The sequence below is a fragment of the Panthera tigris genome, chromosome B2 (genome assembly GCF_018350195.1).
Source record: "Panthera tigris isolate Pti1 chromosome B2, P.tigris_Pti1_mat1.1, whole genome shotgun sequence".
Taxonomy (NCBI): domain Eukaryota; kingdom Metazoa; phylum Chordata; class Mammalia; order Carnivora; family Felidae; genus Panthera; species Panthera tigris.
In genome coordinates, this window is record NC_056664.1 from 70,750,084 (window position 1) to 70,822,172 (window position 72,089).

The window sequence follows — 72,089 nt, forward strand, 5'->3', positions numbered from 1 at the left end:
AGCTCTTGTGTTGCAGTGATTCCATGCATATATAAACATATTTAACTCCGATTTCAAAGTTTCCAGTATAAAGGAAGTATGTTGATAATTCACTGAATTTGTGTTTTCTTCAATCTAAACTTATTTTGTGCATCTATCTACTCCATTATGTCTTCTTGTTAAATCATGATCAAACATTTACATATAGAAATAGTTTATTATAAATTACTTTCCTTTTAAATTCTTCTGCATTTTGCAGTTAGAGCAGTATATTGAGTTTTTAAAATTACACCTATGGGTATATTACCTATAAGCATTAGTACAGTATAACAGAGGAGACAAATATTTGTTATGCAAAGGGGGTGGCTCTGACTGGGTCTAGTACAACTGTACTAAGAAACCCTGGGTCCCTTCTGTCCCTGCTTAATGCCACTTTCCATTGGCAGTCATTTCCTCCCTCCCATTGGGGATGGAAAAGAGCTACTCAGAACCACCTTAATTAACATTTTCCTTCATTTTTTTCAAGTCTAAAAGTATAAACGATGCAGTATCTTATGCTCACCAGGTTTGGCATTACAAAGCCTTTTTGTGGGTATAGATTTGCATAGCTCATGGTTCAAAATCCATGTTCCTGTGCAATCAGCCAAAAGATGGCAGCAGCTTTTCTGCAGTGTTTTCAGGGCAGCCTTTCTTGAGTGTCCCCCACGGGCCGCAGGGCTGGTCCTGCTTCGTGATCTGTGGGCCTCGTATGTGTCCACCCCCAGTGCTGGGGCCTGCTGCACTCTGCATTCTGGCCTTCGTACTGCTAATTCACCAAGCTAATTAGGCTAGTTAAGGGTCCATAAAGGCAGAAATCTGTTGGAGTTTAGTCTCATTCATTTCTTTTAGAACAACTTGCAAGGAAGCTCCTGTCAGCTTTTGGAACGGGAACAGAATCTCAAAGGCTTGGCATGAGAAACAGTCGAAGGTGCCAACCTTCTAGGCCAAAGATTCTAGTCACAAAGAGTCCCAATTCAACTTTTTCCCTTGAGGCAAACTTCAAAGTATGCAGAATCAAAAAACTCATATAATGAAAATAAACCGAGGGATAACACACTTAGCTGAGACTTGCTTGAAACACATTTCTCCCACTGTACCTCAATTCTATCTGCTCCACGACTGCCTCACGGTGCTAAATTACTTGGAAGGAGGACAAAGGCGGGTTTCTCATGTTCACTCACTTCGTTCCACTTGTGACCCAGACGTTTCTTCTGCTTGTGTTAAAAAACTGTATTAAACAAAGTTATATAGCTTACTACGTGCAAGGTGCTGTCCTAAGCACTTTAAAAATATTAATTCATTTAATCCTCACAACACTCCTATGAGAAAGGCACTTTTAGTATTGTGGGGTTTTTTTAAGTTTTTTTAAAATTTATTTTTTAAAATTTAAATCCAAGTTAGTTAACATATGGTGTAATAATGATTTCAGGCCCTTGCACTATTCTCAGTTTATAGAAACACTGTTTCCTGTTTTCCTTTTGTAGTGTGTGTTTTTTTTCTTCTTTCTTTGTTTTGTTTCTGTTTTTCCTACATGAGGTTTTGGAACAGTGTGTAATTACGTTTTAGAATCGATTTGTTTTTAATGATTGAAAAAAATCAGAAAATGATGATAGCAGAGATCAGAGCAAAGCATAATGTCAAGACATAGTGTTTGGACTTGTGGGTTTTATGTTTTAGATGAAATATAAGTCACTTAAGGAATTCCATAGAGAGGCACAAACTAAAACCTCTTAAGAGAGTCGTTTGGCCATTAGGCTCAACTTAGCAGAATAAAGCGGCACCAGCGGTTTAATCTCTTGGATCTCTCTTGTTTTTATGTACTCTTGGCATTGCTTAATTTTTTCCCCCACTAGTGAATTGCTTACCTCCAGGCTTTTTTGGGGGTGGCAAGAGAAGAATAGCATCGCACAACCTGTGTAAGGGCATTGTTCACACATCAGTGCACGTATTCAAAGAGCAAATGCCCGACTTTGGTGACTACTGCAGACAGTCATTCACACTTTTTGCTTGCACCTATATAGTACCATTTGTCTGCAAGCTTTTGTGACAATTTGATTAAAATTGAACATATATTCAGCTAGTTGATTTACGAAATTACCAAAGTGCTTGCAAAGTCTTGAAATTTGTGGCTTGTTGAAAATTAGACCTTTCCCATTGGAACATTTTGAATTTTGCAAAGAAGAGTCTATAGGAGCTCCATTTGTTAGATAGGTCTTCTTTCCTCATCTTATTTTTTTTAGGGTGTTAAAGTTTTTACCATTCCCATTTTTGAATTCTGAAGCACATGTCATTTAGATTTGGATTACTGTCAACTATCAATTAGTGGAAAGAGGTGTGGGACTGCTCTCGCTTTTAAAGCAATTTTTCCATGCCACTGAAATTTTACAGCAGGCCTCCTATTAACTAGAATGGTCAGAGAATGTGGAGGTCTTGTTACTTGGATAAGGGGAACGTTTATGAGAAAGCCCATTCTGTTAGAATTCTTGGACTTCTTTATAAAATTAATTAGTCCACTTAATGGCCTTACAAAACAAAGTGAGTAGTATTAAACATCACTGAATCTTTCAGGGCAGTGTCTTGCTGTGCCTCAGGGTATTCATTCTGAAGGTGCATTATTATTATACATTTCTGCAGCTAGAGAATGGAAGACACGGAACTCAACCTACATTGCTCCCTGGACCTATGTACTCTGGAATTCTTTTCACTTGTATTCCTGATAGAGACTTGTTTCCTTATCAACAAGATGCACTAGCTCTGGAGCAGCCTGCCACAGTTTAAACTCTAGTTCCACCATTTACTCACTATATAAGCTTGGGCAAATTAGTTATTTGTTCCTAAGTTTCCTTATCTGTGAAATAGGCCACATAGTAGGTCCTACTGCAATTCATTTATGCTTAGGTTATGAGTATTTAACATTCATACAAAAATACTAAGGAGAATATCTGAGCCTGTGTTCATCAAACTGCAAAGCCTAATGGCACAATCTCCAAGACTGTGGTCACTTCTAAGACCAACTGCAAGTTCAAGGAGTTCTCAAAACCACTCCTGGGGTTGATAATGTGATAAAACTGGAAGGATTCACAGAACTCACCGGAAGTGAGTTACAGTCATGGTTATGATTTATTAAGGGGAAGAATACAAATTAGAACACGCTATAGGAAGAGACACATAGAGTGGAGTCTAGCAGAGTTTCAAAGGCAAAGCTTCTGTTTTCCTCAGAATGTGTTACCCTTCTGGTATCGATGTGTGACAATACACATGCAATACTGCCATGCTGGGATGTTCACCAGAGCTTTGGTATCCAGAGTTTTAACTGGGGCTTTATGACATAGGCATGACTAATTGACTGATTGCCCATTGACTGACTGCCCATCAGTCTCCAGTCTTCTACCTCATCCTCCTCCACCCCAGTTTAGATTGATACTCATGGCCCAAGGTGCCTACCAGGAATAACAAAAACACTCCTATCACTTGGGAAATTGTAAGAGTTTAAAGGTTTACTTCTCAGGAGCTTTGGGTTAGACCAATTTTTTTACTTCACAGACTGTCACAGAGTAAGTATTCTCCTAATGTGTAGGAGTATCATTAGTGACTATCACTATTAATTGTTCTCTTCCTCCTATAAGAAGATCAAAGGAAAACATTTCCCCCCACTTCTTTTCCAACTCTTTTTTATGAAAATATGCAAGTATACAGAACAGAATAATATAAGGAGTTCGTATATAAACCACTAGATCCAACAATTAATATTTTGCCGTGTTTGCTATATCTATGTAGATGGATATTTGTATATGTATGCGTGTGTACGTATCTGAATTATTTGAAAATGTTGCAGCTATCACAACACTTTATCCCTAAAAGACTTCGGCACAGATTTCCTAAGAATAACTATAATACTATTTTACACCTTAGAAAAAACTAATAATCCTGTGAAATGCAATATCCAGACTATATTCTAATTAAAGGGAAAATATGGGTTAAAAATTGAATTAATTGCCAGAATCCTCTTCCTTGGACACCATGCTCATCCTGTGTCTTCTCAGGGCAAGAAGCCAGGAGGGCTCCATGTTTCTTGCTGGATCAAATCCAAACACTGGTGACTGCCATTCAATGCTTCCATGACCATGTAGAGCTCACATTCTTAGCCCATAATATCACATTCCCACATACGTTATATCACATTTCCTGAATTGCAACTGTGTGCTAGGCACAGTGCTGAGTGATTTATGTCCAAAGTCTCAGTGTTCTCTGCTTCCTACCATCAATGCTCTACTCCGGTCATCATGTATCCCTGTCTTTCTGCACAAACTGAGCAAGTTTGGTAGTTGGGAAGAGTCATCCTGTCACCCAGGCCTTCAGAGATCCCTTGGTTCAACACACTTGGGTTCCAAGGGTTCAGCCCATGAACGTTAGGAGCTGCCCCTAGGAATGAGGTGATGGTCAAGAGGGTGAGTCATACACCCCCCTGCAGTTTTCCCATCATTATCAAGAGAGAATTATTAGTACCTTACTGTTTTTAAAATGGTTTTACAAGCCATTAATCAAATCCAACCCAATCATTTTACATAATGGAAGCAGGCAGCCGTGAATCAATTTTCTCAGGTACCCAAAACGTAGTTTTGGGAGATGAACTTACTCTAGATATATTTGATACTACATACTTGCCTCCAGCCTTTATAAAGACTGTTCCCTTGTCTGACAGGTCCTCTTGCTCCTCTCTGACTCATCCATGCCTCCTTAACAAATCAGGAGCCTCCATGCTTTTTCCCCACCATTGAATCTTCCCACAGATGCTCAAGATAGTTCTGAACTGTACACATTTAACACTTAATATTGTATGCTAGGGTCTTTTTTCCTCTCTTATGAAGTGTTGTAGTTTTGCCTTCCTTTGAGGTTAGCAGGACTTTGAAAGTGGAGAGAAAAGTTTGACTTTTAATTTAGTGTACCTAAACATTTCAATAAACATTCATTAACTACTATGTACTGAGCACTAGGTAGGTGCTATGGAGAATACAAGGATGAAAGGCTCCTTGCCTCTCTGTTTCTACTTAGAGAAACAGACAAGAAAGCATTGTTTTATGGTACCAGATGAAGTAAAGTAAGTACAAAATATAGGTCAAGAAAAGTGCTATGAGAATGCAAGGGAAAAGCAACTCATTTTGACAGAAAAGGTCAGTAAAGTTTCCTTTTGTTGCTGTCCACCACGGGGCACATTGTAGACATTTAACAGTTGCTGACTTATGGAGGATTTTACTCTATCTCAGTTTTGATGAATCAGTATTCAACTTCTTGTAAAAAGAATCCAGAAATGCATAGAGCCAAGGCGTGTCTTATCTCATAAGACTGAAGCCAAAACTTGCATCTCTTTTTGGGTTTGTTATTACTTCTGTAGCAAAGTGCTCAGAACATCATAGCTGCATAACAGTTGCTAGTTCAGTGCAGCTCCTGGGACTTTTTGTATGTGCTCAGCAAACCAGTTTTTAAGTGTATCACTCATTACCCATTTCTTAAATTGAATTCCATCAAAAACAGTACATATATACTTTTAAATCACCTTGTCCTGATTTGGAGCCTACTATTAAAAGACCTAAAAAATTGTGCAGGAAAAAAAAGTTTTTTCTAGAATTCAAAAGAGACTTGGCTCTGAGAGCAAAGCTAAATCAGATGCCCACAAAGGTCAATCCAGTTTTGTGATTTCCAGCTCCTAGGCCACTTTCCTCCCATCCTCTGTTCCCTCAAGAATCTGTTTCACCTGTCAAGTTAACTTTCAGGAGTCACTTGTGGGATTGGAGTCTTCTAAGTCAAAAAGATATCCCTGGAAAAGGCATGAGAAATACAGGAGCAATTATCTCCTGGAAGAACAACGAAACATTTATTATGCCAAGCCCAAATTGTCATTTTTCACAGGTGCTTTATAGCAACCATGTGAATAATACTTTAAAAATGCTATTCAGTAAGTTACCTTAGTTTCCTGTGGGTTTGTTTGTGGCTAATATCTTTCTCAAAATGGAGTCCATTACAGGAACTACATGAAAGGTTTACCATGGAAGAGATTAGAATTCTGTAATCGCTCTTGTAAATATGTATTTATTTGTGTTACTAAGTAATTAATGTTGGTTTCCCCACTAAGCTCTAAGCTTAAGAAGTAGGGACACTGACCTTCTCACTACTGAATCCCTAATGCCATGCAAAATGCTCAGCATTTAGACGTTCAGTGTATTTTTGATGAATGGATAAATCTGGAAGACAGACTTTGGTGCAGTCTTGAAGTGCTCTTTGCCTTGTAAACATACTTAAATTAGAGAACAGGATGAACTCACTAATCAAGTTTCCTAAAGGGGGAAAAACTGAGGAAAAGTGTAGGTTGAACCATATGAAATCACCATTTTTGAAGGTCCATAAGATAGCTATTTCATACTGTTCAACCTAATGTGTTGAAATTTTGTTTCCATTTCTCAACCATCTGAATTTATGAGACTAATTTAAATGCATTATACATTTTTAAAAAGATCTAGGTCCAATACCATAATCCATAAGAATGAGAGAAACCGAAGTGTTTATGAGGCACCATAATAGGTGTTTTCAGACGTTTGAGGGACTGCTGGGGGGAAGAATCAGTTACTTCGATATGTCCCTGGTCCTGGTGGAACCGGGATCAATGGGGAGAGCTACAAGGAGATTGCCCTTGGCTCAATGATAAGAAAGTACTTCCTAACTTTGAGAGTTGTTTGAGGGATAACTCCTTTATGACCAGATGTAAGTCTGAGAAACTCTTTGCTGGTCCTGTTGTAAATGGGAATCTAAATCGTATCGGAGAGGAACTGCATGATCCCAGGGATTCTTCCCATCTTCAGAGTTGATGATTTGACTTCAAGGAACTCAATGAGGCCCATTACCTTAGGTCCAGATGTATTTAACTCTAAGAGAATGTTCCCTGTTTAACTGTTAAGTGCTTTGTGATCTAGAAATAAAGGAATTACAGATCATGGTGTATTTTTCTAGAAAAGTAAAGTTGGTGCTAAATTAAAATAAGTATGTGAGTACACAGGTTAAACAAGTATTATTATAAGAATAATACCACAACTAACAGAAAAAATGTTCTTAAAGTTATGGCATTGGTGTTTTAAAAGACATTAAATACAAACTAAAATGGTTTAATTTTTATGTTAATTTCAAGGAAGACTGGCCAGAATTGTAGTTTGTACGTTTGATTTACCCCATCCAATTAGCTTAATTTGGAGATGGAAATAGCAATGGTAACAACCCTGAACTTAGTTCTCTGTCTCTGGAAGGCCACATTCAGTTCAACAAATATTAGTTTGGCCTCTACTGTGTGTTACAAAGGAGAATGAGACAATGCTCCTTTCAAGGACCTAACCTCTCATCTGCTCCATGTTTTGACTAAATATACTTCCTGAACATTACTTTGTACCATTAACATTTATAACATCCTATACAGTAGGAACTATTTTTCTTTCCATTTACAGATGGGAACTCTAAGTTATACAGAGTATAGATAGAGAGACTAAGTAAATCTGTCCATGGTCACACAGACAGTATTTAACAAAGAGGATCTGAACCCAGGCAGTCTGGTTTCAGAATTCATAAGCTTAACCATTATACTATATTGCCTTCTAAGTGGAACACAATTCTTCCTTTTGTACTGTTCAAAGATTGACTAGAGGCTGACAGCCTACAACGATCATACATGATATACACTCATCAAAGCCTACACGGCTCATTTGTATTCATCCATTTTCAATTCAACTGGCATCTATGGAAAACCTACTGTATTTTAGGCACTGCACTAAGTGATTTCTCCGTGACTATCTCATTCTATCCTAACAGCTTTGTCAAACAGGTATTAATTCTATTTTAAGGAGGAGAAATTGAGAGGCAGAAATTAAATGACCTATGTGGGTTCACACACTTAGTGAGTTAGCACTGAGATTTAAAACCAGACCTCCTGATTCTAAGTCCTGTGCTCGCACAGTGGCCTTGCAAATGTCATTTTTTAAGTGTATGCATCTGTGGCTCTTAGTATATTTACTAGGTTGTGCAACCATTATCACTCTTCCAGAAAATTTTCATCACTCCAAAAAAGAAACTCTGTACCGATTATCAACCATTCCCCACTCTCCTCTCCCTCCAGTTCCTGGCAATCACATATCTACTTTCAACCACTATGAAATTTGCCCATTTTGGACATTTCATATACTTGAAATCATATCAGTGGTTTTGGTGACTGCCTTCTTTCACTTAGCATGGTGTTTTCAAGGTTCATCTAGGTAGTAGCATGTATCAGTACTTCATCACTTTTCATGACTGAGTAATTTTCCATTGTGTGGAGATACTATATTTTGCTTATCCATTCATCAGTTAATGGACATCAGGATTATTTCCAGCGTTTGGCTATTAGAAATAACACTGTTATAAACATTCATGTACTAGTTTTTGTGGGAATATGTGTTCAGTTCCTTAGGGTGCATACCAAGAGTGGAATTGCTGTATCGTATGGTAACCCTCCTTAACCCTCCTTAACGTTTGGTTATGACAAACTGTTGTTTGTAGAGGCTACATTATCTTAGGTTCCCGCCAGCAATGAAAAGGGGCTCCAATTTCTCCACTTCCTTTCCAACACTTGCTATTTTTTAAGTCATCCTAGTGCATGTAAAATGGTATCTTATAATGATTTTGACTTGCATTTTCCTAATTACTAACTGTAGAGCATCCTTTCATTTGCATATTGGCTATCGATGTATGTTTTTGGAGACACATCTATTTAAAAATCCTTTGCCCATTTTAAAATTATATTTAAAAAGTGTTTGTTTTTGAATAGTAAGAAGAGTTCCTTACATATTCTAGATATTAGACTCTTATCAGATATATGATTTGGAAATAGTTTCTCCCATTCTGTGGCTGTTCTCTCTCTTGAAATTTTTGTGAAACTGTCCACTTTTTTACTTGCTTACTTGTACTTCTGGTGTCATACCTTATAAACCATTGCTTAATTCAACGTCATGACATTTATATATAAATATCGTTTTAAACTGGAATTTCAGACACTCTTCTCTCATGAAGGAGAAATACATAATCACAAAGTTCCCTTAGCAGTTTTAAATAAGTCTGAACTCTATTTGGCATTGGAAAATTGGGTTCATTTTTACTAGGAGATGGAAACATTAAAATAATACAGAATTCACAAGTTTTCTCCCAAATCAATTTATGTAAAATATTTGTCACAGGGCATTGAATAAACTGTTTATTATTTATTATTAATAAATTAAATAATTTATATTATTTATATATTAATATATATTCACATATAATTTATATTAATAATTATTAATAAATTAAAACTTACCTTTTTTCTGTTAAAAAATTTTTTTATCATTTATTTTTGAAGAAAGAGACAGAGCACTAGTGGGGGAGGGGCAGAGAGAGAGAGGGAAACACAGAATCCAAAGCAGGCTCCAGGCTCTGAGCTGTCAGCACACAGCCTGATGCAGGGCTCGAATCCATGAACCATGAGATCACGACCTAAATGGAAGTCGGATGCTTAACCAAGTGAGCCACCCAGGCGAACCACTACTTATTATCTTAATCATTAAAGTTATTCTGAGAGATTTAAAGTCAATGTTCTGAATAAAATAATAGAAAACAGTATACAAGTTTGGAATTCATGATTAAGTGAAAAGCATTCAGAAGACATGTTTGTTAGCATATGTGACAGCTAAAAGTTGAGATGAGTTCCCTATGCCTGCTAGGATTGGTAAAGGGGACAGCACTTGTACCTCGGGCTAAGAATGAAGTCCCCTAAAATTTGGGGACAGGAAAAAAAGTCTTTGTTTCATAACCTTGTTTCAAATTCCTGAATTATGTAAATGTAAATTATGTAAATGTACAATGGATTTTGACTTTCAGATTATCTTTTCTTAGAATTTAAAAATTGGAATTTCAGGAACATTGCACTGTAATACTACAATCCATGGGGCCATCTCCAGGGAGAATATCAGAACTAAAACGTATGATTATACAAGCAGTACACTGCTTAACCACAAGGAACGTCAATGACTCAAAGTCATTGTAGATTCATAGGGTTAGGATTTTCCGTCAGATTAGCAGATAGGTGTTTTGGAGAAGGTGGCTACTTTTTAACATGTATAAATTCACTGCTGAGGTAAGCAATGTGGCAGTCATGGGTAGGACCAAAACTTCCATCTGTTTGCAGGCAGTGTATCCAGACTCACAGCAGGATAACCATCAGATCAAATTTTGGGGAACCAAACTAGGGCTCTTACGTGACTTTGGTAGTTATCTGCTCTACAGCATTCCTTCACTTTGCTAATGTGGTAACGATAATACCCATAAACTTTAATACACACGTACCAATGACCTACAGAATCCCTGATATTTGTGTTTGCATAAAAGTAATAGCATCAATGATCATTGTAAATAATGATTTTTTTGTGTGAATGACTAAAACACAGTGATCCCCAACAGAAAAGTAGAAAAACAACATCATTCACAGAAGAAACTCAAATGACCATTAAATATATGAAAAACTTTATTTTACTAGTAATAAAATAAAAATTTGGGGCACCTGGGTGTCTCAGTCAGTTAAGTCTCCAACTCTTGATCTCAGCTCAGGTCATCGTTCGTGAGATTGAGCTCTGTGTTGGGTTCCATGCTAACAGCACAGGGTCTCTGGGATTCTCTCTCTCTCTGTCTGTTCCTCCCCCCTCCTCTCAAAATAAATAAACTTAAAAAAAAAAACCACTGAAATTAGAACAGTGAGGCATTAGTTTTTATTACTAGACTGGCCAAAATAAGAGTGCTGGCAAAGGTAAGGAAAGATGTCATTTATATACTGTTGATGGAAGTGGATGAGTACAACTCTTTTGGCCATAGTCAAGATGTCAAATGTACATTCCCTTTGACTCAGACATTCCACTTCTAGAAATTAGTTAAGTAAAAAAATCTACGTAGGCAAAAGCTTTGTGAACAAGAAGGTTTACTGCAGTATCACTGCAGTATTAGAAATAATCTTTACCTATAACTATAATCTATTGGCTGAATAAGTTCAAAATAGAATGTATACAATATTCTCCTTTAACAATTATATGTGCATCTACATGTGTGTGAATATACATTCATAGATACACACATCCATACACAGTCATAGAGAAAATGGTGTGCAGTGTTACCTCTAGGACACAGGAGTGCGGGGAAGAAGGACGTTGGCTTTTTTCTCCTTTGTAATATTGTTATGTTTATTTAAAAAAAATCACCTGTGGCACTTTTGTTACTGTTTAAAAAGTAGACCTGTGGAGTTTACACTGCATTTGTGAAATGGAAGCAGGCCAAGAACATAGGTCAACTGTGTACTGACTGCACATTGAAAATATTTTTGTATTCACTGGATACCAGCTATTTTTCTTTGGGTAAAAGTGGTGTTCAGCATGTCCAACACAAATTAAGGTACATTTTATAATCAGAAGCAAAAAAAAAAAAAGCTATGAATAAGATTCTTCTGGATATAATATGGATAGTAAATGCAGTTGATTAAGGACAGATTGGGGGCACTGACACAAGTTCTGAGCCCCCACAGTATATGCTAAGGCCCTGAGGAATTACAGCCTCCTTACAAGAGCCTCTGAGCAATTCAGGTGCTACTTTCCATCTTAAAAGATTCAAGTCCTCATCTAAGAGGAATCCCCAGAATTCAGCTTTCTTGGGTGCTCATGCAGTCTCCAAACTTCTCAGGAATGCGAAGAAAAACCAAATAATTATATTTATAAAGTAGTTCTCTGTTGGGGGGGGGGTGGCGGGGTGCCTGGGTGGCTCAGTAGGTTGAGTGTCTGACTTTGGCTCAGATCATGATCTCAAGGTTCGTGGGTTCAAGCCCTGCGTCTGCCTTTGCGCTCACAGCAGTGAGCCTGCTTCAGATTCTCTGTCTGCCTGTCTCTTCCCTGCTCGCCTCTCTCTCAAAAAATAAGCATTAAAAAAAAAAAAAAAAAAAAAAAGAAACAAAAAGTAGTTCCTATGTTCCCGGCACACCTATGTCATTCCAGAAAGAGGAGCCTGTTATGGTCTGAATGCTTGTGATCCCCTTATTTTCCTATGTTGAAATCCCACCCACCAAAGATGATGGTATTAGGAAGTGGGGCCTTTTGGAGGTGCTTAAATCACAACGGTGGAGCCCACATGAATGGGATTACTACCCTTGTGAAGAGGTTCCAGAGAGCTTCCACAATGTAAGCACACAGAATTCTACAACCTAGAAGAGGGCCCTCACCAAACCATGCTGATACCCTGGTATTAGACTTCCAGTGTCCAAAACAGTGAGAAATAAGTTTCTCTTGTTTATGAGACACCCAAACTATCGGATTTTGTTACAGCAGCCTGAACAGACCGAGACAGGCTATGTTTAAAATTCGAAAGACCAGGTTCAAATCCTGGTTTTTCTCTTTCCTGAAGTAAGGCATAAACATCCAAGTCCCCATTTCTTAGCCTAGAAAGGACCTCTCATATTACTTATGCTACCTCCATTCTTAGCTTCATGCAAGGCTAAAATGTGGTCATGCCGGGTAGAGAGCTTTCAAGGCTGTGAAGTCCTCAACAAATGGGAAAGTATTTTAGTAAAATGTGACTTAGTATATTTTGAAAGGGAGAGATTTTCAAGGATCAGCACTAGTTTATGGTTTTTCTCTGGTTTAACAGAACTCTATGCTGTTTATAAAGAACTTTGAAAAAGTAATGTTTTATTAAAAGCTTATTATATGGTGATCATTGATGACCACTTCTGATATAAAGTGTTTTAGATGTAATTCTTCCACACTAGCACTCACCGATGGTTTCATTAAAATAATAACATTTTTACAGGCCAAAGAATTAAGAAATAATCCTACTTGACTTATTAGGAATGCTGTTATGGCACGCACTGGAAATATTCTTCACATCTTCTGCAACAACAAAATGAAACACTGCCCAAGTTTATAGTAAAGACACTACTAAGAGGCAGGTATTTTGCAGGCAAGAAAACCTTTTATTTTAAACCACAAATAGTCAGCAGGTGGCCACAACTATCCATGTTTCATTAAAACCACATAAAACCTAGGTACAAAAGCACCACTGATTATTGCTCTAGAAAAACTGCGTGAAAAATTTAAATACGCACAGTAGAAACACCACAGTATCCACAGGACCCGATTTTTAAAGCAAGTGCATGGAATGCTCAATCAACCTTACACATAGCTTTCAATAATAAACTCGTATTTATTTTACTTGAAGATGATGGAAATTTCCAAAAAAGCATGACTATGAGAAGATAAAATGTCCATCCTTATATATTTTTGTATGCCAACTAGTAGAATCCTAAAAAATTAGCATTTACAAAATACTTGGTAAAAATAGCTTTTAAAAGTTGCCCCGAGAGGTACATAAAATCAACCCCAATTTTTCATGACAATTCATTCTCCCTTGTTATCTACAGATTCAGTTTTCTGTGCCTGTGAAAAAGAAAGGGGGGGGGGAGATATAGTTACTATTAAAGCTACTATCAGCCAAAAGAAAGTCCACCCGACCAACACACACACTCTGAACATCTGGTTTTTAGCAGCTCGATTGCAAAACCTATTTCAACTCTGGGTGTGAAACAGACAAGGCAGGAATATAGTAGGCAAACACTTGGCTGCATTTATTGCTTTCTGGTTTTCAAACGACCACAGAAGCTTTACCTGTAAGCTCCCACTGTTCATAATAAAAAAAAACACCACACTACTATCTGATTCTAGTCACTGCAAACATGCAGAATTTTCTACTGTACCCTTAACTCTCACTGTTTCAATCTGCCCCTTTACTGACAGTGTGCTGGGTGGGGTACCTCTGGAGGTTGAGACATTAACAGTTGAGCGAGAGATGTGGATCTGTAATAACATTACGGGCAATAAAAAGAGTCATTATGAACGTGCTATCACCGGCTGAAGGATTGAGCAATTTCTTTTAAGACACTGATTCAATCAGTGGGGGGTATTTATGGAAAGTACCTCTTCAGCTTTAGTTTCACCTTTTTCAGATGGTGCAGTACCTTCCTTTCCAGCTTCTTGCTTTTCCTCCTTCTTCCCTTTAGCACCTTTGTTAATCTTTGTTCCAGGTTCTTTCTAATAGAGGGAAACAAGGCATGTTAGACAGGGTGTGATGTCAGTAAAAATCAGCCAACCTCGCCCAAACACAAGGTAAAGCAAAACCAGGGCCAACATGGTGGCTTTCCAGGGGGAGGGGAACCCAATTTTGCAGTGCCTCGAGTGAGTTACACTGAGTCTCTGTGAAAATGTAATGGGCTGCTTAGAATATCCACTGACTTTCTCCTCTGGGAAAAAGGTGGTGATTCTCCTCATGTATTTGTTCAGTGGGCCTCCTCTCTCACTACAGAGAAGTGGTTCTGCCGTGGAGGGCACCAGCAGTGGGAAGTGATGGAGGAGGCAGAAACCAGGAAAGAAGCCAGCAAGAGAAACATCTCATGTGGGGACGTGGGACTTGAGTGACTAGAAGGCTGAGAAAATGCTTGAAAATGAAGTCCCAGGTGAAGAAAAATTCCTGATTGTTAAAAACAAGTATATATATATTTTGAGAGAGAGAGCAAGAGCATGTGCACGAACAGGGGAGGGGAAGAGAGAGAGGGAGAGAGAGAATTCCAAGCAGGCTCTGCACTGTCAGGGAGCGCAGAGTCTGATGTGGGGCTCGAGCCCACGAACTGTGAGATCATGATCCGAGCCGAAATCAAGGGTCAGATGCCCAACTGACTGAGCCACCCAGGCGCCCAGAAAAGTTCCTGATTTGAAGACTAAGCCACAGGGGCGAGTTCTGCTTCAGAATCATCTACCCATGCCACAAATACACATCGTTTCAAACAATTCACAACACTGCTCTGAAGGGCAGAGTACAGAAAAGCAATTTGGGACAAGTTTCTTCATACCTCTCTGCTTGTTTCCTTGTCTGCAAAATGGGGTATGTGTACCTACCTCATAGGGTTGATGCGAGGGTTTCATAAGAAAAGCAAGAACAGGGTCTGGCATAGTATAAGAGCCACCATATAAATGTTTGCTGATATTAATTATTGGCTAGTGTTAATTATTACATGTCAGTCATCAGACTAAGCCACTAAGACCAGTTATATGAAGTCAGATCCCCTCCCCCAAGCCCTTGAGCTACTGGCAGCTGCAATACCAGGGCCCAGCCTCCCACCTCCCGAGCCACCCTGGCGCACTGCTAACAAACCCTCCTGGACAGGCGGCTTCTCCGAGCACCACGCTCTGACTTCCTTCACCTTTACTGACCAAATGGGAACACTTTCCTGGGAAAGCGTAAAACCGTGCTTTATGCCTTTTGCAACAACGGTGACAGTTTCCTAGTCAGTACATTTAGCCCGAATCATTACATGTGATTTTTCCTTGGGGGATTTTTCGACACAAAATTATAATTTATTCATTGTTTAAAAGGCCAAAGTCAGTCAAAGGAGCACCTCTTACCTTAGCAGACGTTTTTCTTGGTTTAGGTTCAGGTTTGGGTGGAGCAGGTTTCTGCAAAGATAAATTACACAAATACTGAAAAAGACAACCCTCGAGACCAAAAGGAATGCAACGAGACTGCAGAAGACACCAGTTCATTTTGACTACGATTTTGTTCATTTAAAAAAAAAAAAAAAAAAACCTCTTTCTATTTTCGGCATCAGGTAGCAGCATAAAGATCCGTGCATTTCGTGACTATTTTCATCCTGGGTTCTCAAGTGAACAGCAGGTGAGATTTAAAAGCCGACTCTTTATTCCCCAGTCCAGAGTAGCTCTCCAGGAACAGGTTTAAGCTTCTAGCTCTGATGTCTCTGTACTTCCTTTGATCACAGCACAGCAGCAAGAGGAATGACTCAGGCCCTCGGCCAAATGACTCAATGAATTCAGTCACACTGGCCTTCCCAACAGTCTAGAAATCACAGCACAATTGCAGGCAAAGCCCATCCGGTAATGAAGACCGCTGCCTGTGAAGTATTTCAAAATCATTTCCACATCCTTCCACCTCTGATGTCAATTTCAAGTTCTGTAGCCAAGCTTCAGCTTCTTCCTATTCGCATCCTCTCCAATGCCAGCTCAAGGTGAGAAGAATCTCTCGCCCACCCAGACACTAGGCTTATTTGCCTCTAGAGCTTTTTATCAAGAACATGATTATAATAAAATGTCCACTGTTAGCTCCGAAAGTTTAAGATTTCTCTTAAACTTAGCCAAAGAATCCACTGAGCAACTATTTTTCTCTTGCTTCATGCGGTTCTCTTCCCTGCTGCCATGAGCACTGCTTGCCCTGTGGCCATGGTTCCCTCCATAACATATAGAGCTTCAGCCCTCACCTGCTTTCCAGGGCGGGTGGGGGCACATGAGGACATGGGGGAAGATAACCCATTAAAGCCTCTGCTTTTCTATAGCTATTTTAGGGCAAATATTTCTCTCATCAAGCTAGAAAAAAATAAGTGTCCATCTCTCCCAACACTAGGGAGAATGGCTTTTGAACAGAAAACACTGCCCAGGATATCCCCCTCTGGAGAAAATACATGTTCGTCCCTGGTGCCTGTAGGTGGTTCAGGTTCATATTGAATCTGGCCCTGTTCATCAAACGCATAAAGTAAAATTGTAGACAGTTCAATTCCAGAAGATTGGCTGTTAGGACTTTTCAAATAAAAAAGGACAACTGGGTCTGAAAAGTAAGGGATATTTTTATTAAGCTTCTTACCACCTGAATCTGTAGTCTGTTACCTAAATAGCAGCTTGCATGGCTACTAGGTTTTCAGAATTTAAAAAATTTTGTAATGTGAGGCTTTGATATATTGCATTAACATGTATTTGTTGTCACAATTCACAGCAAAGATTTCCTTTTGTATTTTCTGTAAAGATAGACCTCTCCTCCATTCAGCATTTAAGTGTTTTGATGGAACAGGAAAAGATGAGATTTTGCAGGCTGTAATCCCACCGGCCACCGAGGAAGCTCTGTGTCAGCACCACAGGCAATGATCTCAGTGGAAGGTGCTTATACCGCTGGTTCATGGTGCTCAGGAAAAGCCTTGTTTTAAATTTTGATTTTTATTTGACTTACAAGGTCTACTCCCTTAATGGGACAGAGATCCACAGAATGCAACGGCTTGTAGTACAATCTACAGCTAAGCCTAACGGAAGTTAAAACATAAGTACTGAACAATGGTGATAGTTAATATTGGATAGAGCACACCATCTTGAGGGACTTCGGCAGAATCCGGATTAATTGTGCACACACACAACTGCATCTCCCGGCTCTTCATCTTTCCAGTGGCTCTGATGTTGCTTCCTTAGGTTGGGACTCACGTGAAACTGTCTCACCCAACCCCAAATTGGCTATACTTCGGAACTTGTGAGTGCCCTCATAGCCCTTTCTGCATTGATTCCCTATACTGTGCCAGGCACAGGTGTTGGCTGACATGAAATCCATGCTCCCCCGAAGGCTAAAGCAGCTAGCAGCTCCTGCCAGCCAAGAAGCCAGTGCCTTTCCTCCTACATCTCAGGTCTCAGCAAGGGCTGCGGCTATTTTAACCAACATCCTCCACCAGAGAGCCAGGCTGACCTCTCGTGGCAGAGTAATGGCTGGTACCTCTGCAGGGCGGCAAGGAGGACCACAAGAGCCAGCAGGGAGCACAGCCTGGTGAGAAGGCCTGGAGCGCATTTATGGCCAAGGCTGGTCACAGCTGCCCATCCCAGCTTTAATGATCTTAACCCTGGTCTCTTCCCCAGGCCTGGCCCACAGAGGGAGACTCTGAGTGGCAAAGTGGAATCATTACTTTTCCAAAGATTCTCTAGTTCTGAAATGGGACTAAAGCGCATGGATTCCGATGACTTTTAGCATGTTTCTGAATAAAGTATAGGCCGTGGAGAGAGGATCGTAATTCATCTCCACTTTAACACATCATGTGCAGAATCAGAAGGGTAGGACTTTGCTAATGTGCTTCTTTTGTTTCAGAGATCTAGAAATATCAAACACCTTCCTGGGTTTTGTACGCCTGGTAATGGGGCTGGCAGCTACTTTTCACTGACATATCTGATCAACTGAATTGCTTGGCAACACCAGTCACATTTGCCACAGATTGTGACCCACGTTGATTTCCAAAAAGGAAACAAAAAAACTCAAGGGAAATAACACCTTAATCTTCCTTCTGCTGCTTTGTCCTGAACAGAGGGAATATTTACTCATAAGAACTAACAACAAGAGGGTTCTAAAGTACTCACCGCTGACAATCTAGCAGACCGTCTGGTGGGCTACAAAGGAAATGGAAAAATATACAGTTTTATTAGACACAACCCAGCTGATTTTTAAAAATTTATTCTTGGTATCTTACTTGTTGAAAGAGTGTAATGTATGACTCCCATTACCCTCTCCAGGTAAGCAAGCATACTAAAACATACTTCAAGTGCCCTGGGAACCATAATACTCAACAGGAAGTTTTCTAAAGAGGTGCAGACACACTATTCAAAGAAATGGCCTCTCCTAATTAAGGGTGTTGCAGGTAAGAAAAAGAAAGGAAGATTAATTTAGGTTCTGACCTGTAATCTACTTGTGATAAAAATGACAATACGAGAACTGAGGAGCTATTTAAGAACTAGTTCCGGTCTGACTCTTGTTCCTTACAAATAGAACTAAAACTTATAAATTAATACAAAAGGAGAGTTACATAATTGTGTAGAAACCAAAATAGGAGTTCCCTGACTTGTTACTATGTTAGAGAAGAGAATGACTATAAATCTTAGGCAGTTCACAAGAAATACTTCCTCTTATCTGTAACAAAATAAGCACATTTATTTATCTGCTAAATGCATATGTTTAATGAAAGATTGAGATAGAGTAAAAGGTTCACTAATCTTTCCTTTTAATTTGGAAGTTGAGAAAATTTAGAAAAACTGGGTTGAGATTAGTATTTTTAAGGAAATCTTTTTCTCTTCAAGGATGCAAATTAAGCAAATGAGGCCGCAAAGAAAATTTAAAATAGCAACAACGGTTCTAGGAGTTTCAGAAATAAGCATACAGAACCGATATTCTACTTACCATCAGCAAAAGATGGCTCCCCAAGGGATTTCACATTCTGAAAGTATAACTGCCTTTCTTGAAAAGTGTTCCAGAAATAAATACTCCATACTCTGTCTGTTTTACTCACTGCTCTGTCTCTGGTAGAATAGTATGCGTACCACCTAGCATGTAGATTCTCAAAAATACGTGCTGAAAAAATGAACTCCAATCTTTTACCTAATTCAGGCTGCCTTATACAAACTTTGCCTCCTTACAATAGCTTAAATGTTTCAAATAATTTCTTCAAGGGGGTCAGCAAAGATGGTCAGGAGGAACCCGTGCCACAATTGCAAGGAATTATGGAATTCCTGAAGCCGTGCTGAGGTCAGCACAGGTCAGCTGGTCAGGCCAAACTGGAAGAAATATTTCATGCCGTCTTCACACCTCAGAACTTTCTGGCTGAAAATAGCCAGAGGAAGCTAAACTCATCTCTCTTTAAACTACAGAAGGAAATGAAGGGCCAGAGCCTCCATGAATAATTTTAACCCTGGGGTCCTGAAGAAAAATCAGAGCTGGACTTAAGGCCAGCGAACAGAATGTGCAGAGACTAGGAGACTGTGTCGGTGAAGTGGTGGCCATGATATATTCACTGCACCAGGTAAGGGGATGTACAGTGCAACATGTAGTATGGGAGGCATGCCTGTATCACACGCTCCACAGGAAATACCACGGTGTCTGCTAGGATTATCGTAAGTGCACTGATGGGTGCATTCATGACAACACACCCATGAGTCGCAGGGAACCAGAACCCAAATCCTGTGCTGCCTTTCTCAGTATCGTTAATTGCAATGAACTGGGTATCACCAAAGAAAAGACAACAGTAACAATCAAACCAGGCAGCAAGTGTGTAACTTGTGCTTCTTCAGATGCTCTTTTGAACACGGAAGAGCAAAGGAGCATCCACTAATTACCAAACAGAGTTCATCTTTGATGCTTCTGCATGGCCTGAAGAACTACACCACCATCTCCCAAGCGAAGCATAGCCGGCAGAAGAGTGCTCAGAAAATATCGCAGGGAAAAAAATCGCAGCCTCTATGCTCAGAAGGGGTGAAAGGACCTTATTTGAACCCCTCTCCACTTCGTGTTGACTTACGTGTACCGCCTTGGCCTTACCTCACTGTTCACCTCATCTATCTCATATCTGTACCCCTAGTGCACTTCTCATGGGTAAGCACCAGAAATGTGTACTAGTGTGAACTTAAGGTGAGGTGTGCTAAGGCCACTACTCGGATACTGTCTAGTTTAGTGCCTGAAAAGAAGCCAATATATTAACTATTACTCATCACTGCCTTCCTATCCACCAAGCAGTTGTCCTGAGGAAAATCTCATTGAAGTAAAGCCAAATCATGTGACAGATTTTCCAACTCTGGTGCTGTTGCTCCTTTCTTCTCCATGGGAACACCTGGGCAAACTGAAGAGGCGGATGTCAGAGAGCCCTCTGGGATTTCCAGAAACATTCCAACCTAAGCAAGCACTGCTCTGCAGGGCCTGAAAGCTGTTCTGATCCAAAGGACTCCCTATCTTTTTATAATTCAGACCCAGTACAAGAGTTTCAAAATAAAAAGCCTAGGAAATTAATGCAAAAACAAGGCCTGCCTCTCCAGGCTGTCTAACCCAACCATCTCTAAAAAGCACATCTTTTACTGTAAAATCATTTTACGACTTCCTGTCTAAAATTTACCAGCTCTTCTTTCTATGCTATAAAAAAAGGATTTTTCTCAAATTTTCCTTTCCAGCAACCATCATAAGAGATTTTCTTTTTCACTGCAAACAGTGGAGGCTGAGACGAACCTTTCACTCACAGTCAGCAGCATGGTTATGCATGCAAGCATGTACACCTTCCTGGAAAGTTCCATCAGCTTTCACAGCCTTAAAATCTATAAATGATTGGGCTATATTTATTGGATATAAAATAGACTAGACTGCTATTTTTTTCCTCCTTAGAGCACTAGAATCTTAAGTATTCCCTTGAGACTCAGACTGTTGGGCAGGGCTACTATGAAAAAAGAGCTAATAAGAATTTCTCCCGATTTGTTGATGGTGAATCTTCAGGAGAAGTGGCCAAAAGTGGTTATCAGAGGAGGAAAGGAGACTTTCAGAATGGTATGCCACCAAGAGTTACAGAGACAAAGAATGGGAGGGTTTGTCAATGTGGTGTCTAGGTGCTGGGTACAATGAAATTCTTCAAAAAGCATTTGATTAATTCATCATTCCCTGGGTTGGAGCAAATTCTGGTGAAGGCTACTCCAAAAGACACAGAGCCTTTTACGTTAACGTCCTGGTTGCAAAAGAACATGGAAGTCTTATTTCGCTATGGCAGAGTTCACTGGTGTAGCTGGATTCAAGTAGAATCACTGGACTTTGCTGAATACTGCTTGAAACATATGTGCCATTCCCATGGAGTCTGGAAGTATGTTTATTTTTATAAGATTTCTTAATGCTTCTAAGTTTGACCACGTACAGATTTTCCTCAACTTCCAATGGAGTTACATCCTGATAAAGCCAGTAAGTTGAAAATGTCTTCAGTTGAAAATGCGTTTAATATAGCTAACCTACTGAACATCAGAGCTCAGCCTCCCTTAAATGTGCCCAGAACATGTATATTAGCCTACAGTTGGGCAAAGTCATCTAACATAAAGCCTATTTTATAATACAGTGTTGAATATCTCACGTAATTTATTGGATACGGGACTGAAAGTGGAAAACAGAACGGTGGTGTGGGTACAGAAGGGTTGTTAGTGTATCGGTTGTTCACCCTCATGATCACAGGGCTGACTAGGAGCTGTGGCTCACTGCCAGTGCCCAGCATCACAAGGGCACATCGTGCCACATACAGCTAGTCTGGGAAAAGAGCAAACCAGGAAACATGGTTTCTACTGAATGAGTATTGCTTTTGCACCACAGTAGAGCCAAAAATTGTAAGTCAAACCATCACAAGTCAGGGACCATGTGTACTTGCAAACAAACGCCAAAAGTCAAGTTGCTTTTAATTTCCAAAGATAAATGAGGAGCCAAACGGAAATTAACTTCTTTGGTGGGACACCTGGGTGGCTCAGTTGGTTGAGCTCTGACTTCGGCTCAGGTCATGATCTCACGGTTTGTGAGTTTCAGCCCCGTGTCGGGCTCTGGGCTGACAGCTTCAGATTCTGTGTCCCCCTCTCTCTGCCCACCCCTGCTTGTGCCCTGCCTCTCTCTTTCAAAAATGAATAAAAATTAAAAAAAGAAAAAAGAAATTAACTTCTTTGCAAAAATGGGAAGTGGGGAAACATGGATATCAGAGCATTGGCTAAGGAATGGAGAGGACAGAGAAAAGGCACTGGATAACCATGTTTTTATGATTACCACAAAAGTGGCATGAGGACAGAGGATTTTGTTTTTTATGTTTATTTAGTTTTTGAGAGAGAGAGAGACAGAGAGACAGAGCACAAGTAGCAGAGGGGCCGAGAGAGAAGGAGACACAGAATCAGAAGCAGGCTCCAGGTTCTGAGTTGTCAGCACAGAGCCTGATGCGGGGCTTGAACTCACGGACCATGAGATCATGACCTGAGCCGAAGTCGGACGCTCAACCTACTGAGCCACCCAGGTGCTCAGAGGACAGAGGATTTTGAATCAGGGCTCAGATAATTTTCCTGGTTCTGCTATATACAGGTTGTGACACCTGTGGGAAATAATGTATTTCTCTCAGGACCTTGTTTCCTCTAGTAAAGCTGGACATAATAACATCCGCCTGTTACCAAAAACAGCAATTCTCTGATATTCATTATTCCCTTTCCTGGCTTTATTTTTCTTCATAGCAAATATCCAATGATTTTATTTTACTCTCTTTCTCCCCCCACTAAAATGGAAGCTGCATGAAGGAAGAGATTTTCCTTCTTTGGTTCACTGTGGATTCTGCAGAGCCCGGAACAGTGCTTGGAACATTAAAGGTACACAATACATTGCTGTTGAGGAATGAATGTGCTCTGCCCTCATTTCAGGGTTATTAAATGGATCAGATAAAATAACGAATGTGAAAGGGCTTTGCAAACTGCCAAGGGAAATGCTTCTAATGTACTGTTTTGGTCATTTATTATCCAAAAACTATACTCTGCACCACGCCCTTCACACATCATGGCAGTGGAAGAGGATTTTCAATACAGGATCCTGCTTTGTGACTGATATCTATTCACTATAGTCAAGGCTGTGCATACACAATGACATAACTAGAAAATTCAGTCAATTTTGGCGGTGGTGGGGGAATCAATCAATATACTGTTTAAGAGTTCTTACCCTAAACCACCAGCTGGCTGACCTTTTCACTTTTCAAACAAGCGCGTTGATGTCCTGAAGACAAATCATGAGTTTTAATCTGGTCATAGCTTACATGACTGGGAAAGAGTGTTTTCTAGGAACGATTTTTGTTGGCCACGATGTAGTACATGCAATAATATAAAATGAAATATTAAAAATAATAAAATATATAAATAACATAAATAACTAAAATTCTGGGGCTAATAGAATATGTATAAGACAGCTGTATAAGCAAGAATCTTTTATGTATATTCTAACCAGCTTGGCTGCTCAGTGTAGAAGGCTGGAAAAGACAGTGTGCACTATCCAAGATCTATCATGTGTAATGGTTTCTAGGTTTTCTGACTGACAGATCAATTTAAATAGCAGTTCCTAAAGGAAAAATCCAAACGCATTTTGTGTCCAAATCTAAAAACATTAAGATCTGTTATACTTAGCCAACTGCCCTACAATTTATAGTTTTGCCATTTTTAAGAAAATCCAAGCACATACCATTTTTTGGTTCGTCCAAGCATGTGTTTAGTAACTTGACCTGAGATTAGAAACTTCACCTCCCAAACTCTGTGACACTAAATGCTGGGTCAATGCATGGTGGGGCCTTGGTGACAGGCAGTTTTGTTCGTTTGGCTTTTACATTGATTTAGTTATAGATTCTGTTAAAGGTTTTCCATTTGGCAGAACAAATTTCCGTGTACACATTTGTGGAGCGGTTTTGCTATGCATGACAAACTCCTCTGAATTATTAAACCACAATATGAATCCCTCAATCAAAGAATCTGTAACTAAATACTGTTTCTGTCTTTCACGTGACCTCTTTTAGTTTATAAGTTCAAGGGTAAGAACTGCAGTTGTTCCACACACTGTAAAGCTCTGTGCAAAAGTGAATGGCTGTCATCAGAGTTAGCCTCTAATTTGCTACTTTTTCATCCATCTCCTTTTAGAAGTTCATGATATTACCACAGTGGGTAAATGCAACCATCTCTCTCAATTTCTTAGTTTTTTTGGAGGTTTCTGAATTTTAATACAGAATTTCTTTGAATTGTTGCTCAATTCATTATCCAAAGCCCTAAGAATATTCCTGATTAAAAAAAAAAAAAAAAGTTCAGTATTTCGACATTTCGTGTGTCCTTCCACAGTTTTTGACTCTAGAGATGACTCCTTTTAGGCAAATATTCAGAACTAAAAAAGAAATGTATAATTCACTCACTGGAGCAGAGAATTTATTAAATCAACCATCTTTCATTTCCTTGCTGTGAAAGGCAGACTTTGTTCTCCTTGATGAATTTACCTATTATCTCGCTCTTTGCCCAGAAGGAATTCTCAGTATCTACTTTAACAGACAGCAGGACCGACAGGTAGAAACATAAACAACATAGTAAGTGGAAAATGTCTCATCAGTGATCTCAACTGAAATTTACCTGCGCCAAGCAATGCTACACAGTGACACTTTTATCTCTGGTTTATGTAGTCTCAACAGCCTTATTCAGAACTGCATTCATTCAGATGCATACAATCTTAACAATATTAAAAAAAAATTCCAGTTAAAATAATTAAATACAGGAAGTCAAAGATACACTTACCTCCTGTTTAGTTACTTTGGATCCATCCTTGCCCTCTGTATTCTCCGGAGACTGGAAAGAAAATATTTCAGTGAATTGTATTTAAACTGGAAAGCACACATTAGAGGCAGATTTGAAAAAATAGCTCTTTCAATTCTCCAGACCACGTAAGTCAACAGATATTTTGTGGGAAAAAAGTAAGTCTGTAAGAGGATACATTTTATATATATACATACATACACACACACACACACACACACACACACACACACACCCCACAGAGCATTTAATCTGCGTAACTGCTCTAATTTTAAAACAGGAGTGGTGCAAGAACCGATATGCACATAAAAACTGATGTGTTTTTAATGTGCGTTCACCCTCAGCAATTTTCATTGGATTGTTGAGGATTTCACCACTAGTTAAAGGACAGGGACCCAAGAGCCAGTGGCAGCGGTGCCACGAAGCCACCACATGCTCCAGTGACTTTGTTTCTCTATGATGAGAGCAGGATGCTAAGAAAGCCCAGCCTGAGCACAAAAGCATATTTCTGTCCCATACTTGCCTAGTTTTGATGTCTAGCCCACTTCTTGATACGACTTGACAAATGTGTCACGGATTATTATTCTTTCAGCATCTCGACCAAATTCACAGGCTTGGCAGGACAGCCAAACGCCCTGCCATTCCAGCTAATTTGTTTCCTAATTTTGATCCATGCCCCCCTGGGGCAGCACCTGCCCTCTGGTGACAGCTCAAACCTGACTACTTTCTAGGGGGCATACAACTCTGGGAAAAATATGCTTACATTCATGTGACACACCCTGCAGATCTCAATGTATTTTTACTGGCTAAAGACAGTAAACAAGGTGAAAATGACTAAACTAGTTACAATGTTAAACTATTTCACATATTTTAAAACCATACAAAGGTAGTAGGTGAATACCCAATCTCTAGGACACAAACGGGCAGAAGATATGAATAAGAGTTTCCAAGAGAAAACAGCAAACCGACATTTGCCATGATGTTTGGCTTTAGCAAAATGAAACAGCTATGTAGTGGTGCCTCAGCTGATAAAATGAGAAAAACGTTTTAAAGATCATAAAACCCACTGTTTGGTGGGGCTGGTGACACAGTTAATTAATATGATATTTTCAAAACACTCCATGCCAATATGAGAAAGACACACCGACTAATCATATAAAGATCCAGTAATTCCTATTTTGGAACCAGGACACAAAGAAAGCCTGTAAAAACATCATTTTATTTGTACTGTTTCTAATATGGACTAACTCGAAACAACTCACATGATCAGTAAATGACAGAGAAATATTTAAGTAAACTATGTAACTATTAATGCAATGGAATTAAAAAAAGTTAGGCTATGTGAATACACAGAAAGTCCACACAAAATAATGTTAACTTAAAAAAATTTAGATTATAAAAGAACATGTAAAACATAGGCTAGAAGTATACAAAGTCTTTTAGAAAGTCAAAAACTTTTCTTCAAGGCAGAGGACACACTAAACCTTCAACCCAGAGTCTGTCAGTTCACTTCTCTCCAGAACCTCCCACATTCATGGAGTTCTTTCTTGTTTCCCAAACAGCCAACTGTTTTCCCCTCTTCCCCGGAAACTTCTGTCATGAAGGGAAACACTGCTTCTCATCTTGCCCTATTAGCCAGTCAAATTGGAGATAGCAAAATCTTAGAAAGTGTCAGCATATGAAGATAGTCCCTACATGGGCTATTTCCCTTTGCTCAACTCCATGCTGCAAACCCGACTTTCAGGACACAAACCAGCCACTCCGTTGTCAAGAAGCACTGGGCTCTCATTCATACCCGTTAGGCCACTTGGTAGATTTCAATTCACCTGTAGCTGGTGGGCATTTAAAGAAGCAGCACACAACTATTCTGATGTTAACTGACATTAAAAAAAGTTAAAAATGGATGTTAGTGACAAAATTTTCAAGATTCTTCTATGCAGTAGATTAGTGACAGCAATATGATTGAGAGATCACTTTCTAAACACTGACCAAATGTCTGTGTCAGGTACAAATTACTGAAAAAAAGAAACCCGGAAAGATACCACATAAAAAAAAGCAGCTATAACTGAAGATGTTAATGGCTTCAGGTGAATGAACATAAGACTAGAAATGTGAAGAGCTACAGCTCAAGGCTAAGCTGGTTTCTCTGGCAATCTCTCCATTAGGGCTTTCTATTAACAAGCCGGTAACCAATTTAGTCAAAACAAGCCAACTGATATTTATCCTGGGTCAGGACCCGGGCCTGAGTGTTGGCTCTCTACCTAGGAGCTGTAGTGATCTGGGCCAGTGACCTGATCAGTGGCTCAGTCTGTTCATCCATAAATGACAGAGGATGATGATGCTGAACTCCAAGCGTCAGGCTTATGATCAAGCAAGATGTTAGATCATTTCGGAGTCGGTGAATTGTTATACAGATGTTATGCAACGAAATATAGATCTTAATGAGTCTTCCAAATGATTAAATATCAAATTATATTCAACAGACACTTAAAGGTGAGCACATAAAACTCCCTGTAACCTTGTTATCTGTTTTTGTTGCACAGAGTAACAGATACACTATTTCAGAAGGACTTATCATTTCAGGCTGTCTTATCACACGCCCGGGCTACCATTAACACTTAGCCACGAGGCCGGAGACAGGAAGCAGGACATGGTATGAAGGGCTTGAAGCAGAAGGCCAAAGTTTTTGTCCCAAGGGGGTGTGAGGAATAAAGACAAAGAAAAGGGGGAAATGGGGACTGGGGGTATATGGCGATGATCTCAGATGTACTTCAACCTTCTGGGAGGCTGATGGGAAGGATGAGGCGAGTTGGATCTGAAGAATTCCAAGACAGAGGGGTTCTCAAATCATTTCCCAGGACAGAGCAAACTTATGCTAATCCAGTTTGAACCCAGAACCCATGGTCAAGAGAGTAAAGAACCATGGTCAAACAAAAAGGTCTCATTCACATATGTGAAGCTCCTTCAGCACCCAAGAGGCAAAGGTACTGAACTGAGAGCCAGCAAGGCGGGGGGGGGGGGGGGGGGCAGACATACACAGTGGCCTGATGCAAGGCCCAGCAGAGACTCTAGGAAGTTTGGAGTACCAGTGAGTGCTGATTTGAGGGCAAGGCAGCAGGATGGTGGATCACTGAACACCTGGTGACCAGATGGGGACAGAGAATCGGCATTAGAAGGCCTGAACTTTGGCAAAAACCAACAGGTAGTTGAACATCTTTGAATTCAAAATTCTGAAAATAAAAGTAGACTCATTGAAATTAAAAAAAAAAAAAACAAAAAACAAACAACCTCTCAAAACAAACTCTAGACCAGGGACAGAAGAAATAGTAAATTGTCAGAGAGTGCTGAGGAATTAGCCCAGAATGCAACAAAGAGCAATAAAGGAATAAACAATACGCAAGAGAGGACAGCAGATATGGTGGTTAATTGAGAAGCTCCAAATATACTTAACAGACATTTCAGAGGCCAGGAACAGAGGTACTAGAAGGAAGGCAAAGACAGGGTGGCTGAGAATTTTCCCAAATTAAAGTCATAAGTCTCCAGGTTGAAAGCTTATGACAAGGAACAAAGTAGAAACAAAACAAATGGATACCATGAAACATGTTGTAGTAAAACTGTAGTAAAGTGAGAAAAATCTTAGAAGTTATCGGAGTAAGGGGTGCCTGGGTGGCTGTTGGTTAAGCATCTGACTCTTGGTTTTGGCTCAGGTCATGATCTGGTGTTCCATGAGATTGAGCCCTGTGTTGGGCTCTGTGCTGACAGCATGGAGCCTGCTTGGGATTCTCTCTCTCCTCTGCTCTCTCTACCTCTTCCCTGCATGCATGCTCTCTTTCTCTCAAAATAAATAAATAAACATTTAAAAAACATAAGTTATCAGAGTTAAAAGATGGATTATCTACAAAGAATTACTTTTACCAGCAAATACAAGTTTAAGAAAATATGAAGTAAGGTTCAAGTAGTTGAGGCTAACTGTCAACCTAGAACTTTATATCCAGCTATCACTTAAGAATGAAGGAAAACAGGGGTGCCTGGGTGTCTCAGTCAGTTAAGCATCTGACTCCTGATTCTGGCCCAGGTCATGATCTCACGATTCTTGAGTATGAGCCCTAAATCAGGCTCTGCACTGCTTGCGAGCCTCTCTTTCTGCCCTTCCCCCACTCATGTTTCTCTCTCTCTCTCTCTCTGAAAATAAATAAACTTAAAAAAAAAAGAATGAAGGAAAAATAAAGACAACTCATAACATGAATACTTAAGAGACTTTGCCATCAGCAGAGCATTTCAATAAGGAACTGTTAGTAAAGAATCAAATTCAGTAATAAGAAAAATGAATTCAGATGAAAAAGTATGTAAGAAGTAATGTATAAAATACTGGCAAATCCAATTAACTATTACTTGTAAATAATACCTGTTTTTTTGTGTTTAAAAACATTTCCCTAGAAATCCTAAACCAGTGCTGTCCTATAGAAATATAACATTTAATTCCAGATTTTCTGATAGCCACATTAAAAAAGCAAAAAGAAATAGATGAAATTAATTTTAATATTTTATTTAACTGAATCTATCTAAAATTTTATCACCTCAACATGTAATCAATTTACAAATTATTAATGAGATATTTCACAAAGTTTTAACACTAAATCTGCAAAATGCAGCACGTACTTGACACTTAACAGCATACCCCATGCAAGTGTTAGGTTCTCACCTATCTATATTTGGAGTTCAAGTATATAGTAGTTTCACACATCTGGGTTGTCCCAAACATATTTAAATTGTTCCAATAACTGTATCTAATACAAATTTTGAATTTAAGTTAAAATTGAAATTTAAAAGATTCACCTTCTTCTTTTTAAAGAGTGCTTAATTGGGGCGCCTGGGTGGCTCAGTCGGTTAAGCGACTGACTTCGGCTCAGGTCATATCTCACAGTCCATGAGTTCGAGCCCCGCATCGGGCTCTGTGCTGACAGCTCAGAGCCTGGAGCCTGCTTCAGATTCTGTGTCTCCCTCTCTCTCTGACCCTCCCTCGTTCATGCTCTGTCTCTCTCTGTCTCAAAAATAAATAAACATAAAAAAAAAAAAAGAGTGCTTAATTTCCTTACAAAGCTAGTGACTACCATACTGGATGGCACAGTTCTAGACCATAATAACCACAAAAAACGAGAGGAGGATGAACAGATGAGAAGGTAAAGCATGCTAGGGTCCTGGTTTTATTCTGGAGGATGATACAGTCACAGAATCATTTAGATTTGCTAAAATAAAATTTAAAGATAGCCATTAAAATTTAACGTAAGAAACAGGATCTATAAACTTCCAAATCAAGAGGAGTGAAATTAAGCAATTATTATGTCAATAAGGAAGGAAGGAAAAAAACAAATGATAAAAAAAAAACACCCCACAAAATAAGTCATTAGAAAAAGTCCAAACACATTAGTAATCACAATATACCTAAACAAATTATACTTATCCATTATAATGTCAAGTGACAGGAAAAAACAGAATAATATATGCTTATGACTACACTTTTACAAATTTTAAAACATGCACCAGTCAATACGAAGGATTTATATATGACATATGTACCATAAAAGTATAAAATCATAGACTAGAAGGATACACAACAAATTCATGATAATGGTTACCTCTAGGGAGGCTGATAATGGAAGGAGACCAAGGGGGGGGGTGGTTCTAAGGAAAACTGAACTTTACCTGCAACATTTTATTTTATTAAAAAGAAACCTGAAGCAAAATGATAACATTAAAATGTGTGAATTTGAGAGGTGGGTAAATGAGTATATTATTTTCTGGATCTTTCTGTATTTAAATTTTTCTCAAATAAAAATATTACCAATAATGAGAGAAAAAAAAGACTAGAGGCAAACTTGTTCCACTAAGTCTAGTTTAACAGGGCCCTCACACAAATTCCATGACTAGGTTTACTCACAGCATTTTCTGCATTTCTTAAATGGCTTATAAACCTGGCTTATATACTGCCTCTTCCTTTTCTGTTCAAGACATATTCCGGGGCTCCTGCGCTCAGTCTGTGAAGTGTCCGACTTCAGCTCAGGTCATGATCTTGTGGTCCGTGAGTTTGAGCCCCACCTCAGGCTCTGTGCTGACAGCTCAGAGCCTGGAGTCTGCTTTGGATTCTGTGTCTCCCTCTCTCTCTGCTCCTCCCCTGCTCACACTCTGTGTCTCTCTCTCTCAAAAATAAACAAACATCAAAAAAAAAATTTTTTAAAGACATATCATTCATAATTGTTTCATCTTATATGAAGGCTCTGGAGTGGGGCAAGATGGGAAGCCAAGGGCACTACCACAAGGATGCAGAGCTCTCCTTGGGCTAGCGTAGGAGAGCTGACGGGGAGCACAGATTCCTTCGGCAGCTGACCAACTGTTCCATCCCCATTCTTTCTTTACTCGGACATACCTCAGCCCCGCCCCTGAGGATACAAAAATGCATTGAGGGGACACAACTGCATTTTCTGGAAGACTAAACAGGACCAGCAGTCCTTTTAGGAAACCAAGAAAAGAAACTTGGAATTTTTATCCCACAGACAATCCATAAGGAATCAACAGGCAAAAACTCCCCAACTGCCGAGTTTCTCTTCCAGTAAATAGCAGTTACCACTGGACTGAAAGGCACCGGTGGTGGCAGTGGTCAGAAGCCAAATTTTCTCTCTCCAAACTCAGGAAGATATCAGAGAAGATGGGAAATTCCTTATACCCTTCAACAGTTGCTTGGGAACAGTTCAAACAGCATGAGCCTGTGGACTTCTCACAGCAGAGAGATATGGAGGGTGTGGCAGATGGCTGGACGTGGTGAGGCTAGTACCCGGCTTGTGCCATGTTTCTTCTAAGCTACACAAGAGAAGAAAGGGGAGGGCTCGGGAGTCTCAGCAACAAATGCTGGGCCTTATGTCAAAGTTCCAAAAAGTCTTAATGATTGGTAAGTGTCGGCTCTCAGAGATTTTCTTCTAAGACTGAGAGACAAGAGCTATTGCTTTATAAGTGCACTACCTGAGAGCCTACAGTATCTGTGCAATTCAAGCAATCATTTTCCAGCAGCCACAGAACAAATCCAGTCTCAACTCCTGGGTTGTCCATGCCAATGCAGGAAATTAGGGAGCAGACGTAACAGTGCAAATAAACCAGTAATTACTTCTTTTAACCCAGGAAAGGTATTACTTTGAGGTGATTCTTCTCTAACTTGCTGGCCAGTATTTCTTTTTTAAAGTTTATTTTTTGAGAGAGAGAGAGAGAGACAGAGTGCGAGCGGGGGATGGGCAGAGAAAGGGGGACAAAGGATCAGAAGCAGGCTCTGCGTGGACAGCAGAGAGACAGATGTGGGGCTCAAACTCATGAATCCTAGATCATGGTCTGAGCTTAACCTACTGACGGTTAACCTACTGAGCCACCCAGGCACCTGGCCAGTATTTTTTTTTTTTTTAATCTCTTTATCAAAATTTCTTTAAAAATTAATTTTATGTTTTTTGTTATAAACCTAAAGCTACAGGAAAGAAGCAGTCTAATAGTGAGCTGGTTAGCAGAGGAAATTCTGGGACAAAAAATCCAAGTAATCCACCCAGAGAAATGTGCCCATAACTAACTCTTATCACTCTTCAGCTAAAATGAACACAGAACTCAACTTTTTAACACAGTATGAATTCCCCCCCCTCCTCAAATGGGGGCAATGCCCATGAAATTCTGGAGGTTTTTTAAAATAACAGGTAGTTCTCTTAAATTCAAATATTCCTATGACATATGAAACAGATACTAAAATATTGATTCAAAGCCACAAGGTCACTATTTAACATTAGCATGATTGTTTTTCATTCATCCCGTAGGCCTATGTTTGGGATCCTCCAATACTTCACTGCTTTGTAAAATAATCTTTAAAAACCCAATACTTACAATTGAGAGATCATTTTAAGAGGATTAATAATCAAACTAATATTACATTTCTCTGCTACCTCCTTCCTTGCTTATGCCTGTTAATTTCATCAACTTATATAAATCCAAATTGCAGTTATTAATGTCATGTCAGGCTAGTATGTCTTCCCCAAATTTTATTTTGTTGTTAGAGATAAAAATAATTGAGTTAAAAACTCTGCTTTAGAAGACTTTGGATGAACTGAAATAAATAGCAACTATCTCTTTTCTGAGGGATACTTTTAGGAAAAATATCTCACATTGTATTCAGGTACAAAAGATAACCAAAAATAAAGAATAAGCCATGTTCTAGGATGTTCAGTGAAATTTTATTAGCATATATATATATATATATATATATATGTAATGCAATAACGGAAGTATATCTTCAATGAAATAGTCTTAAATATTTCACACATCTCCTTGGTCTTTTCTACCCGAGTTACGTTTTTCATGTGAGTTGTACTGCATCAATGGGAAAGCACTTGGTTGAAGTCAGAAGCCTGAATTCCAGTGTGGCTCACATCTCACTTCCCTCTGCCCAAGTTTCTTCATGAGTACAAGTGAAAGAGACAAGGGACCAAGAGGAATAATAATAATAATAAACAATGTATACTGCACTTATGTGCAAGGCAATGATCTAAATGTTTTAAATCTCACCACAATCCTGTGAAGTTGGTAAACTAGCATCATGTCCATTTTATAAATGAGGAATTGAGACCAGAGAGGTTAAGTAACTTGCTCCAGATTACCCAGCTGGTAAACTTGCCTGTAAGTGAAGACCTGGGATTTAAACCGAAGTAGGCTGGTTCAGAGTTCATTCTCTCTCTCTCTCTCTCTCTCTTTTTAAGTAGGCTCTATGCCCAGCATGGAGCCCAATGTGGGCCTTGAACTCATGATCCTGAGATGGAGACCTGAGCTGAGATCAAGAATCGGACGCTTAACTGATGAACAACCCAGGTGTCCTCAGAGTTCATTCCCTTAACTACTACAACACACAGACTGATTTGTTAGTTTTCCGAATTTAAAAATTAGGTGCAGATCTCGGATGCTAGAAGAGCAAAGGGTTTCCAGATTGGGAAATATCTTAATCTATAGATGTAGCCAACAAACACATAATATGTAGTGGAGTGTTTCCTACTCCCCCCTCACTGGTGAGCCTCTTGGAATAACAATAAACAATGTCCCATTTAAAAATACCGTATGTTGAGATGCACATAAATGTACTATTCTGGGTTTCTAAATGGTTACATACACAGATAAAAGTATTTTTATCTATTAAAACAATCAATTTTTGTAGAACTTTACATTTTTCTTTTTTCTTTTAATGTCTTTATTTCTTTTTGAGACAGAGAGAGACAGAGCATTAGCAAGGGAGGGGCAGAGAGAGAGGGAGACACAGAATCTGAAGCAGGCTCCAGGCTCTGAGCTGTCTGCACAGTGCCTGATGTGGGGCTCAAACTCACGGACTGTGAGATCATGACCTAAGCTGAAGTCGGTGGCTCAATCGAATGAGCCACCCAGGTGCCCCGCACTTTACATTTTTCAATGTACTTTTACATTGTTGTTGTATTTGGTCCTCTCAATAGCATGGGAATACAGAGGTGTGACCTTAATATTCCCATTTTACAGATGAAAAGTAGAAGTTCAAAGAGTCAAGTGACTTTCCCCTTCTAAAGAGTGGTGGAGTCCACACTACACCCAAGTCTTCCAACTTTTATACCAGGGATCTTTCCAGATGGTTACTTTATTTTCCTATTTGCGCTGGTATGAATTAATTTCTAGCAAATGGTAAGCACAGTTACGATGTCCTTGTATTTTTGCAAAATTAATCAGCTAGCTCTGATGTGACTGACCTGTGGCCACAAAAAAGGGGGATAATAAAATTAAAAATTATAACTAAAAGGTAAAGGAAAGCCATGAGACGTAGAAAGAATAGAATGTATTATATGGAATGTAGAACTTCAGAAGGAGCCTTCAAAGCTTCACATTTTGACCACCTCAAATCTTTGGTATGTTTATCGCCCACATACACCACGCTTAATACTCATGATTTCCTACAAAATAGAATTCTGCCCAGTATTGTAAAAAAAAAAAACAAAACAAAACACAGCTTATATCCACAAAGAAAAAAAGAGAGAGAAAGAGAAAAAAAGAAAAATAAATATGGAACCCAGGGTAGACTTTGTATTTATCTTTGCATGGGGTCACATAATCAAATTATAATTTTAAACTAATATCACTTTATAGTATACCTTTTAAAAACAAATTTTGTGGGGAGCCTGGGTGGCTTGGTTGGTTGAGCCTCTAACTTCAGCTCAGGTCATGATCTCATAGTTAGTGAGCATGGAGCCTGCTTGGGATTCATTCTCTCTCTCTCTCTCTCTCTCTCTCTCTCTCTCTCTCTCTTCCTTTCCCTCTTCTCCTTCCCTGCTTGCACTCTGTCTCTCTCTCTCTCAAAAATAAACAAACATTAAATTAAAAAAATAAATGTTGTGATTAAACATTAAATAATTGGTAAACCAGAACTCTGAAATAAAAATCCATTCAGTCCTAGGTTCAATAGATTTTCCAAATTATAAAGCTTTTATTCTATTCGAAGAGTTCCCAAAACAAAAGCACCGGCTCATTTTTTAAACGCAATGCTTAAGTAATGGTAATGTAATATTTACGTTGCAACCTCTCAATATATTGTATAATATGCAAGTGTACTTATGTGTTTCTGATCACAGGGGACTATCTCTATTAGCCTATATAGAACAAATTAATGAAGACAATATATCTTGGAAATAGTAAATCCAGCAGTTTGTTGTAATTTGAAGAAACACTGAGTCTTAGACTTTCAACACTCAAAGATATTAATACTGGGGTGAGGAAATTGTGCATGTATACATATATATCTTGTATATGGCTCTACAGTCTATTAGTTACTGGCATACCAGAAGCCTTCACGATAATGTATGTGCCTCTCTCAGAAGCAGAGGCCTGACCCTGAGGCCAACCTTAGGGCATGATCATAAATAATAAATACTTCTTGGGTAACTTGTACTGGCACCTAGAAAAAATGGCCATCAGCCTATGTCTATTAATAAAGACAACATTTTAATCAAAGGAACATTTACGTATTTATATAACTCTTGATTTTTCCTTGTTTCATTCATTGGGCATCTTCGTTTAAGTAAAACTACATGAGGTTCCTAGATATAAACATTTATGGGACGTATTGTGGTGTAATGGTTAAGAGCAAAATTCTTGGGTAAAGAGGGTTGGGTTAGAATTCCTGGATCTATTACCTCCTAGCTGTGTGACCTAGGGGGAATTCCTTATTCTTACTAAATCCCAATATTCTCTTCTGTGTATGAGAAAGGCCGTAGGGCTCGGCGGTTAAAAGCACAGGCTTTGGAGCCAGACTGCCAGGACTGCAATCCCAGCTGGGCCATTTCTTATCAAGGGGGACTTCTGTGAGACCACAGTCTGAAGAGTACATACCTTACTGGGTGGTTGGGAGGGTTAGGTTCATTAATGCAGAGTGCTCAGAACAGTGCCTGAATTCCAGAAAGCCATCTAAATGTTAGTTATCGTGGCTGTCGTTACCATATCTGTGAGATGAGAATAGCCTCACATAACTGTTGTGAGAATAACATGAAATAATATGAAATTACACCATAATACTTCCCATATATGTTTGTTTCTAGTAGCTTCACATACTTGGGTTTAAACTAATGAATGTAAAGCATATAAAAGCTAAGGTCTGGTACATCCAGGCATTTAATAAATGGTAGCTACTTAAATTTTAATAGTAATAAATGTATTTATATGTTGTTACTGCTGTGTTTCCCTTGAAATATTAAATTTGCAACTCATTTTGAAATTTAAAACTGTTTTTTCTATTTCCCGACTTCTGAATAGTGTATCATTTACTTTAAGTGTGATCAAATATGCATCTGCCTTAGGCATCTCTAAATGGCCATTTCTGAATGTGTCCACAAGATATAATAACACTGGACTCAATAAATACCATGACCAGGAACCAATACTTGATCTGACTGAACTCTTCTAAGAATACAGTGAAATGTACAAAAAATAAGCAGCCAGTGAAAAAGGAATTCAACATTTTGATTTGGTTTGTTATCTTCAACACTGATTTTTAAATTACTCAGGAGACTAACATCATATTTCAACATACTAGGTACTGTGAAAGCAGACAGCTTAAATGGTGTTTATTTCAGTCACCATTTCCAAATTGTACCCTGCAGGAAAGTGGAATATATTTAACTTGGGTATAAACAAAAGCAGTGTTTTAGGTGGAAAGTATAGGAAAAGAGGATCACTTGATAACTGATTTGCCAAGGGAATTTTAATGTTATATGGAGATATTTTTAAACATATTTTTTCTTTGAGAAAACACAACCCTGTAAAAATGCACCAGATTAAAGCTTATGTTCCTTCAAAAACACTACATTTGTTATTCAGTTGTTGAACATCTATTTCTGTAACTGCAGTTAATTAAACTGTGCGATCTACCTGTTCCCTATCCACGCTGTGTGCCATTTTATCCTCCTACCAAATGGAAGCATGGTGCTTATTTATTATTATTTCACTGTAGTTCTCTGAATAATTGAAAATATCATTATCACAATAACGAACACCCCATGTGTTTTACACATGGCAAGTGCTATGCGAAGTACTCTGCATTCACAATCTCATTTAATTTCTCCAACAACCCAATGAGGTAAAGCATATTTGTATCCCAGTTTGATAGACAAGAAAACTGAGTCTTAGAGAATTAGGAACTTAGAAGTTTAGGGGGAAGTGAAGTAATGTGCCCTAAATCATACAGCCAGTAAACGGTACATGTCAGAACCCTACTGGACTACCTCCTCAACAAACATATGAAATAATTAAACTTACTACTTTCTTCCCTTGGCAATGATTCACTCATGCACTTGTTCAACAAATAGTTATACTACTTGTGCTAGGTGCACGGGATATGAGAAACATCAGAGCCATCAAATATTTCACAGTCAAGTCAAATTAGGAAGATTACAAAGTTAAATCTAAATTAGGTAATCAAACCATGTGTCCCAATTTAGAAACATGGTGCTTGTCAGACAACTACCTTTAAAATAGAAGAGAGTAAAAAAATAAAAATAAAAATACAAGACAGTAGTTAAAAGAAAGGCACTAATGAGGGAGGGTAGTTACTGCATACAATCTAATCTCAACTGTTAACAGGCCTTGAATTTAACTTCCTCATATTTCAAAGAAAGCAAGACTTCACAGAAAAACCAATGACAGATCACCTTTAATAACAAACTAGCACTGATCCTCTTGAGATTTAAAAAAAAAAAAACAAACCTATCACCTTCAACCCTTTTAACCAAACAATTTCTTGTCAGTATTTTTTCTCTGGACATGTGGTCTGGCCAAACCTTTCAATGCTTTTATCTTTTCTTGTGGCTCATTATCATTTCTTGCCATAAATTATAAATATTTACATATGTATACTACCTACCCTATCAGACTAAAGGATCCTTAAAAATAGGGGCATTTACTCATTCACTTCAAAAAGGGTTGGAAAAAAATCCAATTCACTTATTCTCCCAACATGATGATACTTTGCATAAAGATGATACTCAATAAATGTTTATTTAACATGGAATGAGTGAATGAATGAATAAAATGTACAACTCTGCCATTTTGGAGCCTTTACTCAAACATAGGTACCATCTCAATATTAACTCAATTAAACTCAGTAAGCATCTGGATGGCACACTACCTGTAGTTAGACCCTTTCATATTCATACTGGAGACCTCAGTATGTTAAAAAGGCTATTCACCCCAAATTGATTTACAGATTCAATTCAATCCCTATTAAAGTCAAGGGAGGTATTTTTGTAGAAGTTTATAAGCTGATTCTAAAATTTATATGGAAATGCAAAGAATACAATAGACACAACAATTCTGAAAAAGAAGAAAGCTGGAGGACTGACACTACCAGATTTCAAATCTTACTCTAAAACCATAGTAAGCAAGATAATGCAGTACTGATCTAAGGACAGGCATATAGACAATGGAATATCACTGACAGCCTAGAAAGAAACCTTTACATTTAAGATGAACCGATTTTCCACCAGAGTACCTAAGCAATTTAGTGGCAAACGAACAGTCTTTTCAACAACTGGTGCTGGGAAAACTGGCTATCAACATGCCAAAAAATAAAAAAAGAGAGAGAGAAAGAGAGTTTAAACCCTTATCTCACACTAGGTACAATATTAACTCAAAGTGGATCATAGAACCAAATATAAGAGCTAAAACTATAAAGCTTTATGAGAAAATAATTGTGACTCTGGATTAGGCAAAGATTTATTAAACATGACACTAAATGGATTTATCAAAATTAAAAAAACATCTGTTTTTCCAAATTTTAAAAAGCCACAGATTGGAAGAAAATATCTACAAATCACATAGCTGATAAAGGTCCTGTGTTAGAACATTTAAAGAACTCTAACAACTCAATAAGAAACAACCCAATTAAAAACCGGGCAAAAATATCTGAATAGACATTTCACCTAAGACATACATTATGCTAGTAAGCACACAAAAAGATGCTCATCGTCATTAGTTATTATGGAGATACAAATTAAATTTATTAGAATGGCTATAAGCATAAAAAGTGACAATATCAGGAGCGCCTGGGTGGCTCAGTCGGTTGAGTGTCTGGCTTTGGCTCAGGTCATGATCTCACGGTTCAGGAGTTTGCCCGCATCAGGCTCACTGCTGTCAGCATGAAGCCTGCTTTGGATCCTCTGTCCCCCCTCTCTCTGACCCTCCCCCACTTTTACTCTCTCAAAAATAAATGCAAACCTTACAAAGAAAAAAACTAAAACTGACAATATCAGTGATGTTGAAACACTGGAACCCTCATCCATTGATGGTATGTATAATCACTTTGGAAGACAGTTTGGAAGTTACCTAAACGTTAAAAATAGACTTTCAAACCACCCACCAGTTCTACAGTTAGGAAAGTTCCCAGGACAGATGAAAATGTGCCCATGAAAGACTTATATATAAATATTCACAGCAGCGTTATTCATAATAACTAAAACCTGGAACAATCCAAATGTCCATCCATTTGTGAAAGGATGAACAATAGATGATCACTGGGCAACAGAAAAGAACGAAATACTGATTCATGCTAGAACACATATGGACCTCGGAAACATTATGTTGAAAGAAACCAGACACAAAAGACTACATATTGTTTGATTCCTTTTATGTAAAATTTCCAGAAAAGGCAAATCTCAGTAGATTCGTGGTTGCCTAGGACTGGGGTGGGAGCAGGGACTGGCTGTAAAAAACTTGAGAAACCTTTCTCCAGTGATGGAAATGGCTCAAAACTGGATTACGGTAATGTCATAAACTCTATAAATGTATGTAAAATTACTGATTTGCATAGATGAATGGACATTATGGGAAGTAGATCATACCTCCAATAAAGCTTTTTTTTTGTTTTTTTTTAGTGTTTATTTATTTTTGAGAGAGACAGAGACAGAATGCGAGTGGGTTAGGGGCAGAGAGAGAGACACACACAGAATCTGAAGCTGGCTCCAGGCTCTGAGCAGTCAGCACAGACCCCGATGCGGGGCTTGAACTCACGAGCTGTGAGATCATGACCTGAGCTGAAGTCAGACACTCAACCAACTGAGCCACCTAGGCGCCCCAAGCTTTTTTTTTTTTTTTTAAAGTAAATTATATTCCCATCCATATAGCCTGACTGCTGCTAGAGTGTCAGTACAATTCAGCACTTAGCAGTGATACTTCCAATCTTTTTTACCAGACTGGTTTTTTAAAAAATCACATCTCCTTATTCTTAATAATACACATTTCTTTGATTTCTAGCAAATCTAAACATTTCATCTATTTGGGTCTGCTAGTTTCTAAATATACATCTTTTCCATAAGGACATATGATACTCTTTTATATTTTTAAACTAGCAAACTTTTTTCGGTGATCTGTGGTACAAACATTTTTTCCCAGTTTTTCGTAAGTTTTTAGATTTTATTAACAATAGGTTTTTCTTTTTGTCATACAGAAATATTCATTTTCATGTAGTCACATTCATCTGTATTTTCACTTCCAGAGTCTGTCTCTGGTGTTTTGACATGTGATATTCTTTTGAAACAGTAATCAGAAACCTTGAATATTGTTAGTTAATCATCCTCCGTGCCAAGCCCAGCACTATCGGGCCTTTCTACTTTAAGAGAAGAAAACCCTAATTTCAAATTTCAAAGCTAGAGGCAGACAGCCTTTTCTTCCTTAAGCCTTTAAGTGTATAAAGAAACACGAATGTTTATACCCCGAATTCATGGACAAGTGCCTCATTAGAGAACTTCTGATGTGATACACTAGATATTTCCAATAGTTCTAGTGATAAAATAGTGGAAAAATAAAAAGAAGGATGTGAAAATGTGGTTGCTGTTGCTAATCATGCCAGGCTATGACTCTAGGCCTCACTGGCTGATGCCTCTTTGTAGGACATCATATCATCATATAACAACGTGACCAGTGTAGGCATTCATGGATGTCTGACCAGAACACTCTAGAACTCAGTCACTCATTATCTCACAACCACTGCATTCATGCATATTATCATTTTCCTTGCTATGTCACTCACTATTAATAGGTGGTGAATGACCCATCACCCATTAGGTAATAAATACAGGAAACTGAATTTCATTCTTATTTTACAAACTCAGAAGGAGATTTAATGCTAACGAAAGAATTCCTTATTGTTGAGTGCTTCAAAAAATTCTACAGCAGTTATAAAAAAAACCACCTATTTGGTTTAACATAGCTATAACTATCACACAAAGAGATAAAACAAAGATATGATTAAGAAATAAAAGAACATTTTGTATTAATGTGGATATTATGGCTTTTAAGTTGTATAGCTGGTTAAGAAATAATCAGAAGAGGCATTGAAATGCCTGATAACAGAAAATGACTGTTTTTCTCTGTATATATTTGAGTCCCACCCACCCTTGCAGGACCAGCCCAAATTCAACCTTTTTTCCCTATCAATTCTACAGCATTTAGAATCTATACCTATACTATATATTCTGGCACATATATACAGTCTTAACATTATTCAAGTGTTTAGTGCCTGTCACTCTTATCATCTTCAATGAATTAAATATAAGTTCCATGAGAGCAAACTATGTATCCCTACGACATTAAAGCAGTGGTAGGATTCCAGATCCTACACTACAGAACAGCCTAAACAGGTGTTCATTAAATAACTTTTCTTGATTTCTGGGAAAAGTTGAAAAAAAAGGGCCAAGATGGAGAAAAAAAAAGGTATTGTGGGGCACTTTCCTCAAATGTATTATAATGTAGAACAGGCAGTCCCTTTAGTCAAGAAAAATAATGTGGAGTAGTATGTAAATGCTTTAGCAGTTGCCCCAGCTTTACATACCTCAAAAAGCTAGGCACAGATTGTTTTCAGTTCTTCTCTTTGCATCCAGGCAGGCTTTACCTAAAGATAGTGCTTTCCAATGTAAGCTCCAACAAACTCCAGGATTCTATGAGGCAGCTCTAAGGTCTGACTGATAGATGGGATGGCCACGTTAGCTATGTTTAATTTGTGGCTGCTTCTTTTCAGGTATCAACTTTGGGCTCCAGGTATAAATGAAGAGCCTTCTTACTAATCAAGGACAGTTTTTCCATCTCTGAAGAATACTCTGATGTCCTGAGGGATGACATTCAGGTACTCGTACACAGGTTTGCCTCTAGTCCCAGGATGGCTGGCTAGCTTCTTCATAGGGGTGCTCCCTGCCTTCCAGGGAAATAAAACAATAACCAAAAGACAGTTCCTCTACTGTAATTCTTTTCTTCCCTACTGTTTCCTTTAGAAAGGTGGACAGCAAGGGAAGGTAAGAATGATTTCACCAATTCTGGCCCTTTAGCAACAAGGACTCCAGCACATCAGGGTCCATTATAATAATGGGTTTTGTGCATATCTAAGTTACCGTTCATTTAAATTTGTTAATAATTCTCAGGAAAGGGGAAGGCACCATTCACTCTGTAAGGATATGACTCTACTAGAATTCCCAACCCTGTCACTGAACCTCAGATAAAATGCTGAAAATAGTGGCATCATTTTAAATATCTAAGTTCTAGTAAAACAGGGCTAGAAAAACAATACTTTCATAAACATTAACTTTAAATAATGAATCTCAAATATCAGTAAATGCCATCCATTTTCTAGGGCTGAGAATCTCTGCATTTCCTAAATTCCTCTTCACCTACTGCCACTAAATGAAAAGAATGAGTGAATAATATTTGAAAGTAAGGACTCTGAACCTACAGTATCTAATTAAACCTTGGTTACTAGCAATTGGTTGGTGAAATGTTGGGTAACTCATGTCTCTAAGCCCTAGTTCAATGGGGTGTACTGAGGAGTAAATGAAATCATGCAAGCCAAATTCTTCCCACAATATGAAGCACATAGTATGTGCACGATAAACTCTAAGAAAAAAAACCACTTTCGTTATATTTGTTAAAAAGTGGAGGCAAGTTTCCACCAAATTCTTAGTAATGGTAGGTAAGAAAGCAAAACCTTCTGTATTTTTAAAACTTCAATATTTTAAAGTAACGCATTCATTTACACCAATCAGTCCACCGTTTTTAATTGATAATGCAGGATATTATTTGTAATTTTGCCTCAAATTTAATACACTCACTGGCTCACACTGCTGGCAGGCGGTGGGAGGGTGCAAAGCATTTTCTGAGAACAGCCGCCACACACCGGTTTTCTCAGGGTGGAGGCAAGCCTTCCCTTCCCTCCCCGGGACAATGACGGGGTCTGAGCCCGGCACCTACGGAAACGTGCGTCGCGGTGTGCGATACTTGGTGTCCGCGACCCGCGCGGAAGGGGACGTAATAGTCCAAAAGAAACCGAAGCCGAGACGAAAATGATCCCAGTTCCCGGTGAGCACCGAGGGACTTGGGAGCTCGCGCACCCCGCCTTGCCCGACTGAGTGTGGGCTTGGGTCGCCAGAGTGGACCCGGTGGCCCCTGCCCTTGGCAGCCAGAGTGGGCGCCACTGGCGCCGTCCCGTCCGGTGCGTGGCTAACTCCGCCGCTCCCGCCGCGAACTGCGGGCAGGTCCCGGCAGCCCGGCCCCGCCTGCGCCGTCCCCAGCCCTGATTGACACTGGAGTTGGTACATACGGGTCTGCAGCGGAGGCGAGCAGGGGGGTGAGTGCTATTTTAAACATGGCTTTCCCTCTCTCTTGGCCTCAGAGCCAACGCGGCGCGCCCAGCCGTGGGCTAGGCCCACCTGGGAATAACCCCAACATCTGCCCGACTTATTTATTTTTTTCGATCTCTCTATGCATGGACTTGTTTTCCCCCAATCACTGCTTTTCCACAACCCGGCAGTTTCAAAGAGGAAACTCCCCTCCTGGAAAGGGGAATGGAAAGCGCTTTTGCTTCTTCTTGTTAGAAGGTGGAAACCATTCCAGTTACCAGGAGTTCAAAAAAGAAGGGAAGCGGCGTCGCTGGAGAGAAAGTAACATTCAGAAATCCTTGGGGACCGAGGGAGGAAGGGAGGGAAGGAGGAATGTCTGCAACAGGCATCTGAAAACAAGCGTGGAGAAGCAAAAAGATTCGCAAACCCGGAGTTACTACCAAGTGCATTCCGCGCAATCCATTGCAATGACAAGATCTGCTGTAAGCACAATTTGAAGGCCTTTGAAATCTTTTTGGTGAGACTTACCTTTCTCTTCGGCATAATGACTACGTTCGTGCAGCTAAAAAGTAAAGCAACGGGGTGGAACTGCAGACACCGCCGCTGGATGCTGCCGCTGCCCCTGCAGCTGCTCACGCGCAGGGCACGGCGTACCCGGCCTCTCCGACCTGCACCTCCGCGGCTCCCTCCAGGGGCCCTCTACTCGCTCGTCTCCTCGCTCACCCAATGAGGAGCCCCAGCAGCCGGCCGCGAGGCCCCATTGGCTGCGGCAACATTCTAAATTCCACGAGGGCACGCCCACCTCCGCGCACACGGTAAGCGCTGTTGTAGTTTCCACTTCATCGAAAAAATCTGCCTGGTGACTGGGCATGCCCAGTTCAACTAGTAACCTCCAAGCTACAGGGTCCTGGAGTTTCATTGTTTTCCTGCTCCCTTTTTGGATTGTGTCACTAGGAACAGCGTGGGCCTTTAGAGACAGGAAAAAGAGTAAGGATGGACACATTAACTTTATAGTGTAAGTATATGCACAGCAGGCACTTTATAGGTTTCCTACCCATAAAGGCTTGTAATGAATGTTACGTGATGGAGACCTGTAAGAGAGGGAAGATACCCTGTTCTGGAAGAGTGTGGCAATTTCTAAGGGTCTCAGCTTCCCGTTCTAGATATCTAGTGACAATAATCTCTAAAATTACTTAGTTTTAATATCTTAAAATCTGTGATTACAAATCACTAATTCAGTCAACTTCAAAAAAAATTTGTTTAATGTTTACTTATATTTGAGAGAGAGAGACAGAAAGACAGAGCGTGAGCTGGGGAGGGGCAGAGACAGAATCTGAAGTAGGCTTCAGGCTCTGAGCTATCAACACAGAGCCCTACTGGGGACTTGAACTCATGAACTGAACTCATGAATGGTGAGATCATGACCTGAGCAGAAGTCTGAGTCTTCACCAACTGAGCCACCCAGGCACACCTTAAAAAAAAATTTTTTTTAAATGTTCATTTTAATTCAGCCAACTTCAAACTAGGCTCAAAGATGAATAGGATATATTTGTTATGGAAATCAGAAAAAGAATGAACAAGGTCAGAACAGATTATTTTACATTTGAAACATTTAAATAAGCATATTTAAAATATACATATTTTAATGTTTCTCAAAGTTCTGCAAGGCATTAAACAGGCTTTGCAGAAACACTTCTGAATTTATTTTATGTGATCAGTTTTACCCTGATACCAAAACTGGTATAAGACCTCAGAAGAAAAGAGAGCTAGAGACTGATTTCCTTTATAAACATAGACACAAAAATCTTGAACAAAATTTTAGTAAATCAAACCCAACAGCATTTAAAATGATAAGACATCATGACCAGTGAGGTTTATCCTAGGAATTCAAAGTTGGTTCAACATCTGAAAACCAATCAGTGTAATTCACCATAATAATAGAATAAAGGAAAAAAACCAATATGATCATTTCAGCAGATACAGGAAAAGCACCAGTGAATGGGTGAGCAAATTATGGTAACCATACACAATAGAATATTACTCAGCAATTAAAAGGAATAAAATATTCCTTCATGAATGAATGCCAGAAACAAAATGCCACATGAAAGAAGTCAAATACAAAAGACCATATTGAATAATTTCATTCTTTTGAAGTTACAGAAAAGGTAAAATTAGGCAAGCTTAGTTTCATAATCATATTGAAAGGCAAAAGTTCACCTCATAGGAAAATGTATTGAAGTCTTACACCACAAACATGGCCAAATTCACTTTGGTCATGCAGATGATGAAAATATGCATTAAACAATGTAATTAAATAATTTTAATGCTTGGATTTTTTCTTTATTAATTTTCAGAATAACAAATTAGCATCCTAGCAAACTCTAGAAGTGGTCAATGACTTTCTTTTTGTAATATCTTTAGGAACTCATGGATTTTTATGTATTTGGTACACTTCAATCTATTGCTATTATTACTATTTTTTATACTCATATTGGTCATTTTGACATGATCCCAGTTGTCTTTGATAGATTTTTCACTTTCAGGCATTCAGTGGATCACAATATACTAAAAATAATCTGAATGAAACCAGTTCATTGCTTGAGAATTGGATAAACTTTGAGGTTAATAATTTTACCATAAAAATAATATTTATAATGGAGCTGTCTTGGAAGAGAGTTAATTTGCAAAATGTTTGGTGGTTAAGAAAAAAGCCAGTGAAGACACTTTTAATGAGATATGTGTGGAAGGATGCTCGGTAGCACTTGTAATCTGGGTTGAAAATTTTTTTCTTTACGGAGATGGAAAGGCTTCACAACAAAAGTAGTCTAGGGTGAATTTTTCCCTCTGTGATGGTAAGTGCAAAGTTGGCTTCTTTAGTTTATATTTTTCAAGGCTAAACTATCAACAACAACAAACAAAACTGTGAATGTTTTTACTGCACATAATAAAATAACTGCAATGAAAACGAAACTAGCTAGTTGGATAAAGAAAGTTGATTGTGGGAACCTTGGGTCATTTGAGCCTCTTAGTGCATTTATAAGTGACAAAAATAACAGGTTAGTTTTGAAATGAATAACAGCATGAATTCTCTTTCCTTTGAAGTGGATTACACCTGCTTGAGCAGAACACTGGGGAATAGAGGGTTCTCCCTGTATCTTCAATATCTTCCAACATCTGAGAAAATAAGCACAGACCTCTGGAGGAAAGAAGAGTAGGCAAAGAGAATGATTTAGTGGGTAGCTAGAATTCCAGGTTAGGAGATAAGACACTTGAGCAGAAAGGAGCATGCCACGTGAGAAGGCAAGGTCAACATGGTAAGAAGTAAAGACTCATTTGTTTGGCAGTATATTCTGCTGAGTGTTTCTCTTGCTTTGAAACATCAACCTCTAAGCCAGTAAAGTCTTCTCTATAAGATGAGACTATTTTAGTGAAGACAGATGATGGATAAATGCAGGGAGTTACTGCCTGAGGAAGAAAGAAGGAAAAATTAGTGAACAAACTTCTTTTCCAATTCCAGTTCCTCTCTACTTCTTTCCTACTTGAAACAGTTGGAATCCTAAACCTGCCTCAGCATTTTTCAAACAGCAGGACAAAGTCATTGATGGTATCATGAGTATCATTAAGAAAGAGAAAGGAGAAGGGAAAAGAAAAGAAAGGGCAGAGCATGGAAAATATCAGAGTGTTTCACATGGTAAAGTTAAGTAGTGTTTTATAAAATGTTTCCATTTTTCACACATTCCCACATAAACATACCACACATGTACACATATAGTTGTGCGCATGTGCGTGTTTGTGTGTGTGTGTGTAAGTGTGTGTGTTCTAGGTTGTAATTTGAAATGTTTTTTAAGATGGGTGTTGGTGAAAAAACTTTAAAGCTACTTCACAGCCCTAATGAATCTTGTGGATCTTTGGGGTTCCAGGAATTTCTTCCTCTGGAAGAAGGGTGTTTAATCTTCAAATCTTGAAAGGAAAATTTGAAGGGAAAGGACCACCTCCCTCTTGATCTGTCACTTCTTCCCTCTTTCAGGCAGGCACAGGCAGGGTTTTGCTGTAATTAATGGCGAATTTCTGGAGAATTAATATCTAGAATCTGTAGACTGTTTCTTCTGATAACTCTAATTCTGGAATAAATTATTCGGTAATCGGCCAAAGAATTCCCAAAGTGAATGAATTCAGGAGTATAACAAAACAACATCAAAAACAATTGACAAGAGGTAGCAAAGGAATACTCTATTTTGTTTGTATTTTTATCAGTTAAATCTCTAGTTTGATTGGATGCTAACTTTTAAAGACACCATGTTTAATTTTACAAAGTAACCAGGATACTCTAAGAGCCATGAATCCCAAATCATAGGAGCTGCCTGATGATAATGCAGGTACCCAGGCCCTAACCCGAGCTTACTGAATCAGAATTTTTCATGCCTGGACCTGGGAATATGCACTTCAAACAAGTTTCTCCTATGATTTTTTATACTAGAATTTGAGAAGTTTAGACTCGACCTTAGGTCTCAACAAATTTTTGTTGACCGCTGGTACTTAGATTCAAATGATATAAAAGGCTGCTGCCTCCTTAACACACTTCCAGAGAAGGAGCATAATTCTGTGGGTGAAATTTCCCTACCATGGGCCTCCCCTGTGCTTTCTCCTCAGTTCCAGCTTAGCCTGGCACTACATGCTTAGTCCACATTCTTCTCCCTCCTCTTCTCGTCTTGCAAGGAGCCTGAAGGATCATTGAAAACTGTAGACCCTGAGGTCCCTAGAATAGCGCCTCTTCCTATCTTCCCAGGCAGCACTCTAGGCAGCTCCCTGAGCCTCTGATAAGATTAAATTCCCTGACCTCACATCCTCAAAGGGAAACTAACTTGCCCAAAGCTCCACAAACCACACCCTTTCAATGTTGTATTATTTCAGTGGTTGTACAAGCATACCTTGTAATTGCATTAACAGCAAGGGAGCCAGGGCATTCTGTGATCTTCCAACAGGAACCAACTTGTTGTTTTTCCCAGCCTTCAATCAAATTTAATCTATGTGCACATTCTTTACCCTATGTGTGTTCTTCTACACAGTTCTTCTATACAGTTTTCCCACCCCCAGTCCTTTTCAGGTTCAATCTCTGTGTTATCTACCTCTCCTTCTTCTTGTTGCTGCCGCTTAAACTCATCAGAGTGTAATTAATTTGCTCTTTGTAGCTCCCAAATGACTATTTGGGGATGAATTAGCCATGCTCAGTAACTAGAACCGGGGATTGGGCTACATTTGTTCAAGCCATCCCTTTCTGCCAGATTGAGAACATGTCCAGTGCCAAGATCCAACCATGTTCAAGGAGGTTAAAGTTAAGGGAAGGGACTCCTGAAGCTTCATGGTGAGGACACAGCAAGGAAAAGACACATCTCTTCCCCTTTGGGGACAAGCCACAAGCTGCAAAGTGCCAGAGACTAGTTTAGGGGTTGTTGCAGATTTCTGAGACGGAGTTACACATTCTTGTAGACTACTGCCATTGCCAGTACACTCTCAGTCAGGACCACACCCTGCCTTCTAAGCTGGGGAGCTTGGCTACCCATGTCCGATGTCTTCTGCATTTCCTTCAAACCTCAGAATCCTTGGAATCTTGTAAGAAACATCCAACAGCCCCATTCCTGTCACTGTTCACAGTGGTCCTGCCTTTCAGGGCAGATCAGACCATTTCCTTTTCTCAGTGAAAACAAATAAACAAAATTGAGGCTTAGAGAAATGAGAATCATTCTGAAAAACACCATAAGGCAATTGGAGATGATTTTTCAGGTTAGCGTGGTTAATAACTATCATAATTCTCAAGGCAATACATTTTTATACAGCAGTGGAAAGCTAGCCTGAAACGTGCCATAGTCTTTAAGGCTGCTTTTAAGCACAGAGTTGTTGCTGTTTTTGTTGTTGCTTTTAAAACATGGAATTGTGTTATTCCCACATAAAATCTCATCCTTCCCCTCTTTTTCATTCCTACTCCCACTTCTGCTCTTTGCAAACTTTAACAAAAAAATTTTTTTCTGATTAATCCAATTTACCTCTTTATATATATATGTCAAAAATTTTCTGAAGTTTTAACTATTTTTTTGCATAAATGCCTATCCAAAAACCTGAATTTGGAGTCATAAGGCTTGAACTCAAAATCCCAAGTCATCGAGCTGCAATCAAATTATTTAACCTCTTTGAACTCTGTTTTGTTGTTGTTGTTGTTGTTGTTGTTGTAAAATGATAATAATGTTTATCCAAGGCAGACACTGCTAGTTACTGGCCGAGTATTCACACTAGTCTTCTGTCTTACTGACAGAATTCTGATTTTGGCAATGGGCCTGGCCAAAGCAAAGCAAAAACTTTACCTCTCTGGTTCCCCAGCAGAGAGGTTGCTACATGACACTGTTTTGGTGAATGAGATGTGTGCCAAAGTCACAAGGTAGTGCTGTAAACACCACCTATAACAGGGACAGGGACAGGGGCAGACCCAGCCCCACAGCTGCCTTCTGCCTTTGTTCTTCCCCCTCCTCCATCCTGGAAGTTGATAATAATGTCTAGAAGTAGAACATCTATCTTGTGTCCAAGAGAATGAAAGCCTGACAAGTCAAGGATGAAAGAGAAAGACATCCCGGGCCCTGTACTGGCTACCACTCTACTACTTTTTAATGCATGGAAAATAAACAGCATGCTTGATCCAGGCACTGTAGGTGGGTGCCTGTGACATGCAGCTGAATATAATCCCTAACTGATAGACTACCTCACAGAATTGGTGTGAAAACCGGAGACAGTAACTATGCGAACGCTTGTATGCCTGCAGCATAGTACTTACCATATTTTGTTTCAAGAAAGTGTATTATAACCCCCCATAGATTATAAAAGAGAACACAGAAAAATTTTAACTTTCCCTGAATCCCTGAGGGCCTGATTATGAATGTTTAGTGTAAACCTCTTAAAATTACTTTAAAATAGGCAGAGATAAACATTATAAACTGATGCTGTAGAATGTGCTGCCCTAGACTATGGCCTAAGGCCAGGATATTTTGGCTTGTTGTTCAACTCCATCTTTGTGGTAGTAGGCCTCCTTGTACTGTAGATGCTAGAATCTAAAAAGCATATCCCAGAGCTCGCTGCAGCTCGGGTTTTGGGTGTGATTTGGATTTGGCCAATTAGATGCACTAGCGTGAAATTTGGCAAGTAGAGATTAAGAGGAGGCCACACTAGGCTACGTCTGCTGTGTCTGCTGCTTTCTGTTTTCCTGCAACAATATCAGCAGAGATCCCAGGCACTGGCTTTGTGGGTTTTGATAGACAGGACTCTCTGCATCCACTCTGTACACGTAGACTGCAGCAGGTGTGGTGTGGTCTGGAACGGGGAACAAGAGTGGCTTCCTGACTGAGAAAGCATTGTTATTATCATGGAGTCTTGACACTGGTGGAGTCCTGAGGGCAGAAAGAGCGCACAGCTCCTTTGACAACCTGGTTCTGGGGTGTGACTTTGGGGGAGTTTCCTGAAAGTTCAATGTCAAGTCTATTTCTTTAGCCCTCCCTACCGTCCATGAGCCATTGATTCCTTGAATGTATTTCTTCCTCCTTAAGTTAGGTAAAATGGGTTCTGTTCCCTGCATCTGAAATCAGAGCTATAGAACTTCTCTTAGTGTTGTTTATGAAATATTTTCAGCTTTAAGGGACACCCTCTCTTCCATTTGAATCTGTGGTTATAGAAGCAGATGTTGAGATGCAGACTATGTGTGTCCCTGAGTGACCACTGTGAACAGAGCCCTCTGAAGTCTCCTCAAGTGGATATGGGACACAGGTGAAAATAAACCTTTTATTTAAGCTGTTGATATTTGGGGGGGATTTGTTACCACAGGTTTATCTATCTTATTCCAAAGTTACATAGGACTTAGAACCTAAGAGCTTGGGGTGCTGTTTTAATAATAAAATAAAGCCTAAAATATGTGGCATTGACTTCATAGCTGGTCAGAGAGTATGAAAGAAACCATTGCTGAAGACTGGAAGAATGGATTTTCTAGTGGTGAAACATTTGGTAAAAGTGTTGCCTTCAGTAAATTTGAAGGTATTACCTAATTTACCTAATTTTAGGGAAGAGATTGAAAATGTTATTATTCCCATTTAACTGGCTGCCATGAACTGCATTTGGCAAAATACAAGAGAGAGATAAGTTTGGAGAAAAATTGGTCCGTTTGTAAGGATAAAAAAGAGAGTCTACAAATTCAGGGATTCAAATGCAACTGCTTCTCAACTCAAACATTAAAGGATAAAATTCATACTTTGAGCCACAAGGGACTATTAAAACTCAGCTTTGTAGCAAGGATCAATTCACTGAACATGGATTAGGGTGTGCTGGCTTGAAATTCCTTTCAATTGGACCAAATGGCTCAAAATAACATGAAATGGTTCAGGGGGAAAGGTATTGGCACTACTAGGCTCAAAAAGCCTACAATTAGGAAGAGAAGACAGGAGGGAGGGAGGGAAAGAGAGAAAGAGGGATAGAGACAGAGACAGAGAGGAAGACAGAGAGGGAGAGGAGGAGGGAGAGGGAGACAGGCATTGGGGCAAGAGAACACAGAAATATGGCAAAGGCATATGTCTAGAAAGGAAACATGAGAGCAGGGAAGAAGTCAAACAAGTTTAAGTTTGGAAGATGGTTTTACTGATAAAGAGGCACCAACCTGGATTAAATGCCACTGTAGCTGTATGAGACTTAAAATGACTCTTAGATTCCATACCTTTGATGGATGAGAAGTATGCTGAGAAAACTGCTCAGTCTCTAAGGCAGATATATTCTTCAATGCCTACTTCAGACAAGGCGCCCAGAAGGGTAATGGAAAAGGAGGAACTTGCCAAAGGGCAGATCCAAGTACCATGGAGTTGAATAGACAGGGGAGCCCCTCCTAGGAAACCTACATGAAGCCTATTCAGGGAAAAAATTCCTCACCTTTGGGGTAGGAGGCCAACTTCTGCTGAGTCTAATATCAGAATTGCAATAGGTCAGTGACTGCCATGTGCTTCCCATTCTTCCTATTTTCATATGAGTATTTATTGACATCATCCCAATGCTGTTCCACCACCACAGGGAGGGGCAGGTCCCTGGACTGAGAGGACATGCACATGGACCTGTTGCAGAGGCCATTATTCTCTGATATAAAGACTACCACACATCACCCAGAGACCCTGGGCTTTGAGCTTAATGTCATCACTGGGACTTTCGAGTTCTCTTCACTGCAAAGGGATTTAATAAGTGCATTTTGTTTGCAGGAAGGAGAGTGAAAGAAGGATTTCACTTCCAGAAGAGGAGACTGTGATAATAGTCAGTATTGTTCATCACCTGTGTCAGCTTTACTTCTAATGGGATTATCATTCTCCCCCTCCCACCTTATTTTATTTTATTTTATTTTATTTTATTTTATTTTATTTCATTTCATTTCATTTATTTAAAAAAATGTTTATTTATTTTTGAGACAGAGAGAGACAGAGCATGAACGGGGGGAGGGGCAGAGAGAGAGGGAGACACAGAATCCGAAGCAGGCTCCAGGCTCTGAGCTGTCAGCACAGGGCCTGACACGGGGCTTGAACTCATGAACTGTGAGATCATGACCTGAGCCGAAGTGGGATGCTTGACTGACTGAGCCAGCCAGGTGCCCCTCACCCCCTGCCACTTTTAAAGTTAGGCACAGCTATATAACTTACTTTGGCTAATTAAATGTGAACATAAGTGTCATTTGTCTTTTCTGAGCACCATTTTTTTTTATTGTGGTAAAGACCACATAACAAAATTTACTATCATAACCATTTTTAAGTATACTATTCTGTAGTGTTAAGCATGTTCACATGAACATGCTTATGAAACAGATCTCCATAGTTTTTTCATCTTGCAGAACTGAAACCCTGTACTCATTAAACAACAACTTCTCTTTCTCCCCCACCTGCCCCAGCCCCTGGTTGTACTTTCTGTCTCTAGAAATTTGACTACTCTAGGTACCTCATATAAATGAAATCAACTGTGCAGTATTTGTCTGGACTGCCTATTTTACTTAGTATAATGTCTTCAAGGTTCATCCATGTTACAGTATGTGACAGGATTTTCTGCCTTGTTTTTCAATTAAAAATTTTTTTTCCTTTAAATATAATTCATTGTCAGTTTGATAACATACAGTGTGTAAAGTATACTCTTGGTTTTTGGGGTAGATTCCTGTCGTTCATTGCTTACATGTGACACCCAGTGCTCATCCCAGCAAGTGCCCTCCTCAGTGCCCAACACCCATTTTCCCTCTCCCCCACCCCCCCATCAACCCTCAGTTTGTTCTCTGTATTTAAGAGTCTCATGGTTTGCCTCCCTCCCTCTCTGTTTGTAACTAATTTTTTCCCCTTCCCTTCCCCCATGGTCTTCTGTTATGTTTTTCAAGATCCACATATGAGTGAAAACATGATACCTGTCTTTCTCTGACTGACTTATTTCACTCAGGATAATACCTTCCAGTTCCATCCATGTTGCTGCAAATGGCATGATTTCATTCTTTCTCATTGCCAAGTAGTATTCCATTGGAGAGAGAGAGAGAGCGAAAGCGAGAGAGCAAGCCTGAGTGGGGGAGGGGCAGAGAGAGAGGAGACACAGAATCTGAAGCAGGCTCCAGGCTCCCAGCTGTCAGCACAAAGCCCCACGTGGGGCTCAAACTCACAAGCTGTGAGATCATGACCTGAGCCAAAGTCAGACACTCAACCTATTGAGCCACCCTGGATTTTCTTCCTTTTTAAGGTTGAATAATATTGCATTGTGTGACTATACTACATTTTATTTATGAATCCATCTGCCAATGGACATTTGGGTTGCTTCCACCTGCTAGCTATTGTAAATAGTGTGCTATGCTGAGCACCATTTTTAAGAGTCAGTGTATGATTCCCCATACTCTCTTTTTCCTGCTGCCATGAACAAAGAGGCACACATGAAGATGAGCTTCCCTCAGCCCGGATCCTTGAATTATAGAAATGAGCAGTGCTCCCTGCTGACCCGCATGGAACATGCACAGTGAATAGAAATAAGCCTTTGTTATTTTAAGCCACTGAGATTTGGGGTCCTTTTTCCCCCTACGGAAAACTGATAAGGTTTTAACTTTTAAAATTAAAATTTGACTCTTTCAAAGTTTGCAGAGAAAAATAATGAACAGGCTCTTGCAGTGGCAAAGGCTGCTGTATTTGAACCTTGTACCTCCATTGTGTCTCTTTGGTTACTTACACCTTCTTCTTGAGGGCTTTGTTTTGTTTTGTTTTGCTGTGTTTTGTTTGTTCTTGTTTTGTATTCTATGGTCATACACATGACTTTTTTTTTCTGTAGCTGGCCAAAGCCTGGAGAAATCCCAAGACCCCCTTTCTCCTTCCTTACCTGTTTATCTTGTTTTGTATACTTTGAACGGTCAATGTCATTGCACGCTATATTTGATATGAGTATGTTTGGGCATCAAAATCCCCTAATAACAGAGGCTAGGAAGATAGAAGCTAACTTTTTTCACATTAAAATCACAGGGTTGATGTGGTAACTCCATGACAAATTAGGATTCAGTCTCTTAACTCATTACTCTGTCATCCTCATTATGCAGCTTCTATGTCCTCTTCCAAGATGGCTGATCCAGCTTTATTCCTTATGTATACATTTTAGTGAGCAGGAAGGATAAAAGAGAGAGAATTGCTCTTTTTCTTTAAGGCAGCTTCCAAAAGCTGCATATAGCACTTCCACTTATATCCTACGGTAGAATTTAGTCACGTTAAACATATTAAAGGAAGCTAGAAAACATGGGCCTCTTTCTGAGCAGTGATGTTCCCTACTTTCAGTAAATAACATGGAGGTTCTACTTCTGAAGGACAGGAAAATAGATATTGAGGTTTAACTAGCTATGACAAGCAGAATAATTGTCCCCCAGAGATATCCACACCTTTATTCCCAGAATATTCTTGTGAATATGTTACTTTTCATGGAAAAAATGACTTTGCAGTATGGACCTTAAGATGGGGAGATTATTATTGATTATCTAGGTGGGCCCAATATAAAAACTTAAAAGCAGAGAACTTTTCTTGGCTATGGTCAGAAGGTAGATGCGACAAGAAGGAGGGTCAGAGAAGTTCCATGTGAAGAAAACCCAACCCACCGCTTCTGGGTTTGAAGAAAGGGGACCATGAGCCAAGGAATGCAGGTGGACTTTAGAAGCTGGAAAAACAGGAGAACAGATTATTCCCTAGAGCCTCCAAAAAGGAGGCCAGCCAACACCTTAATCTTAACCCAGGGAGACATGCTGACCTATAAAACTGTAAGGTAATAATTGTTTGTTGTCTTAAGCCACTGTTCGTGATAATATGTTACAGCAGCAATAGAAAACTAGTACACCAGCATCTCTGGTAACCCAAATATCTGTGCACACCTTTTTTCTTCACATAGAATAGACTCCCTTTCTGTCCAAGGGAGAAGTCCCTTAAATCCCACACATCTCTTCTACTTAGTAGAACCCCTCTGTAGATCTTTGGTCTAGTCTGGCATTTTATATTATTTTGACTCACATCTCTTGCTAGGCCAAAGAGGAAAAACTCTAATGAGGCTTCATTTTTGCTTTTGACCCAAAATGGAAACCATGAGACAGTTTAGTTACAAGGTGAGGAGCAACTGACTTTACACAGGAAGGATGTGAACAGCTCTTGTCCCACAGTCTGAGAATTAGCATTGCTCACAGAATTGTAGCCCATTTCTAAAACTTTCATTTTGGCTACCTCCCTGTACTGAGACGCCCTTCAGAGTAAATGACCTGTGTGTCAGTGTCTTTAGACTGGAGAAGTAATCTTCATTTCAGATGTTGACATGCCCCTTCTTTCTTAAAGGCTTAAATCAAACATATAAAATCCCTGTATGCTATTGATTTTTCCCTTTATCAAAATGGCAAAATTAAAACAAATGACATTCTGTTCCAGTTATGATGTAGACAGTGTGACAATCCCTTCCATCCTTAAATAGAAAAAAAATCACATGAACTGAGAAAATCATATTTAAAAAAAAGAGAGCTATTAAATGAAGAAAAAAAAAAAGAAAAAGCCAAAAGAAACTAAATTCCATCCTAGCAATATATATAAATATATAATAATGATAGCAATGTAGCTTAATTTTTAAAGAAATCCCTCAAAAGTGTTATTTTTATGCAAAACTAAAACTATTGAAAAAAATAAAATAATTTCTTAACTTTTTAAGTAAACTTTAGTCTTTTGCTTGATGTGAAAATATAACCTTTCATTTAGTTGCTAATTTATCATGCAGATATTGTTGAATTTTTTCTTTTTAGCACTTGACATAAGTAATAAAATATCAAATAGTTTTTATCAAGTTAAGCGGTAAAATATGAACTATTTTTATTTAATTTTCAAACTTCAACTTGTACCCAAAAGCATGAGGAACAAACATAAATAGCCACCAGGCCAACAGCATCCCAGAGCCATGTGCAGGCCACCTCTTGCAATGCAACTTTGAGATCAAGATCAATTGAGCAAGATAAAGTCCTCAATTCACAGCCTTCTATTAGCCATAGTTTTGTAGAACTGACCTGGAATACATTTGGTACCCTCTGTGAATTCAATGTCAGTGCTGCTCGTGTGATACCCCTAAGGACTCAAAACCCAAAGAAAGGAATGAAATACGAAGGAATAATATTTTATAAGGTACAGTTGCACTTTGGAGAGCCACATACCATTATAATATTAAGTTGTTGTTTGTTTTTTTTTTAACACTCCCCAAGGAATAATTTTTGTCCTGTTTGGTGCAACAGTGCCCCACTGAGAATGCCTAATGTAAATGAATTTAAAACAGTAGAAGGGGCACCTGGGTGGCTTAGTGGGTTAAGCTTCCGACTTCAGCTCAGGTCATCATCTCGGGGTCTATGAATTTTGAGCCCCGCATCAGGCTCTGTGCTGACAGCTCAGAGCCTGGAGCCTGCTTCGGATTCTGCGTCTCCCTCTCTCTCTCTGTCCTTCCCCTGCTCTCTCTCTCTCTCTTTCTCTCTGTGTCTCTGTATCTCTCCCTCCCTCCTCTCTCTCTCTCTCAAAAATAAATAAACATTAAAAAAATTTAAAACAGTGATAGAAAATATTTATAAAGTGAATATTTGCAAGAAAAATATATTTTCCCTTAAATTACACAATTTAATTTTTTTGACCTCTTACATATAATTTTACAAGGATAAGGGATGACTGCCCTCCTCCTAAAAAATTTCCCTAACTTGATTACAGAAGTCATTTAATTCATTTAATGAATTCATGAAATTCATTAAATAGAAATTCATTTTGGAGTGCACTTTTTCTAGGGACTTGGGGAATCATCTTGTGCAGTGTGTCCAGTCTGAGATCTTCGAATAATTACAAAGGTAATGGGATGTCGTGAGCTATTTTCAATATTTCAAAATGCCTTGGCAAAATCATACTCTTGCTGGGCTTTTTTCCCCCTAATGTGCTCAGTTTTATGGGTCTTTGTTCTATAAAAACAGGACATCAAATTGTTGCTTAATTACTTGATGAAAGTGACATCTCCTTCTAGCCTAGTCACCTACACTGCCCTCTGCCTCCCACAGCTTCCCCTGTCTGTGTGGCCGCCATTCCTAATCCCCCCCTTAGAGATTTGTCAGAATTTTTAGCAAAACAGAAAATGAAACAATTATTGCTCACTCAGTGACTTTTTCTAGACGTAATATTTTGAAATACAAGGTCCATGGTTAAAAATTGTTAGCAGGAGAATTTAGTAGTGAAAATGTTTCAACTACGTATCTGGTTTAACGTTCTACAGAGGTAAAATGGGGTCAAGTGCATTTTCTAAGCTCTTGCAACTGATTAATGATGGGGATAGGACTAAGTCCAAATTTCTGACTAAAACATGTCATTCTTTTCACTACATTAATGCTGTCCTCAGCATTGACAGTATTAAATGCTGTGCCATAAGTGGCATGAAGGCCGTTTTTTGTGGATAGAGGTTAGTGGCTGCCTTCACACCCTAAGGCTTGTAAGAGCTACTTCTGCATGCCTGCTTGTATGCCAGGGCATTGTCGTCAGCTCAGACACAGCAGAAGGCTGGGAGGCAGAATACTGGTGCAGCATTTTTGACAGATCGCTGAAAGCAAGCTCGTGTTGTCTGTGACTGCTGAGTTGTGCTGTGATAATTGTGGTTTGCAACAATGTCCCTAAGGCACTGCAGGTTCTCAGGATGTGATCTGAAGTTTCAAAGACTTATTATATTTGGAACAGTTTTAGCATTTACTACATTTGATAGCATTCTAAGGTGACAATATGGCAAGTCTCAGTCAAACACGTTTTGCTTAATTGGACTCTAAAATAAGATTTCTGGAATACAATTATAATAGAAGACTCAAGGTCTAGACTCATATTGCTTGTTTTTATAGTTTATACTTGTTATTATAGTTTTACTTTTGCTTCATGAAGCCTTTGCTTATGATTGTGGTATGGATTTCAATGTTGTTGTTGTTTTTTTTTTTTTTTTACTTGTTCAAACTAGTTAATCTGTTGAGTTCTTTAAAACACAATTCATCAATTATGGATTCATTCAGTAAATTATTGAGCACTTACTTTGTGCCAGATTTATTCTAGATACTGGAGAGATACTGGTGGAAAAAAGACACATACAATTTAGGGACTATAGAACTTACAGAACAAATAATATAAAATTACAATTGTGATGAGTGTCATTGAAGGGAGGATATGGTGATGTTACATTTTATTAAAGGCAGATTTGATAACATTGGGGATAACAGAAAAAGATCCCTTGAGGAAGGAATGATTAAGCAAAAATCTGAAGAAATAGCGTTTAAATAAGCAAAGAAGGCAGAGAAGGGTCTTCCAGGCAGAACAGCATGTGCAAAGTCCCTGTGGTGAAAGGGTGGCTCAATGAAATAAAGGGCAGTGTTGCTGGAGTGCAGAGAGAGTTGGAGGTTTTTATAGGAGATTATGTGAACTAGGACCAGATCATGCATAATTTGTAGGCAATGGTATGCCTTTTTGCTCTATTTGGAGAGCTGCTGAAAGCATTGAAGGAGGTGAGGTGATCAAATTTTGTTTTGGAAAATCAGTCTGACAGCTTTGCAAAGAACAGATCAGAGAGGCAAGAAGGAGGTATTGAGAACTATCAGGAGATTATTTTAGGAATGCAAGTGATAAATGCTAATTGTTTAGACCATGAACTCTTCATAGGGGCGATATCACTCCCAACAGAGCAAAAATTGGTTCATTGGGGAAAAAAATCTTCAGTATTATTATTATAGTTTGTGACCCTCCAAAACTCAACTCTAATTGATAAAATCTTATTCCTCAGTATTTAATGTCTTTCATTGCATTTTAGTGTTGTTTTGAGGTATCACATGAGCAACATTGGCATTGGATTTATGGATGATACACAAAATGTATGCAAGATTAGTGCTTTATAACTACAGGAATATGTGGCTGTAACTGGGGACTTTCTCTTGTAGGATTATTTGATCTTGAGTTAATTATTGCAAAAGATTGTCTGAGCTTGGGTAGAGGCTGCTTTTGGCTACCTTGTAGATGTTGTTTGTGTTTGATCTTAATGATCTTGTGTGTGAGTTGGGCTTTGAGAATTAAGTAAAAACAGTTTATATTTTGTTATTTAACTTGACAGAAGTTAATCAACTCATCATTCATCTTGTCAAATGCTGAAAAGAAAAATTTTAACAAATCTGAATAGATATCTAGCAGCCAATGAAGCTAAATTTTATTTTCCAATATCAAGCAAGAGTCAAAAGTTAACTAAAATAATTTTTAAGAAATTAATATGTATTTATATAAATCACTCATTTGCATATATGCACATATTTGATACTTTATGATTTACATAAGCATATAAATTACATTAAAATTTACCTCGTGTAAATTGGAAAAAGGAAAGGACAAAAGTAGAGGATTGCTATTTTCCATAGTAAGCTTCATTTAACATTTAAAACAATGTACATATACGATGTTGATAAAAATTAAATATTGTAAAAAAGATTAAATGACATGTTTCAAAAGCATGTATCAGACTACCTGGTTTGTAATGAATAGTTAATAAAATTTTCTTATTTGTTAAAAAAGAGTTACTCAGCAAATATAGTTTTAATGTTAAGTTAAATGTTGATAGCTTTACAAATTATCTTTTAACTTAAAAATTTTACTCAGCCATTCTTAATCCTGTAGTAAACAAAAAACTCCTGTATTCAATATACTTACTGTTTTTATATATAAATTACAGCTATGCAATATATTTGTGGTGCTTACATTTTGTGGATGGGGCAATTAGAAAAGAATGCCTAAAAAGGCTTCTTAGGGCATAATAATAAGGAAAAGATTAGTAAAGATGATTTAGATTAGGGTGATGGAAGTAGAAATGCAGAAATGCAGAAAATTTGGGGGAGGTAAGGCACTATGGTTTGATGATGAGTGACATTTGGAGAATGGGAGAAAGGAAAGTGTGAAAGGTAATTCCTAGGTCTAGTTTGCACAATAACAAATGATTCAGCCAGACACTGAGATGCAGGAAGCACTGGAAGAGTACCAGAAGTTTGTCATTTGCTTGTTTATTTTGTAGAATCTATTAGTGTGTGTGTGTGTGTGTGTGTGTGTGTGTGTGTGTGTGTGTGATTGTGCATTTGTGGGCAACATTTAATAAAAAGGTTTGGACATAGTGACTTTTAGGTGCCTGTAGTAGGCAGAATAATGGTACCCTTAAACTTCCACATCCTAATCTCTAGAACCTGTGAATAAATTATGTTATATGGCAAAAAGGAATTAGAGTTACAGATGGAATTAAGGTTGTTAATGAGCTGAACTTAAGATATTAATGGTAATCCCCAAGGAAACCACTAAGAAAATAACTAAGATATATAGTAAAAGATAAAGTCTATGAGGGAATTAAAATAGTACACTACAAAGTATTTAACACAAAAGAAGGCAGTAATTGAGGAACTGAAGAACACAAAGGACATAAAACATTTATAAAAGAAACTGCAAAATAAAATAGAATAAAATTTATTATCTATAGACCTAATACACACCTATAAATAGCAAATCCTGTTTTATCAATAATTACATTAAATGTAAATGGATTAATTCTTTACGTAAAAGACAGAGATGGGGGGAAGGCAGAGATCGGCATATGGATTTAAAAACAAAACAACAAAAATGATCCAACAGTATGCTAAGAGACTTACTTTAATAGACAAAAATATGTTAAAAGTGAAAGGATAGAGGGGCACCTGGGTGGCTCAGTCAGTTAAGTGTCTGACTCTTGCTTTCAGCTCAGGTCATGATCTCATGGTTCATGAGTTTGAGCCCCGTGTTGTTCGAGCCCATGTTGGGCTCTGTGCTATTAGCATGGAGCCTGCTTGGGATTCTCTGTCTCCCTCTCTGCCCCTTCCCTGCTCATGCTCTCTCTCTCAAAAATAAATAAATAAACGTTAAAAAACAGTGAAAAGATAGAAATGAGATACTTGTAAATAGTAACCAAAAGAGAGTTGTAGTGGTTATAGTAATATCAGACAAAATAAGCAAAAATAAAAATTATTTTTATAATTTATAATACTAGAGACAAAGGTGGACATACTATAGTGACGAAAAGTCAATATACTAGAAAGATACAACAAATATGGACACATATATACCTAATAGAGACCCAATATATATGAAGCAAAAGCTGACAAAATTGAACAAAGAAATGGTCAATGCAATAGTAATACTTGAAAACTTTGATATCTCATTTGCCACAATGAATAAGGAACTAGACAGAAGATCAACAAGGAAATAAATTTGAATAACACTGTAAACCAACTAAACTTAACACATCTATAGAACACTCCATCCAACAACAGCAGAATACATATTCTTCTCAAGTGCTCATGGAATGTTTACCAGGATATACCATTATGTTAGGCAATTATGTTAAACACATTTCAATAAATTTAAAAGGATTGAAATTATACAAAATATGTTCTTTCAACTACAATTGAAGGAAATTAGAAATAAAAAACAAAAGGGAATTTTGAAAGTACATGCATATGTGGGAATTAAACAAAACGTCTGTAGAACCAGTGATTCCAAGAAGAAACCACAATGAAATTTAGAAAGTATTTGGAGATGAATGAAAGTGAAAGCACAACATACCAAAACTTATGGGAAATAGGAAAAAAAAAAAACAGTTAACAAAGGGAAATTTATAGCTGTAAGCTCTGAGGAAAAGAAGGAATGTTTCAGATCAATAATCTAAACTTCTACCTTAAGATATTAGAAAAAGAAGAGCAAATAAAACCCAAAGAAAGCAGAAGGGTGGAATAAAGATTAGAGCTGAAATAAACAAAATAGAGAATAGAAAAATAACACAGGAAATGAAAGAAACTGAAAGCTAATTTTTGAAGAGATCAGCAAAACTGACATTTAACGAGACTGACCATGATAAAAAAAAAAGAGAAGATTTAATTACTAAAATTAGGAATGAAAGAGGGAACATTTTAACCAACCACATAGAAATTTAAAAAGCTTAAAATGAAATACTATGAATAATGATATGCAAACAAATTAGATTACCTAGATAAAATGGAAAAATTCTTATGAAGATACAAATTACCAACACTGCCTCAAGAAGAAATAGAAAACATGTATTGCTCTATAAGAAGCAAGGAGATTCAGTAATCAAAAAACCTTACATCAGAGAAAAACCCAGGACCATTTGGCTCCATTGGTGAATTCTACCAAATATTTAAAAAAAAATTTTTTTTCATGTTTATTTATCTTTGAGTTGGGGGGAGGGGAAGAGAGAGAGGGAGACACAGAATCTGAAGCAGGCTCCAAGCTCTGAGCTGTCAACACAGAGCCTCATGTGGGGCTCGAACTCATAAACCGTGAGATCATGACCTGAGCTGAAGTCAGATGCTTAACTGACTGAGCCACCCAGGTGCCCCTAATTCTACCAAATATTTATAGAAAAATTAGCACCAATCCTTCACAAACTCTTTCAAAAACTGGAGAGAAAGGAACCCTTCCTAACCCATTCTATAAGGCCACCATTACCCTGATACAAAAGCCAGATAAGGACATCATCATGTGAAAAGAAAACTACAGACCAATATCCTTGTGAATCTTCAACAAAATACTCTAAACCAAATCCAGCAACATATAAAAAGAATTATACATGACCAAGTGGGATTTGTTCCAGGAATCCAAGGTTGTTTCAACATAAAAAACGAATCAATGAAATACACCATATTGTAGAATAAAAGAAAAAAACCTTCACATGACCATTTCAATAGAAGCAGAAAAAGCATTTGACCAAATCTAGTACTCTTTCATGATAAAAATATTCAATAACTAGAGGCAGAATGGAATATCCTCAAACTAATAAACATCTATGAATAACCCACAGCTGATATCATACTTAATGGCAAAAGGCCCAAAGCTTTCCCCCTAAGATCAGGAACAAGTAAAGAATGTCTGCTTTTATAACTTCTATTCAATGGGGGGAAGGGAGGAATCCAGATTGGAGTGGAAGGAGTAAAACCATCTCTGTTTGCAGAAAAGCTATTATGGTTAATAATAACAAGGTTCAGCAAGTTTGCAGGATACAAGATCAATATACAAAAGTGAGTTGTGTTTTATACAATAGAATGAGTAATCCAAAAATGAAATTAAGAAAGTTATTTCACTTGTAATAGCATAAACAAGAATAAAATACTTTGGAATAAACTAAGCCAAATAGGCACATAATTCATACACTTAAAATTATGACATTTCTGAAAGAAATTAAAGAATGCCTAAGTAAATAGAAAGACATCCAGTGCTCATGGATTGGAAGACTTAATATTGTTAAGATGGCAGTTAATATACACCCAAATTAATCTACAGATACAAAATTTGCACTGTCAGCACAGATACCCATGCAGGACTCAATCTCACAAACTGTAAGATCATGACCTGAGCTGAAACCAAGAGTCAGATGCTTAACTGAGGAAACCAGGTGCCCCCTTTTTTATTTCTATAGCCATCCTAATGGCTGTGAAGTACTATCTCATTTGATCCTACAGATCAAAATTTCAACTGCTATTTATTTATTGATTGATTTATTAACAGAAATGGACAAGCTGATCCTAAAATTCATATTGAATTACAAGGAACTCCAAATAGTCAAAATAATCTTAAAAAAGAAGAACAAAGTTAAAGGATTCACACTTCTTTATTTCACGCCCAACTTCAAAAAAACGGTAATCAAAACAGTATGGTACTGGCATAAATATAAATATATATTTATATAAATAAATACATAAATATATAAATATAAATATAAATATATAGATCAGTGGCATAGAATATAAATATATAGATCAGTGGCATAGAATCAGAGTCCAAAAATTGACTCATACATCTATGGTCAATTGATTTTGGACAAGGGTGCCAAAACCATTCGAATGGGGGAAAAGTAGTCTTTTCAACAAATAGTGCTGGGACAACTGGAGATCCACGTACAAAAGAATGAATTTGGACCCCCTTTTCACATCATATGCAAAAATTAATTCAAAATGAATCAAAGACCTAAATGTAAAATCTGAAACTACAAAACTCTTAAAAGAAAACAGAGCTTTAAATATTTAAGACTTTTGACTAGGCAGTGTCTTCTTAGATGACACCAAAACACAAGCAACCAAAGATAAAATAGCTATATAGGACTTCATTAGAATTAGAAACTTTTTGGAGTGCCTGGCTGGCTCAAATCAGTAGAACATGCAGCTCTTGATCTCAGGGTTGTATGTTTGAGCCCAAAGCTGAGTGAAAAGATTACTTAAAAATTTTTTAAATGCTTGCTTTATTTTTGAGTGAATGCAAGCAGGGGAGGAGCAAAGAGAGGGGGAGAGAGGATCCAAAGCAGGCTCCCCTCAATGTGGAGCTCGAACCCACGAACTGTGAGATCATGACCTGAGCCAAAGTCAGACGCTCAATTGACTAAGCCACCCAGGTGTCCCCAAAATAAAATCTTTTAAAAAAATTAGAAACTTTTTTTGTACCAAAGCACACTATCAAAAAAATAAAAAGATAACCCACAGTATAGGAGAAAAAAAAATTTTTTTAATCATAAATCTGACATGGATCTAGTATCCGGAATATAAAAAAATTTTTACAACTCAACGATAAAAAGAATGAAAAAGGAGCAAAAGATTTGAGTGGACATTTCTCCAGAGTAGTTATATAAATGGCCAAAAAACATATGAAAATATCCTCAACATCGTTAGTCATTGGGAAAATGCAAATCAAAACCACAATGAGATACTACTTCATAGCCACTAGGACGGCTATAGAAATTTTTAAAAAGGGCGTCTGGGTGGCTTGGTCAGTTAAGCGTCTGACTCTTGGTTTCAGCTCAGGTCATGATCTCACAGTTCGTGAGACTGAGCCCCACGAGGGGCTCTGTGCCAACAGTGCAGAGCCTGCATGGGACTCTCTCCCCTCTCTCTGCCCCCCATGTGCTCTCTGTCTCAAAATACATTAATTAATTAATTTTAAAAAAAGAGAGAATAACAAGTGTTAGTGAGGATTTGGAGGAATTGGGATCCTCTTCCACTGCTGGGGGGAATGTAAAATGGCTCAGCCACTTTGGAAAACTGCAGGTCCTGAAAAGGTTAAATATAGTGTTGCAGTATGATTTTACCCCTGGATCTATACCCGAGAGAACTGAAAACACATGTTGATACAAAAACTTGTACATGAATGTTCATAACAGCATTATTCATAGTAGCCAAAAGGTGAAAATGGCCCAAATATTCATCAGCTGTTATCAGTGGATAAACAATATGTGGTATATCCATACAATGGAATATTTTTCAGCCATAAAGAGGATGAGCTACTGATCCATGCTACCACGTGGATAAACTAAGTGAAAGAAAACCAGACATGGAAGGCTATAATTTGCATGTTTCCATTTATATTTCCGTTAATGGGCAAACCTGTCTAGAGACACAAAGTAAATTAGTGGTTGCCAGGAGCTGAGAGAAGGAGGAATGAAGAATGACTGGTAAGGGGTAAAAGATGTCTTTTTGGAGAGATGGAAAATTTCTAGAATTAGCAGTGACACACAACTTTGTAAATATACAAACAACCACTGAATTTTTGCTTTAAAATAGTGAATTTTATGGTATGTGAATTACATCTAAATGTAAAGAAAAGTGAAGAGGGAGGCAGAAGAGAGTCAAAGAAAGAGATACAGTGTTGCTAGTCTTGGAAAGGGGGGAAGGGACCATGAGCCAAGGAATGCAGGTGGAAGCTGGAAAAGGCAAAGAAACAAGGTTCCCCTCTTGAGCCTCCAGAAAGGAAACCAGACCCACCGATACCTGGATTTTTGCCCATTGAGACCCATGTCAAATTTCTAACCTTCAGAACTGCGAACTAATAAATTTAGGTTGTTTTAAAACCACAAAGTTTGTGATTCTTTGTGACAGCAACCACAGAGAATGAATACAGTGCCTTTGAGACATTCAAGTGGAAATATGTCCAGTATGCAGTTCAATATGTGAGTTTGGGGTTCAGAAGAAAAATTTGAGCAGGGAACATAATAAATATTTCTAGGCTCTATTGTAATTAATTTATATGTGTGTGAGAGAATTAACGAATTTGTTATCTACAGTCTTTGGGGTTATTTATTTTTATTTATATTTTTCATATGAGGAAATCATAGTTTAGAGAGGTTCAGTAAATTCTCTGAGGCACAGAAGTATTAAGTGGTAGAGAGATGACTCAGATGCGGAGAGTCTGGTCACAGACTATGTGAGCAAACAGATCTGTGAATTATTGTCATCAATGACAATTAAAGCCATCTGAAGACACCTATTAACTTGGCTACATGGAACACATCACTCACATTGGCTAGCGCTCTTTTTTTTAATTTTTAAAATTCTTTTATTAAAAAAGATTTTTCTTAATATCTAGTTTTGAGAGAGAGTGCATATGGCAGAGAGATAGAGAGAGAACTTGAAGCAAGCCCCAAGCTCTGAGCTGTCAGCACAGAGCCCAACACAGGTCTTGAACTCATGAACAGCAAGAACATGACCTGAGCTGAAGTTGGACACTTAACCAACTGAGCCACGCAGGCTCCCATAGCTAGAGCTCTTTTGATGGAATGATGGGGCAGAAGCCAGATTGGGTTGATGAGTGGGTGAGAGTTGAGGAAGTGGCGATTGCAGGTGTAGATAACTCTTCTACAAAATATGGAGGGGGAGAGAAAGATAGCACAGTCCCTGTGGGGGAATGATAGTTGAGAGAATTCATTTTTGCAAAGAAGTCTTGAAGATGTTTACTAACTGTTGGGAAATTCTCATGGAGGCAGTGAGGAAAAGGTGAAACTAAAAACAAAAATGTAAGAAAGAATATCGCTATTTAAGAATTCTGGAAAGGGAGGGGCAGGATTCATCACACCCTGGAGGGATTGGAGGGGAAAGGTTATCTCCTTTATTATATCAGAATAGAGTGAAAGGGATGGGTGTGGGTTGATATATTTGGCATCAGGAGGATGAGGAAGTTTCTGAGGGTTTCTATGTTTTCTTCTCTCTTATGAAGCCTGAGTTAAGATTACACTCTGAGACAGGGTAGGTGGAAGGGGTGAAGGTGAGGGCGTGTAGGTGAAGTTAGGGATTGAGGCAGTGGCAGCCACAGCAGTGAATCACAGTTTTGAAAAGAGTGAAGAAATCTTGAATACCCATTTTGGAAAGTGGGAGAATAAATTGATTAGTGGGATATAGTAGTATTTTTGCCTATTTCAAGAGCCCATTTAAGGATTTATCTGGTTTCTGACTATTAAGTTATTCACAAATTATTACATGTGTCTTGGACTTTTCACACCCAACTGTATTTTAACATTTTTCTGATTTCCCTTGATGTCTAGCACAGGATTGATAAATGTTTTTGGATTAAGTAGGGTATTCAATTAATCAGAATATCTCAGTTCCCAGTATTTCCAGATGAAGGAAGTTTCCTATAACATGTTTGTAGAAGGCAGATGTCTGTCCCAAATTCTGATTTTGGTAGAAAGCTTCTGTTAAAAACAAGCAAAAGGTCAGTTTTAGAATATCTGTTTTAAAGTTCAAAACACAAACAACAGAAAGACCTTATCTCACAAAAGCTAGTAAAACCTTCAACTCTCTTATTTTTATTTTGAAGTTAACAAATCTCTCCATTTTTTTAAGTTTATAGATTCATTACCAGTGGACTATACATTCAGACTGGAGTGTTGAACAGTGAGAAAGTGAAATCCTTTTTGAGGAAGCAGACGGTGAAATAAGACACAAAGGATGCCTCTGAGCAGAGATAAGGAGACCCCTTCCAAACCTGTTCTCTGCCTGTTACAGCCCATGAATATGTGTGATGTTGCAATTGAGCTTCTCTGAGACCCTGATACATTCCAGAGGCTGATAAAAAATGTTACCATTTAGCTACAAATGGAAATCTCAGAGTGTGTGAAGCATAGCAACCAGGAGAGAGTCCCAAGGAAATCACCCAGCAACAATCAGAAAGTTGAAAACAAAGCAACCCAGTAACCAAAACATAACCCAGACCTACTAAGGAGTCAAGGAAAGAAGAAAACACTACAGGCAGAGTGGAGATGTTCTGTGTCAGGTTAAAGGCAGCAAAGTAACAAGACTTGTACTTGCTTATTCGTATTGAGTATATGCCTACTATGTGCCAGTGCTTTGATGTAGGAATTCTAATTTGAATAGTAAATAGTCCTTGTCTTCAATAAGATAATAATATATTCTTTAAACCCCAGCATAGTGTGATAAATGCAAAGGTAAGTCATCAGCAAAGTGCCATGGGGACAGAGGACTGGGGAGTTAGGAGCCATGTATAATTTGAGGTGTCTTTGGGACCCTCAAGTGGATCTACTCATTTGGCAGTTGGATTTACAAGCCAGAGGCTGGAGCAGACAACCTAAGTGGTGGAACAGGTGACAGGAATATGTATAGGTAGCATGGAAGTCGTGGGTTCAGAGAAAGCTATGGAGAAACTCATGAAAATGAGCTGAGTGCTCTGGGGAGCATTGACATTTACGAGTGAAACCAGAGAAAAGGAAGATGGAAGGAGGTAGAAATCAACCAGGAAAGAGAAGCAACAGAAGAAGGAGGGAAGAGAGAGCACCAAGAAGAAGCCAATGCTGCAGAGCATTTCAAAGTTTACACTGACTTTGGAATCGAGGAGGTTATTGGTGACATTCATCAGTCTAGTTTAGATCAGTGTTGGGTGGAGGCCAGGTTACTGCTGTTGAGAATTTATGCTGGTTGAGAAAGAAGGGAGAGCAAACATAAATATTTTCATGGTATTGTAAGAAAAGTGTCACAGTCTTTACATTTGAATGGCACTCTTTGACACAGACCTGCTAGTGGCTATTTGAGTAATCATTCTAGGCTATGTTTTAAGAAGTTTCCCTCACTTAACAAGATCTGAGAAGCCAGGAGAGAGTGTGAAGTGAACTGATACTTCTCAGCAGTGATCAATGCAAGGTTCTTTACGTGATTTCATTTAATTCTAATAAAAACCTTTTAATAAAGTTATGTTAGCTTAAAATCAAAATAATGATAAAAGTGACATGTAAGTTAAATAGCATTCCTACTAACTTCAATGGTCATCACTTTGCTTTGATTTTATAGCCTCAGGAAGACCTTTTTATTTCTCTTGCTTACGGTTCTTCCAGATTAAAAAAAAAATTTTTTTTTAATGTTTATTCATTTTTGAGAGAAAGAGACAGAGCACAAGTAGGGGCGGGACAGAGAGAGAGAGGGAGACACAGAATCCAAAGCAGGCTCCAGGCTCTGAGCTGTCAGCACTGAGCCCAACGCGGGGCTTGAATCCACGAACCACGACATCATGACCTGAGCCAAAGTTGGACACCCAACCGACTGAGCCGCCCAGGTGCTCCTGGTTCTTCCAGATTTTGAAAAGCCTTTGGCCTTCAGCTGTTGAATACTACATTTAGGGTCTGTCCCACCTTCTCTTGCAAGCTGCATCGCAAGATCATTGCCTACATCAGAGTGACCTGCTGTCGGGGCTTGGCTCTCCTCACTTACCTGATTCATCTTCTTCCCCAGGTGATCCTCTAACTACCATTTCTTTCAATCTCTATTTTTCCCCCTTTCAGTCATAATCTGAAAAGATCATGTTGCATCTAGAAACTATGTCCAATCCTATGATAATTTTCTTCCAACTGGAAAAATGTACTCTGAGCAAGTAGTTTAAATTATTCACCTGCTGCTTGTATTCCCACTTTATATCAGGTTAGACTGTGAAACTGCTGTTTTTGGAGGTCAGAAAAATTAAGTGCTGGAAATTCCCTGTAGGCTTTTGGTGATTACTTGAGCTTCATGGAGGAAGTGATGGGAATGTTGACTCTTGATGTTTTAATGTTTATGCACTTTTTGTGCATTTAGGTTCTATTTTAAGATTTATTTTGTTCACCTAATTAGTAAGATCAGTCTATTATCTTAATGTCTAGGAGATTTACTTTCATGGAACAGGACATCAAAATGGAGTAGGTTACCTGAGGAACCTCTTTAAGGCTCTATATTATTTAGAGAATGTATATCTAAGAAGCTGAGTTTTTATAGCACAGTTTTTGAAATAAGAAACTATCAAGAAGTGGTCTTTCCAGCCCAGCTGTGAACAGCTCTAGGCTCTTTAATCAGGTCTCTGAGTTGCTGAATAATGTACCTTAGGCAAATTCAGATCTGAAGCTAAACCTTAACCCATTTTCAATTTCTCAAGCAACATGTGAACAAAGCCATATTTTCTTTAAATATCAAGCTGTGTGTTTATGTTGA

General features: G+C 38.6%; 1 protein-coding gene and 1 long non-coding RNA gene across 4 annotated transcripts; one reads left to right on the forward strand and one right to left on the reverse strand.

Annotated features, from left to right (window-relative positions):
- Nucleotides 1–3,435: 3,435 nt before the first annotated feature.
- On the forward strand, nucleotides 3,436–42,700 carry LOC122238678. Its single transcript, XR_006217724.1, has 6 exons — nucleotides 3,436–3,572; nucleotides 14,452–14,602; nucleotides 15,752–15,816; nucleotides 15,920–16,165; nucleotides 22,997–23,075; nucleotides 42,628–42,700. It is a non-coding gene; the product is annotated as an uncharacterized LOC122238678 (long non-coding RNA).
- HMGN3 (high mobility group nucleosomal binding domain 3) lies at nucleotides 13,046–44,946 on the reverse strand. Of its 3 annotated transcripts, none has more exons than XM_042986704.1 (6): nucleotides 31,462–31,509; nucleotides 25,020–25,070; nucleotides 18,315–18,344; nucleotides 15,549–15,599; nucleotides 14,067–14,180; nucleotides 13,046–13,529 (listed from the first exon to the last, which is right to left on the reverse strand). In XM_042986704.1, the coding sequence occupies exons 1-6, from the start codon at nucleotides 31,492–31,494 to the stop codon at nucleotides 13,491–13,493; spliced, it is 318 nt and encodes a 105-aa protein (XP_042842638.1). In that variant the 5' UTR covers nucleotides 31,495–31,509; the 3' UTR covers nucleotides 13,046–13,490. The 3 variants fall into 3 exon arrangements, with proteins under 3 accessions (XP_042842638.1, XP_007090196.1, XP_042842637.1); XM_007090134.3 differs by lacking the exons at nucleotides 13,046–13,529; nucleotides 31,462–31,509 and adding exons at nucleotides 13,536–13,946; nucleotides 44,744–44,946; XM_042986703.1 differs by lacking the exon at nucleotides 13,046–13,529 and adding an exon at nucleotides 13,536–13,946.
- Between the last annotated feature and the right edge of the window lie 27,143 nt (nucleotides 44,947–72,089).

Coding starts and splice junctions, on each gene's coding strand:
- HMGN3 (XM_042986703.1), bottom strand. CDS start 31,494: ATGCATTTTTGTATCCTCAGGGGCGGGGCTGAG. Junction 18,345..25,019: donor CCAAAGTAACTAAACAGGAG/GTAAGTGTATCT, acceptor TTTCCTTTGTAG/CCCACCAGACGGTCTGCTAG. Junction 13,947..14,066: donor GTGAAACTAAAGCTGAAGAG/GTACTTTCCATA, acceptor ATGTTATTACAG/ATCCACATCTCTCGCTCAAC.